The sequence below is a fragment of the Syzygium oleosum genome, unplaced genomic scaffold, assembly GCF_021117445.2.
Source record: "Syzygium oleosum isolate NSW1041296 unplaced genomic scaffold, Sole_v2.1 Sole_v2.04, whole genome shotgun sequence".
NCBI classification, from domain to species: Eukaryota; Viridiplantae; Streptophyta; class Magnoliopsida; order Myrtales; family Myrtaceae; genus Syzygium; species Syzygium oleosum.
The window spans coordinates 15252126-15324214 of NW_026607488.1; the positions used below are offsets into that span (position 1 = coordinate 15252126).

Here is a 72089-nt window from a genome sequence, read left to right on the forward strand (position 1 = left end):
ATCTCTTGTTCGTAAAATCGTGGTATTTCTCCTGTACCTCGATTAAGTTTCTAGTCTACCTACTAATAATGACTAGTGGCGACTCCAAAATCACAAACTTAGATTAAATAGGAAATTACCATCCGCTGTCACGTGAGGTATGGTCTGGGAGAGATCTTTACACAGAAATACCTCATTAGCGCGCAAATCCCGAAACCCCTAAAAAAAAAAGTGCAGCGCGACAAGCTTGTGACAAAAGGAACACCAAGGTATCTAATAAGAAGGGTACTTGTTGGGAAAGGCGTGTGATCCAATATAATGCCATTTTCTTCCTCGATCAATCCAGAGAAAAAGATTTGGCATTTTATTTGGGTTGAAGTGCAGTCCTGTGAGAGTTGCAAATTCATTGAGTGCATCAACAAGGCAAATGACTGAATCCGCATCCCCATGAGCAAAAAGAAACGGATCATCTACAAAGCATAAATGAGTGATTTTTTCCGTTTTGCAACGCTAATGATACTTGAAGGAAGAAGCGGCAACTTTCCCAATGATGATCCTGTTAAGGATTTCCATAACCAAGACAAACAAATAAGGAGAGAGTGGGTCACTTTGCCTTAGTCCATTGGTACCAACAAAGTAGCCAGCCCGTTTGCCGTTGAGGTTTATTGAAAACCTCGGTGTCACTATGCATTGAGCTATCAAATCAATCATATCCTAGGGTGTATTGATAGCTCGAAGAACACCGAGTATAACTTCCCATTTCACCATATCAAAAGCTTTCATGAGGTCACTTTTTATTGCCACCTGTTTACCTTTATTGCCCTTATGGTAGTTATGAAGGAGTTCTTGGCAAAGTCGAATATTTTCTAAGATTTGTCGTCTCGAGATGAAAGTAGTTTGATTGAGGCCAACAACTGAAGGAAGGATACAGTTGATTCTTTCTAAAAGTAGCTTCTATATGATCTTATATGAAACAATGTAGCATGAGATGGGTCTGAAATCCGTGAGGCGAGATGGATTCTGAACCTTCGGCACTAGGGATATCAAAGTAGAATTGACAGTATTTATCATTCTTCTTGAGGAGAAGAATTTCATGATAGCATCCTCTATAGCACGCCCTATAATGGGCCAGACTTTTTTGTAGAATAAATTGTTATATCTCTCTGGACCCAGAGCTTTGAAATTATTGAGGCCTTTGAGCACTCTAATGATCTCAGTGAAGTGATGAAGGCAATGACATCTTCAGGGAATAACGAGACATACCGCTCGTAAGGGACATGAATATGATAATAAGAGATAATTGCATCCCTAAGAGCTTTCCTCATTTGTTATAGTAGTTCCATTATCAAGAGAGAGCTAAATAATTCTGTTGTGAGCACTTCTACGCATCACGGAGGCAAAGAAAATCTTGTTGTTATTGTCCCCCTCCTTGAGCCATAGACTCCTAGATTTTTTGCTTCAGGAGGACCTCTTCATGTTTACTAATGGCTAGTAGTTGCTCCAATTTTGCCTTTTCTTCCTCTCAAGTGCTCATGTTATAAGGGTCCAATGCAAGAGCCCGTTGAATTCGCTATAGGTTCTCCCTGGCTTCCTTGACCTTTAGACACAAGTCACCAAATTGAGATTTATTCAGGTGATTAAGTTGTTGTTTCAATGCTTTGAGCTTCTACACCAAAATAAACATTTTAGATCTTCTAAAATCATGTTGCCAGCAAGCATGGACTATTGGCAGAAAATTGCGGCTTTTAGTCTAGAAATTGAAGAATTTAAAAGAGGCTTCCTTCTCCTAGTAATAGTGTTAAGACGCACCAAGCATGGAGAATGATCTAAAACACCAGGCATAAACAATTCTACTAAATAGTGAGAGTACCTGTTCTGCCAACTTACATTAATGAAGACCCTGTCAATCTTGCTTGCTCTAAGATCATCGTTGAACCTTTTATTTGTCCATGTGAAAAATGGGCCTGTGGAATGAGGCTCGATCAGTGCAAGTTCCTCAATTATAGTGTTCAGCTCATCCATTCCAGAAGTTCATTGGGCATTAAATCCGATCCATTCATTTGTAACTCTTGTTTCATTGAAATCACCTATTAGTAGCCAATGCACATTTCCTGTATTATCAATAGAGGATGTGGTAATGTTCTGCCATAGAGACCTCTCTTCAATTTTAGAATTGCCTCCATATAATGCAAAAAGGAGAAATGTGTCCTCTCCTGGTTTTTCAACAAGGTAGTGTATGACTTGGTCTATAGTCAAGTTAAAACTGGACAGTTTCCACAATACCAATATTCTACCCAAACTGCTGCTCTGATAGTTATGGATGCATTTCTAGCCTTAAAACCTACCGTTGATGACAAATTCTGCATTTCCCTCTTTTATTTTATGCTCATTCAAAACATGAATATGAGGATCCTGAGATAAAGCGAAATCTACAAGTTCCTTTTGTTTGGGGCAACTGTTAAGTTCTCGTATGTTCCATAAAAGGATATTCATTGGTCAGGGGGTTCTACCCCACTCCCCACATCCTCAAGTAGAGCAACGGGCCAGTTAGAAATTGCAGAATGATCACCCTCGCCCAATAACGCAAATATATTTGGAGAGAGATTCAACGAATTGGAAGTATCTCTACTTTTGTTATTGGAGCCTTTCTTATGGGCAAAAGGACACTATAAGTGCCATAAGTTGTGTACGGAGATCACTTTGGTGCCATAACTTTTTTTCGGATCACTTTGGTGCCAAGTCGAAGGAAAAACGATCACTTAAGTGTCATAAGTTTTTTTTGGATCACTTCAGTGCTAAAATTTTTGAAAAACGATCACTTAAGTGCTAAAATTTTTGAAAAACGATTATTTAAGTGCTAAAATTTTTGAAAAACGATCACTTAAGTGCCAATCTCCGGCGAGCCACGTCAACTTCAGAAATTAATAAAAAAAATGCCACGTCGGATTTCCGGCGAAAAGTTATGTACGGCACCGGATTTGGCACTTAAGTGATCGTTTTTCAAAAATTTTAGCACTTAAGTAATCATTTTTCAAAAATTTTAGCACTGAAGTGATCCAAAAAAAACTTATGGCACTAAAGTGAGCGCCGTACACAAGTTATGGCACTTGTAGTGTTCTTTTGCCATTTCTTATGACTTCCAACATGTTTGACATTTGTATAGGATAAACCTGACTGTGAAGCAGCAAGTACATGATTCTTCGGCTGATTAACCATGGAAATACCAGCATCAGTAACAGGATCAGGAACTTTCGATAGTACAGCCGAGGAATTGTCATTCGGCAGCACTTTAGTAATCGCTCCAGGCGAGATGGGAGCAATAGAAGTAGTATTTTCCGATGGTCCCACCACCAATTGGGATTTAGGAACCCATATTATCTTGTTCGGCACATTGCAATCCTTATGACCAAAGTAATTACATTTTTTGCATTTTAGCATAATCCAGCTATAATCAATAGTAATCCCAAAGGTTTCCTCATTTCCTATAGCAAGATCAAAGTTTTCCGAGAATGAGCTATCGGATTCCATGAGAATGCATACACGAGCAAATGTTAGTCGTCGTTTTTCCTCAGTAGCCGTGTCCATGTACAAAGGTCTACCAAGAAAACTGCACACATAGCTTGCATAGAATATCTCTAATGATTTTTTCTGACAAGGAAATCTTTAATCTACATACATATACTTCATCACTCCCTCTCAGCCTGGAGCATCCAGCTTGCATATGATTGGTGCAACTTTCTTCGAAAGTTTGTGATCAAGCGTCGTGTAAGCTGGGCCGTACACTAAATAAACTGGATTTGACAAGCACTAAAGCAACATATGCTTAGAAAGTTGACATCTTTCTCTTACAACCTTGATAGAATCGTGTAGAAACACAACTTGAATTGCGGCAAACTAAACTGCATCACTCCACAGTGCTCGTCTTTGGCTACTTGATGAAGGCGTGCTCGACTTTGGCGCTCACAGCTACCTGGATACTTGATGACAACACCCCACGACGCTCATCTCTGGATACTTGATGACAATGCCCCACAACGCTCATCTTTGGCTGCTCAATGAAGGTGTGCTTGACTCCGTTGCTCACAGCTACCTAGATATTTGACGGTGACTCCGCTCGTTGATTGCTCACAATTAGAAGAGAGTACCATAACGAATCACATCCATAACAGTGTTGTTGAGTGTTGACAAAATTGGGAAGTTACAGAAGATGAGACAACTAAAGACAACATAAAGGAAGAAAAGGCTAAGGTTTGATTTAATTCCTTTTCTCTTGTTGGCTCTGATGCCATGTAAATATTCTAGGATCTTCAAGAGAGAGGGAGAGAATTAGTAAAGATTACATTTTTACTCAATTGGCTTTAATTTACAAGTTATTAGAGGAGGGTATTTATACTCGAACAATATGCATAAAAGAAATTAGCTATCTTAGAGAATCACGAAATATTAAATAATATCTCTAATATCTAATAATATCTCTAACTAATATTCTCTAACAAGGAAATCTTTAATCTCCATAAATATACTTCATCAAGTTGAGAAATTAGAGAGATATGCGGAAGAAAGTAATTTCGTATATTTCGATATTTCATAATGAGATTACATCAGCCTATTTGTAGACTTTATGAAATGACTAAATAAGATAACATATCAATCAAGATATGCACAATCAAATAGAGATATTCATCACAATCTTGAATATGTCAACTTGAGTTTGAATTCTAGTGTGAACGGCTAAGACGTGGTAGATGAGGTAGCATCCGGCATTTGTTCATGGCGAAATTTCCAGATCTTACTGGTCTGAGAGCGGCAAGTCTAGTGATGGTGTGGTTTCTTGAAACGACACACGGAACGTCGAGAATCAAAGGGGAAATATGCGGCTAACTTGCAAAACAATAACTGAGCAACGTGGCTTATATGGCTAGCGTTGTAGCATCAAGCGGCCTATACGGTTAGCTTGGGAAAATAGTTACTAAGCGATGCAACCTATACGGCTGGCATCAAAAGAAAAGCCACCTTCATGAAAGGCTCGACTGGGTGATGTGCCGTTGCGGTTGGCATCGAAACATGACCATCAACTTGACTAAGCAACAAAAATGCATTGGCTATCGGACAAGATGAATAATGTTGAAATCAATGGAGGATATTAGGACTTATTGAAAAAAGAAGAAGAAGAACCTAAATTAGCTCTAGATGGGCACTTTGGTGTGCACCGGGTGAACTCAGACTTGGTGTACTTCAAGATCGACTAGCTCTGATACCAAATTGAGAAATTAGAGAGATATGTGGAAGAGAGTAATTTTGTATATTGCTATATCTCATAATGAGACTACACCAGCCTATTTATAGGCTTTATTAAATAACTAAATAAGATAACATATCAATCAAGATACGCGCAAGCAAAAAGAGATATTTGCACAATCTTGAGAGATACAAAAAACCATCAGAATTATCCTAAATATCTCTGACAAATACCATGGAACTTTCTCTTGGTAAGCACTAGGCTATATGGATTTTGGAATGGTGTCTCTTTTCATAGAGGATTTTTTGGATTTCTCTTTATTCGACTAAAAGATCAGCACTACTGCATCAAAATTGGTTAAGAGGCGGGTAATTGATGAACAATTTTTTCTCACCTCTAGTCTACCCACCTCTATTGATATAAAACGCTTCCATGTCCATTAATAATCCAAAGGTTCAATCAGTCCCTGTTGGACTAAATCTTGACATTCCTTTTGAGCAAATTATTTTTGCTCACGATTCATTCCAGAGTGGTTAGCTTTGTTGGGTTACTATCTTCATTCTTTTTTAAAGTAAAATGAATGAAGAAGTCGAAGTTCTTCCTAATGGATTGGGGCATTTCTCAAGAATTCAAAATCTGAATCAGCACAAGCACTTAAAAGAATCGGGATGGTTGGGTCAAGCTTGTCTGGCTGAATGAGATAAAATCTTCTAAAGTCAACAAATTCGTTGAACCTAATGATTGTACGGAATTCTGAGCTTCGGAAGTCTGGTTGGGAGATCCCAACCAATGTTTATATCCCTGTCGGCAGATGGTAAACCGGCGATTTTTATAGTGATCGAACGCTGAGGAAAGAATTGGATTCTGATGAGTTTACTTCTTATGCGGATGGGAAACGTCTTTCCTGGAGTTGTTGTAAAGTACTTGTGTATGGCTCCCAAAAGTTTTCTGGATGGATCTTGGGATCAAGAATTGATAGACTAGCTCTAGTATCTATGAAAGCCATGACAGAGACTGGCTTATCATATTTGAAGGGAAAAGATGTCGATGGGAACATAAGGTTCAAGAACATGTGAAAACTGGCAGATGATTTGAATTTTTGGGGTTTTTGATTCTTGAGAGAAGAAAAGATTCGATCATCAGGGGTCATCAACTAGTCAGTGTCACTGGATAGTGAAACATTTTATATTTTGAAAAGAGTTAATACAAAAAAAAATCCCAAATTGGTATATCTATGGCAAATTTACCCAAAATTAATTTTTTGACCACCAAAAACACTAAATTGGCATACATGTGATAATTTTACCATAAACTAATTTTTTTACCACAAAAAATCCAAAACTGGTACATTTGTGACAAATTTTTCCTCCGTTAAATTGGATTAATACCACGAAAAATCACAAATTGGTACACCTGTGACAAATGGAGGGTAAAATCCCAAACTGATACACTCGTCAATCATCACGTGTCATCCAACTTAGAAATTTGACGATAAAATTTAACAGAAACTAAATGATAGTAAATTATCACAAGTGTACTAGTTTAAGATTTTTTGTGTCAAAAAATGAGTTTGAGAAAAATTTGTAAGGTGTACCAGCTTAAGGTTTTTCGTTGTATTAACACTTTTGCAAATGGCCTTTGAAGAGGGCACATCTTCAAGGAAGAAGCCTTATTCGAGGTCATCTTCTTGGAGGGAGATGCTCCATTTTCCTTCTTTATAGCTTCAAGCATGTGCATGCCCCTTCTTTTAGCATGCGGGCATCTTTATGTAAAATGGCCTTTGCGATTACAAATGAAACATCTGTCTGTTTTCCATTTGCCTTTTGCGTAGGAATTTCTATTGTCCTTTTTTTTTCCGGGGTTTTTTATGCTAGAACTTCCTGAGGTGCCTTTTCTTCTTGTTGCGGCATCGCAAGAAGATTCCTTACGAGAACCATGATGCCAGGCCAGTTGTTTAGAAAACTTTCTCAAAATCCCTATTATCATGCAAGTAGTCTTTGATTGCCTTTCTACGCCTCAAACTCTTTTCTTGCTATGGAAGGATCTTTCGACTGCTGTGCCTAATTGCTTAGGAAAGGATGACAGAGAAACTAATTTGAGGATCCATTCGGGTCCTAGAGCGTAGAGCAGCTTTAATATTTCCTTGAAATGTTTACTAATAACATTTTCTTTCAAAGAACTCTCTCCTCTCAAGTTCTTTGTGGTCTTCTGGATATTTAGTAAAATATAGGTGGAGGATTTAAATGATGCGGTTGAAGTCTTGCTGGACCAAAAATGTCATTTGGTCATATTCAGGAATAGACTTCCACCAGTCTCGAAGACTTTCGGTGAATCTGAAGACAAATTCTTAAGAATATCATACTGACTTTCCACAGTTAAGGCCCTGGTGGTAAGCCAAATAAAAAATTCTTGAAGATTTGTCTGGCCATTTGTGATTTGGGAGATCATCCAATGTAAAGCTCATTTTGGCAGTAGCAGAATTATGGGATTAACTCTGATTTCCCCTGGTTCTTCTATGTTCAGAGGTAGTTGATCCCGTATCTTCTTCATCGTCTCAGTCTCCCACCAAGATGAAATTCAAGGGAAGAGATTCCTTTGGGAAATGGGGATTGTTAACTCTCGTGAGCTGTCAAAAAGGTCTTCTGATGATGGTTCAGTATTAGATTTGTGGTCAGATTCTTGATCAGCGCCGGACTCATCAGATGAAGTTGCCAAATCCAGGGTGGCAATGGTTGGCAAAGTATGGTGATGCCTATCCCTTAAAAATGACTCGATAGGGTTCAAAATTATTAATGAGGTAGGAGGTTTTGTTGGAGGATTTGGAAAGCCCAGAGCAATTTGCTTTCCTTCCTTAATTTTCTCCTTTCATTTCATTTCTCACTCTGTCTCAAAGAGTAAAGATATCCGGGCGAGTGCTAGACATAGGGTCTTCTTCTCATAGGTTTGAGAGGATAGACGATGTTTTAGGCGGGAAACTGGTTCCAGATTCTCTAAAAGGGAAAGAGTATTGATGCAAAAGGTGTAGGTGGAACAAATTTCTTTTCCTGAAGAGATTTGTTTTGCTTCTTCAACTTCTCTCACTAGATGGGTATACAGATAATGGCAAGGTGTGACTCCAACCTCTATCTCTTTGAGCCTTTTTTGCAATGTTCTCAGGAACTCTTGCATGGCTGCTGCTGCTTTGTTAACCTTCAAGTCAACATGTCAAGTCTTATCTGGACAATTGACAGTCGAGTCGAGAGGCTTGAGCAATATGTCTTGAGCAAGAGTGTTTTCAGTTTGCTAGTTCAGGACGGCTTCTGCAGTAGTTATTTTCTTTATCTTTCCTGACTCATTAATTTCAATTGGATTTGGCACTTTGGGAATATGCTTATATTTGGCGTACTCTTCTGTAGTAGGAACTTGGGTAGATTCTCCTAATGGAGGAAAATAAGATGGGTGCCAACAGGTATGTGCCTGGAAGAGTTGAAACAGGGGAGACATAGACTCAGTAGCATAAGTGGACAACACTGGAGGAAGAACTGCCGGGGCGGTGGGGATAAAGCCTAGGTTTTGCTTAACAAGGAGTGCTTATTTATCCAATTAAAACAGGGTTTATAGCACGGAAGTATTGGTTTAGGAGGAGATGGTTTAGCCTTTGGTGAAGCTTTGCTTGGGTTTGGGGGATGGAGGCGGGGAAGGTTCAGGAGGTGTATAATGTTTGAAAGTAGAGTAAGATACCAGGTACCGGTTTCATCACCAAGTGGCCTAATGGTTGGATCACCATCCTTCATCTTCTGAAGAACTCGTGTTCAGATGAGCAATTCTTCTTCTTTTTTCTGGATGGCCTATTGTCTTCCTCTTTGGGAGGAGCTCGACAACTTTTACACTGGCAGTCCGAATCACAAAGCAGTGTCCAGTATGAGAATCTTTTGAAGTAGAGAATAGAATGTCCATCTAAGTTGAGCAATGCTGTCTCTAATCGTTTTCCTCCACATCATATGCTCCAGCTGGTGTGGCAGCATCCTGAGGATAGCAGGAAAAATAGAGGGGGAGGTTTCCTATTTTTCTTTTGAAAATTCAAAACTTATTTGCATGTCGCTATCTTTTTTCTTGGGGAATTTTGATTTGGAAAACTAGGTGGAACAAACATTCTAATGGAGTTTTTCATAATTAGTTACCCATGTGATTGGGAGTAACTCAGCTAGTTGTGACTGGGAGCGTTTGTCTTGGTGCATGAACACGCATTTGTCTGGTTTTTGTCAATTGAAACTAGCAGTGTCTCTTCAGCTTCAGTCAGGATTAGGTGGATGGCATCTACAGTCTTGGTAGAGAAGCGCGACAGAAATCGCGTCAAGAGTCGAGGGAGCTTCAATAACTTGTAGCTGGACTTCTAATGCATTAGTAGTCTTGGATTTACTAAGGCCATGTTAAAGTTGGGGACGAATGTGACAAATGCAATTCCTGCATTTAGAGTGGTTTCGATTATCCCAATACATGCATACTGGTAGTCAATAAACCACGTATCAAAGGGGAGGCCATGCGAGCTGCCACTGGTAAGCCTTTTCGCCATGGAATGATAAAGCAAAACGAATAGCCCCCAAGTGGAGATGGTTGTACCCCTGCGGAATCCACTGTCATTTAAAAATACAAGAGGAATTTGGAGTCACAAATTTGTTCTTGTTGGGTTGCTGGAATGAGTTGTTGGTCAAACCGCGTAGACTCGTGGTACTCTTTAATACCTCTTTGGTGCATGGTTTATGAATTTCTTGGAGTTGATTAGGGAAAATTAAGTAGGCTTAGCAAAAATAGAATGAGGATTTAAAAGGGAGTATGGGAGATATTATCTTCATTGAGGTAAAGACCTCAAAATAACAATTAATCTTAGAGGAAGTGGATCTTCGGAAGGGAATTGGAACATCTAATGAAATAGGTTCTGCAATACTGGCTTCTTAAATTCCAGCCATAAAGTAAATGATTCCTTCATCTTACCACTAACGTATTACAAGCTCATAGCTATATAAGCTTATTCTGATATGACAAACCTAGCTCTGCCACCATGAGGGGGCAGTGGTAAAGATTAATGAAATACGAGACATATATGTTATCTCATTACGCGGTCATTCTCAGTACCTTTAAACTTTCTGATTCATGAGATCCACAATAAGATGATTCAAAAGATCCAAACCTTACAATGTCAAGCATTTGACCAAAAGGAGCCAAACTTTCTTAAAATACGAAATTCATCCTTCAGAATGAACTACTGCCTCAACTTGGGCTTCAAAATTTGTGAAGTTCTGAACACGACCATAAGTAAAATAGTGGATTTGAAAGCTTTAAACCTCACAATATTAACTATTTGGTCAAAATGGAGCCAAATTTTCTGAGATTCGGAAGTTCGTCCTTTACAAGGAAGTATGGCTGAAAGGGAAATGACGCAGATAATACCTGCTTGCTAATTTACAGTCCCGTAGCAGCTCTATATGTTCCTTGCCATCCATGAGCTAACCTGAAGAGCAAAACGTCACAATCTTACACAAGCTCAGAAGAAAAAGTAAACACAAGACTCCATGACCAATTCTAAACCAACATACCTCAGGAACGTCTACAACAGCATACTATCCTGTGAAAATAGTCACTCAGGGGAGTCGTTGGGACAGGTATCAGTTTCCCAACAATGGCGAGAGGCCAACTGATTACAAACAAGTACAAAAAAGGAGAAGCAAACAACATGTTAGCGCTAGATGGGATGACCAAAGATTACTTACTCTCTGACCTATGTTCATCAATTGAGCAAGGTTTGCTCTAAAAAACACAACACAAAAAATTAAAAGGAAAAAGAAATTCCATCATCGAGCAAATAAAATCAGTCAGGACCAGCCCTGAGGATATTGACTCAGAAAATTCACAACACTTCAAGCTTGGTACTAACCCAGCCAGGAAAAGAAAGGCAAGAGAAAAATCTGTCACTATTCAGGAATCAAACACACAGAATCAGTTCATCAAAAAGAACGACAAGAATTTTGGACAAAGGAAGAGGTACACCCAGCCATGGACAGAATAGAAAGAGGAAACCGACGATTTTTTCACCATATAAGTTGTTGAAATCTATGTCAGTTAACCTGATGAGAGCAATAATGATCGATATGAGCCACTGCTTCCAATTAAGCTTTACTGTTGAAGTAAATGTTCCAAGAAACTCCACTATAATGACCTGAAGGAATACAGAGAGAAAACTTGGATCATGGAGGATTACAGAGGAACACCAAACACACCCAATAAGAAGAAGCACGACTGACCTGAAGAACAAGTGTTAGACCCACTATTCCCATGAAGAGGTGGTTTCTGGTGATTCCTTCGAACACATTTAATTCATCTGGTTTCCGAGCATTAAATTCGTTGAAAATCTGCAGTTCAAATGATATGCCATTTGTCAGATGTTCAAGGTAAAAAATTTATCACCCTCATTTCAAGCAATGGGAGCAGATCACTAAGCCCTGTCCAACATGTTCTAAAAGAATGTTAATATGGGTCACTAGACAACCCCGTCGTAAAAACTTGAGAATGAAACAAATCATCTTGAGGAAGCAGAGATATGCATCTCCCTATTCTGAAACTCACAACACCCTAATTACAAAAGAGAACAAGGGCATCCACTGTTTCAATTTAAAATCATATGTCAGACGATCCATTTTCATGATGACGCAGTAGGGCATGCTATTTGCTATCTAGTCTCAGCACTGGGATGCACCAAATGAGACAGTAAAGAAAAGCACAATTCAGCTCTGAATAAGAGTAGCATTTTTAAGGGAAGTTTTTATAACTGTCTACACCATTCACATCTGAAAAAAAGTAAAAGACAAGTGTCAAAATGGAATAACCACTCATGCACACATTTCATCCCACCATTAAATTGACTCAAAGAATGACACTTACTTGGCAAAGGACAAATGCATTGAAGATCAAAGTATTTTTCACTTTGTTTGCATGATCATTCTTTAGATTTAGCAGGCTCCTTCCTCGAAAAGTAAGAACAAGCAGGACACAAACTTGATAAACAGCCTGAAATACAAAATTTACATTTATAACTTTTGGCAAACAATAGATGAATTCAGCACAGAGAAATAACATTGATCTTTACCTGTATCAGCAAGTTCCGCCACATAATATTGGTTATGAGAGGTTCTCTGGTCATAAAAGATACAACCAGATGCATCATACATCTTCCCATGAAATGTATAAATGGATGAGCCAAGTGCAACATTCAGAAAAGGAAAATGAAGATAGACCACCCCCCCCCCAACACACACACACACACACACAAAGCTCAACAGCTGAAATATCTGCTACCACCAATAAATCCTTACCTCCGACCAACAGGTGTCCTATCCATCAGGTGATCTGTAGGGGGCTCTGTGGCCAAAGCCAGTGCTCCAAGAGTGTCCATGATGAGATTAACCCAGAGAAGCTGCCCAAAGTGGAAGCCGGCCAAGCATAGGAGTCATACGGAGACAAATAGGTGTAGGAATTAATCAAACAATCTCTGACAGATAAGAGAGGGGGAATCAAACCTGCACTGCATTTAATGGAACATCACCGGAGGAAACAGCAGCAACGACATTTATCACAAGAGCTGCAACATTAACTGTAAGCTGGAACTGGATAAATTTCTGGATATTTGCATATACAGATCGTCCCCACCTGACAACCTGCATGGTGTACATAATAACTGAAGATTATTTCAAGAACTTCAAGCTCTTAGAACTTAAACATATAAGGAACTCCCTTTAAACTTCTTTTGCATCAACAGGGTTGTCGACAAGATATAACTCAAAATTACGAACAAGAGAAAAACTAACAGCATGATAACAACAATATCATTCTCTTCATCCTCCTTCCACCCTATAAGCCATCATATTCAACCGCATGCCCCATTTTACAGCCATGTATTAATATGCATGCTGCCAAAAAATAAGCACTCAAACAAAAAAGAAAAGCAAAAGACGCAACACATGGAAAATCATGACCAAAGAGGAGCAATCTTACATCACAGCTCATGCAGTTCAGCACATATCTAAGTCTCACACGTCATCCGATTTTTCAATTACAAGAGATTAAGAAATCTCTAAAAGATCAGTATAAGGTTGAACCTTAGTTGGTGGAAGAAGGATAACAACGTTCATCTCCGTATTTGACCAGAAATTATCTAGAAACTACTTTTCCCAATGCTGTGAGAGTAAATAAGATTGAAAATTTCCAGGAACATCACTTTCTGTCGGTGAGATACAAGATCATAAGCCAATCATGGTTGGCAAGTACTAACCTTCACAACAGAGGCAAAATCATCATCCAAGATAATGATATCAGAGCTCTCCTTAGCAACTTCCGTCCCTTGAATACCCATTGCAAGGCCAATATCTGCCTAAACACCATAAAAAGTTTACATCCCAACAACAATATCAGAGAGAAAATGTATCCAATCTATGAATATCACACCACAAACAGGAAATGTAGAATATACGTAATGTTTTAATGATAACGATACCATAAGACATCAAGATCAGAACAAGGTGAACAAACCAATTTGATAACATTTATTGCACCACAGTTACTCTTGACTGTCCACCTGTCAACTAGAGTATTTAGGAGTCCATGGATAGGTGAGCAGGGTCATGTCTTTAAATTCATCAAGGTGGCCAACAATGCAAATGTGGCTGCCAGCATAATCGTATACATGAGTAGATCCAAAACTTCCCATAAAAAAATTAAAAACGAACCTCATGTAAAGCAGGAGCATCATTTGTGCCATCTCCAGTGACGGCAACTACATGTCCTCGTTTCTTCAGAGCTTGCACAAGCAGAAGCTTGTCATTAGGCGAGGATCGTCCCATCACCTACATATGCAAAGGCATTATCAATTTCATTCTACACCAGAAGAGGGGAAAACAACGGAAAACTAATTAATCAGAACATACGGAAATCTTTTCTGCAGTTTCTTCCCTTTCAAAATCAGATAAGGCACGAAAGTCTTTTCCTTCAATGAGATTAGGCTCAGTAGCATCTGCATCAGAACCTAATATCCCACATTCCAAAGCTATTGCTTTAGCAGTTTGAAGATTGTCGCCTGTAACCATGCGTACCTATGCATCAAGAAAGAGGATACATTTTACAAAAAAGAAAAATTAGATGACCCAATTTTTCCAGCCATCTTCTAGACTTAGGAAGGATGCTTTGTGGATATAGGTGTATCTAATTTGCATAATTTCTAGCATTAAGATGAATAAGAAGTGTTTAAAAAAAAAAAAAAAAGCTTGACAGGGTAAGATGGAGCAATCCAAGGGAATAAAGAAAATTATTTTTTATGCATAGCAATACTCCACCTGTTTCCCCTAATATAGAGGACAACACAAAGTATCCACATGAGTCACATTATAAAAAAATATTTTGAGACTGCAGGATAATGCCCAAACATAGCCATGGCAATAGGCCAAGCTTGGTTTTAGGAGGATTTAGTGGGGCATTGACAATCACCTTCATGGTCTGTCACCAATGAAAATGACAAAGCAAACTGCTTTATTAGATTAGTATGAGCAACCATTACATCCCACATATCGGTCAAGCAAACCAAAATGGTCCATGTGGTCAACTTGGCAAGTCACAGTATTTGGAAATGGACACAAAATTCTTATATTAAAGAATCCAAAAGGAATATTCCGCACCTCTTATCCGTCTGACAATATAAAGACTTGGCTATCAAGGTGGAAATACCAAGATAATACATTGGAAACAAATATGAATGAGAACATTTTACACCGCAATTGGAAGGGTAGAGAGGGAGGAGGGATTTTGAAAGAAGGGGGGGGGGGGGGGGTGGTGTTGTGGGGGTGGAGATTTTCGTTTTCACAAATGCAAAGTTGCATAATCTGAGAGGAAATTCATGTGCTATAGTTATATAACAAACATATCACATTTATCCATAACACGATATCTCGGTCTTCATAGAAGTCTAGATCTAACAAAACTATGAATGTCCATCCAAGAAAAACTCAAACATGACACAAATCTAAAATTCTAAATGAGAAAAGAATGTACTTTAACACCAGCTTTTTGGCATAATCGTACAGCATTTTTTACACCAGGTCGACATGGATCCTGCAAAATGCAGTGAAAAACAAACAAAAAACAGAAGTTATCGTTCTGTTGTTGAAACTGTCAAAAAGCAGGAAAAAACTCAAATCATTTATATGCAAGACTTCTTGTCATGAGTTTGTTTTATATGAAGAATCACTAATTGAAAAATAGTAGCCTTGGGATGTTCCCCGTTTAGTATCAGTTACAATGCCAAGTCACCATCATTCATCATGAGTGCCCGTGTGAACCAGAATCTCCGCCTAATTTATGAACTGAAGCTATAAGCATCTATTTAATGATGGAATAGCGGAGTCTTTCAACAAAGGCAATCAAAGCGTGGTGAAAGTGTTACATATTGCAACACAAAATTGAATCTAAGGTGAAAGGACATACTCAAAGATGCAAGGGAAAAGTAATATGACGATGATGATGACACCGGTGACGACGACAATGATAACCACTAATTCATTGCGCACTATAATTGCTATAAATATCATTTTCCATGATATATGTTTAGATCAGAGAACATTCTCATGATCAATAACCATTAAATTTGCACGCTGTAATAGCTATCAAAATCATTTTCCATGATATTTGTCTAAAACAGAGAACAGTTTCATAAAAGCATTTCATGCAAATGTCTCAAAGAAAATATCTAAATGAAAAATTAAGGAAACTCAACTGAAGTATACATACCTTCAAGCCAACAATAGCCAGTAAAATAAGCTCATCCTCGGGCAGTGCCCACTCAGTTAATTGTTCTTCGTCAGTTGGAATGTCTTTCAAGTCATAGGTCCTATATGCAATGGCAACACAGCGTAGACTACTAGCAGCCATATCTTCAATAGCCTTCTTAAAAAGCATCACCTACAACCAGGGGTTATGATCAGGAAATGATAAATCATGTAAAGTATCAGAAAGACGACATACACTGACAATCATTAACAACATCAGTGAGAAGCACAATTAAACTTGTGCATGCAGTTAATTTAATGTAATGGTTTCCAATCAGCAGGTAGAAATTATCTAATTAAGAGTACTATCATCGTTTGGGTACGCAAAGGCACCCTACTTCTAGAAGACTTAACATACTACCATCAAAATAGTGAGGGGAAAAAGGAAAGAGAATTCATCGAAACCAGTGCAGCAACTCTCATAAACGATCATAATCATAATCAGATTCGAGCTCAATAACACTTTTAACTAGCTATAGAAATTTCAATTAGAAAATGGCATTGAAGATTCCAAAAGTGAAAATCTGAGAGAAGGAAAGTTGATGCAGCATGATTGATAGACTGTTAAAATACCTTTGGACACATTGTTAAGATAGGATTTCATAGCTAGATAGTAACTAGAGTTCTTTAGCTAGTTAATTTAAGAGTTTGGCAAGTTTCCTTTTCTTATTTTAAGTAGGATATTATATTTCCTTTTTTTTAAGGTTTCCTATTTCGATTATGCTTCTTGTCTGGAGATTTTCTAATTCAACTAGGAGTAGAACTTTTTTAGAGAGTCTATATTTAGGGTTATTCTTTTTTTTTATTGAGTTGATCAATTATTGAATTTTGCAAGTATTTACTTTGGGATTGTGCAATGCCAGTCTCTTAGGTGTGATGCTTAGGATGTGAAGCCTAGAGATTATTCTTTTAGTGGGACTCTTCGTCCTCCAGCACTTTGGTATCAGAGTGAAAGTTCCTAGACTTTCTCCCACAATGGTGACCAACATTTAGTTGAATTCCAAAGTTGGCGAGTTGACATCTGAGTTGTATGCTTGGCATAAAGATTAATGAACCGGCTGAGCAAATAAATAAGTTGTTTGCTGTCCTAGAGAAGCGGCCCATAGAAGAAGCAATTTGTAAGACCCCTCCTCAAAAGCCAAACGTGGATGCAACATGAAATCTTCAAGTGGCAGCAAAACCACCAGAATTTGAGAAGAAAGTATTAAAGCGATATGATATCACTGGAGATATTACCAAGAATATCAACATCAAATTTCCTGATGTTGACGAAAAAGTAGATCCTATGGCGTTGTCTGATTGGATAAAATCTATGGATGAGTACTTCGACTGGTATGACAGGACAGATGCTCACAAGGTCCAATTTGCAAAGATAAAGCTTTTGTTGGCTTGGCTAAAAAATGGTGGCAGGGCATTGAGGTTGATATAAGTATATTGTGGTAACCACCTATCAGCACTTGGCAATAGACGAAAGCAAAGATAAAGAGAGTTGAGCAGATGCGCAAAAGAGTCAAAATCTTTGAAGCAAAATTGTTTGCTGGTGGCTGAGTATGTGCAAAAGTTGGATGAATTCGCAACCAAGTAATTGAAGATGCAAGTCAATCAATGTCTCAATTTAAGGCTGGTCTAAGGCCTGATTTTCAACGGGGATCGCTTGGACAGCCTCTTAAAGTATGGGACATGCATTCCAAGCTGCACTTGATGTTAAGGAATACATGAATTATTCTATTCCAGAGAAGAATAAAATCTAAGTTGGGGAGCCCATCTCAAAGTCAGTTAACAGTGATTGTCAGGAGACAAAGTCAGCTTTTCCCCACTCTTTAATCCTGCTAACAGTTCCAAAATTTGCTTCTTCAAGCATCAACAGAAATTCAGCTCTCAATAATCAAAGTGGAAAGAGCAGCAAGACTTATTTCAAGTGTGGAGAATTGGGCACATGAGCTGTCAATGTCAAAGAGAAAATAATTTGCATCCTGGGAAAGTTGAAGACGAAGAAGATGAACATGAAGGCCAATGTCACGGGTCGGTTGTTTGGGATCGGACCCGTGCATCGAATTAGGCTTCCTTGGATCGTTGGCGCGCCTAAGCCAAGCCTTTTCATGAGGGATCGATCGCTCACTCGCTTACCCGGATTGTAGAGAGAGAAGGCCTAGAGAGAGAAGCTCTGGGAGAGAATGGAATTGTATTGCTACAATTGTCGGATGGATACAAATGAGTGGGAGGGCACCCCTTCTTATACTAGAGGCCCTTAGATTACAACCATTGATGCTCTTTTGATCTAGTGGAGGAGATCTCATCGCCCCATCCAACAACTAGCAGCATTTATGCCGAGAATTCTCTAGAAGTCGGTACATTTACCGTATCGCCCATCCCTAAGAGCGTTCCGGAAGCTCTAGAAAATTTGGCCCATTCTTTCTTGATCGGACACAGTCCTTGGCGCATGGAAACCTCAAAACCATGACACAAGGAAGAGGAAAACTCATTCAATTACTGTACTTATGAGGCTGAAGATTTGGAAGATCACGAAGTTGTGGATAATTCTTTCCCCTCTATTGTTCGATGTATACTTATAGCTCATAAAGTGGAGAAAGAACTTCCATCTTTCACACGTTCATTAAGTGCAGCAATCAAGCTAAAAAGTCATCGCATATGGCGGAAGTTGCAGGAATGTGGTCTCAGCCACCAGATAGAACGCCTCAAACTTCCAACTACGTCACATCCACAGTCATACAAAGTGGCTTGGATTGACAACACTACTATACCTGTGATGCAACAGTGCCTTCTTTCCTGTAAGCGTGGAGCTTATAGTGACTCTATACTTTGTGATCCTATGCAAGTTGCACATATTCTTCTTGGTCAACCTTGGCCTTATGGTCGAAACATGAATCATAGTGGAACGAAAAATACATACAGTTTCCCTTTTAGAAACAAAGTTGTCATTTTAAGACCAATGAGTTCATTTGAGGTCAACAAATACCAGGAGAAACGATTGTTCAAGCAGGCAGCTGTTGGTGAAGGTGCGTGCTGAATTCAGAAAGCTTGCTGAAAATAGAAGTGAACAGATGACTCGAAGAGATATCGGGCTTGCATGTACAGCTGCAAGCAAACTCGACATGGGGAGAGATGATGCAGCATGATTGGTAGACTGTTGAATATCTTCGGAAGTAGATCAGAGTTCATAGCTAGATAATAACTAGAGTTCTTTACTTAGTTAAATAGGAATTTGGCAAGATTCCTTTTCTTATTTTAAGAAGGATATTATATACACTATTTATAGGGGTTTCCTATTTTGATTATGTCTCTTGTTTTGAGATTCCTATTTACAAGGTTGTAAGCTTTCTTTTTATTAGAGTTGACATTGTTCTGGGATTGTGTGACCGCAATTCCTTCTCTCAGATGTGATGCTTAAGAAACCCTTAGGGTGAAGTTAAGGAAGCTTTAAATGTGATGCCTAAAGATTTATTTTTTTGTTTAAGGACTTGTCATCCTACATCAGAACTGCTCATACAGAAAATAGAGAACAGGAAAATTACAGTTAAAGAGTTATAATCTTTGTGAAATACATTGCTTGATGCATATAACCGTAAACTAATGCCATTTGCTTCTATAATATAGATAACTTGCTGAGTTAGTTTGTTTTATTATGTTCTTTCTATGTTGGAATTCTAAAATGATCCCGAGATATCTGTAAAAGAAGATTAAGGTGTGTTTCCTTAAAAGTCAGCAACTCCTCTTCTTGTGGTAGAATTATGCAATGCTAAATCAAGTCCTGAGGTTAGAGCTGAAAAATCATATGTTTAAGCATCTATGCTCTTCAAGTAGGTGTTGTAGCAACCAGCATCCCAGTAACACTGTGGTTTGGGACATTACCATATGAAGCAGAGTAGAAGAACGTCTTCCATTGAGACAGTCGCCTTTTCTTACAGTTCATCCACTCTATGGTGGATATCATGCAGACGTCAAATAGAACTAGCAGTTTAGCTAATATTGGAATCCACGCATCCTTAATCCTCTATTTATACAACGAAAATTATAATATCTGATAAGACGTTGCACAGGCATTTGTTTTACATGTCTAAGGAAATCTGTCTCTATTGATAGTGAGTAGTCTCATAGGTCTTCCAAGTACATACAATTGGATAATTTCCTAAGTTGGCCACTGTCTTTTGCTCATATCAACTTTTCTTCTATAATCATATGTACAAGCACTACAATTCTTCACATCAAACATGCTTATGTCTACCAGTACTGTACTTAGAAAATTAGGTATTTTGAATGGCTTTTATTATTAGAATCATTGTTCTATGGAAAAGTAAATGATCTCAAGTTGTCACTGTAACATGATTATGCACTAGATCTATTAATTGCTTATTTAAAAAACATCATTTCTTATTATTCCTAGGTGTAAAAGTTTTAGGATCACAAGAGAGAAGGAGAGAGAAATAAACAAGGGACTACATTTTAACTAATGGCTTACTGTAAAATCACATGAGAGCTCTATTTCTAATGCATTGAGAGACACACCAAACCCTAATAACCTTATTTAATGATAATTAACAACTAATTCCTAACATCGCTAATTACGATGCAACACTCTCGAGCAACCTGAGCACATCCAGCTTGCCACTAAAAAGACAAAAAGTGCCCAGCACAAACAACAATAATAATAGGTGCAACATTCTTCTTTTGTAGGGTTTCGCTCTTTGACAACAAATTATGTATGCAAACCTTATGTAGATCACTAGATGTGGTCAGATCATACTGGATTTAACAAAGAAAGGGTGTAAGCCGGATCTTACATGATAAACTGCATATTACCAACATTAGAACTGAATTTTAGCTAAGGGAACACCAGACGAACAAAAGCCGACACCCTATAATTTCTGATAACCCTGCTAGCATTGTGAGAACTTGATACCATGAAATCTAGCAAATAAAACGACATAGCATCGACTCTAGCAGCACAATGGTCTGTTTGACTCCCACCCTCAAGGTTGCCTAGAAAGTAGAAACTTGACGGCAACTTCACTCGTTCAATAATGCTGAAAATAGACGTGGAGTCTCAGATTGGATAAGGTCCACAGTAGCCATTGTTCAGAGCCACAAAACAAAATTGGGGGACTTTACTGAAGATCAATTCTCGTAGAGGAAACATTGCAACTTATTTTTTAGGGGATGGGGGGAATGGAGCAGGATTGCGAAGATGAAGGTTAGAGAGTAGTTAACCCTACCATCAGACAATATGCTCAGACTAGTGACTCAGAGGATAGAGAGACAAGACACCGATAGAGGAGAGGATCAATGGCAACCTCGGATAGCTCAAAGATACGATCATGACGGACATGCTCAATAATAGACAACCGCAACACAGCTCATCTGAGACTGATGGTCAGGACTGGACGAACAGTAATTGAGATTGATGAAGCAGCCAACCACGGAGAAACGCTAGACATGGCAATTATTCACAACAAAGGCGAAGGCAACAGCAGTGAACGGTGAGAGGCCAACCGAGACAGCAACAGAAAAACATTGCCAGCGAGCAGCTGACAGACATTGCAGCGAGGCAGACAAGGAGACGAACAGAAAGACAAGACCAGAGTTTGACTTGTGACGACTGTGACAGATGTCACCAGCAGAAAAAATACCAGCTACAAGATCTGATGAGATGACCCAACAACAAAAGGTCTGTGGAGACTATCAACATGAAGGTGACAAGGAATAACAATTGAACAGTGAGGACCCTACGACAAGCAAAAAGGAACTCGAGGGAGGATGTCAAGAAATTGAGAATAAAACCATGGACCAGGAAACTCGAGGCTGAAGCTATAATTATGGTACTGAACAATGATTAAAGGATGACAGAGGAGCTCATTGACAACAGGGGTTGTCCCCCCAGGCTGAACTCAACATGACTGATCACGCTCTAGCAGGACTTATGATAAAGAAACCAACAAGGATTGAAGTGGTATTGATTACTGAGAAGAGAAACTAGGGTAATTATTTCTTCCATTGTGTTTGGCTAGCAAAGGATTTAGGATCTGGTTGGAATCTTCTCACTCTTGCCTAGCTCTGATACCATGCACCTTTCTAGGAACCACAAGAGAGGAGAGAGAATACTCTAAAGAGTAAAGACTACATCTTCACTAAATGGTGGCTGAAACATTACATAAGAGCTTCTATTTATAGAGCATTCAGAGACGTCACAAAACCCTAATTGCCTTGTATAATACTAACCTAACAGCTAATTCCTAACATCACTAATTATACCTCAACACCAAGATTGGATTATTAGTAGTCAAAAGTAAGGATCCTATGCAACACACAAGTCAGCGTGTGTGTCTAGTTAAAGTATGCAAACAGGGAAACAGCAGTTATTATTCAACAAATGCTGAAAGACATCCATGGCATAAAGGCTTAATGTCACATACCTTTATTTCATCCAATGCAGCCACCTGATCATTCAAATCCATGTATCGGGTACATGAGGACAAGACTATTTCAGCAGCTCCTTTCCAGTGTACATGAACCTCCGAGTTTGTCTGTGCATACAATATATCGTAAAACCACTTAATCGTACATTAAACTGCGCAACCATGTCATGATGCAACATTCTGACTCTGCAGAAAAGTATCCTCGGAACATAACAGGAGAAAAAGGCTTAAAGCGAAATATGTAGAGAGATTGCAATCATTCTTCTAGATATAAGGCATGAGGTGGTCAAAGAGAACCCTGAGCTCTGTTAGATCTAAGCAAAGCAAAATAAGGACAAGAGAAGACAGAATTATCAACCAGAAGCATTAAACAGGACTTGTAATGATTAGAAAAGGAAAAACACCCATCTCAATGACTAGAGTGTTAACCAAAGTGAACAAAATCTTTCAGCACACACAAAATGATCAGCGACATGATTGGGAAGAGAACCTTCCACACATTGGAAGTACAAAGTCAGCTCTCATCATTGGGCAGGCGAAGTAACTTTTTTCGGAATACTCTCAACTTAATTTACATCCATTAAGCTAGCAGAATGTACAACAAGATCAGAGGGACTTCTTTGGATGTAAAACAAGATTCTGGGGCTATGGCAATAATTGTTATTGGACTTCTACTGGTGATCAATGAATGCAAAATATTCTCATCTCGACATAGTTGCTTGGGTACCTTGTTAAAATGATTCATGACAATAAATGATTCATGACAATCAAGTTCCAATTTTCAATCAATAAAATAACATTTCATTTAAATGGAAGGGAATTACTTCCCCACACAAAAATCACATACATGCAAGTGCATCCACTAACATTATAATATCAATTGCATCAACTATGAAGTTCATAGTTGAGTTGATGCAATTGATATCATAGTGCAAAAGCCAATGGTAAAATGTGGTTTTCCACCCTCTGCACTACAGACTCTGGTTTCTCTCCCTCTGAACTAACCAAAACATAGTGAAGGTAGGATATGGATGGGTTTCATCCTTTCTCTAATGCTTTCACAAGACTTTAACTCTACTTAGAACTTCCTGCATTGACCCAATAGGTCCCTGTCATCACGATGATGATGTTCAAAAATTCACTGTACAAGAACAGTGAAGAAACAAGTTATTCACAGTCATTGCTTCCTCCTTGCAAAGGCCACAAATCTGTTGACCAGAACCATCCCTCTCTTCTGCAGATTATCCAAAGTGAGGATGCTTGACCAGGAAGCCTCCTAGTCATACAAAGACATATTAGAGGCATGAGTCAAGCTATCGAGAAAAACTTGGCCTCCTCTAGTTGTCTGCCCATACTTGAATCTATTGTTTCAAATTCTAGTGGCTTACGTCGCTTTTCCAGTTCAGCTGGAGGTCACTAATACTTGACTTAAGCAGCTGTCATAGTGGGTTGTGCTACAGCCACATCATGCCAGAAGACAACAGTATTCTCTCTGAATTGAATGACTGATTCTGTTTTAAAAAGCATTAGTATTTAGTAATACCTTTCAAGCAACCTTTAACACTATTTCATGCGACTAAAGAAGCACAAGTATTATTACCTTACACATGTCAAGAAAAACAAATTAGCATGCACATCGCCATGGCAGATAAAAGATGAATCAACAGATTACCAGCTTTAATGCGACACCCCCTCGTTTCTTCTCAGAATTAAATGGAAAAACATGAATTATTGAGGACTCCATTCGGATCGCTTCAAAGTTCATCCCAAGCTACCAACAAGAAAACAATAAAAGTCAGTTTAAACATCAGAATCTAACCTACAAAAGGTTATTGAAATGAAGCTCAGGGCAGGAGGAGTTGCAGATGTAGCATATTTAAGTTGAGATCGAAAACCTTAAGTCCCCAATGGAGGATGGCCTTCTCCGTCGGTGAGCCAGAAACCTCAACATCTTCCCCACCCTACAGATGTCAGAAAACAGATGATAACCATGCCTCTAATGTCAAATACCCTGCCTCTGATACGTTAAGACTGTTAGACATACCACAGGGGTGAAAACACTGCCATTGGTATTCTGAGCAATACTTTCAGTGAGTAATGAAACAATTGTTGTGGGTAGCTGTGAACTGCTATTAGCAGAGTCCATTTTCTCCCCACCAACATAAGCTTCAACCACTGTCATCTGTCAGATAATGAAGGACCATCATCAAACAAAACCTTCTTGACAACAAATGTAGAATTTAATAAATTAGTTGAGAAAGATTAGGCTTGCTTCAAAAATCTCAATCTTGAAACCTATGAAATTTGGGAAAGGAAATGATCCAAATGCAATCAGTTATTACAAAGCGAAAGGTCGTGTCTAAATAGACTTTTACTTTTTATTGTGTGCTTAATCTAAATATTTAGACCATACCCTGACCTTTTATTAGCTAAAACACCATAAAACTTCTGCAATATACAAGCCTTGACACGTAGATTTTCACATATAATTTTTTCATAATTTTTGCAATCCAGATAATATCTTTAGTTTTGACAGGCAAGCAATAAGTCGCTTTTCTCTTTTTAAAAAGTATAAACTAACAGGCACTAAGTTTTAAGAAGTTGCACCACAAAGGGGAAAAGGAATCATTGTTTGATGCTTACCAGATAATATCTCCAATTAAAATCTTAGATTTTAACATTACAAATGAAACCAAGTGATGCAGGAGCATCGGATTCGATGGAATAATTCTCAAGCCCAACTCCGAATTCATCGATTGGCCTCGCTCATTCATTACTCATGCTAGATAAAACAAATTTCGGCCACAACGTAATTCAATGGGTCCAAGTTTGAAGATGTCGATTTACAAATTTCTTGTCTACTTTGAAACTGCTAGTTGACAAACTATTGAAGGCTGTTCTGGTTGATTTCCATGGCTGTTTGTTGATCTTCTAAGGTGGCTATTAGGCTTCCAAGGCTGGTGGATGAATTTGGATGGAGTATAATATCGGATACATGCATTTGATCTTAAATAAATGCATTTTCTCCTAGTTTTTATGAGTCTTTATTTCGATATCAGTCTTAATCATGTAAATACTCCAAGAGTCACTTCTTTCTAGGATTCCAAGAGTCGTTTTCTTTTTCTTAGCAGAATCCTTCTATGAATAGAGGTGTAATCTCATTTGCAAACAGACAAGACTTGCATTTGAATGTACACGAGATTTTCCTCAAATGAGCAAATTTCTTATTTTGGCTCTTTATCCAAATTTCTTGGGTGGTGAACCAAGAAGTCATTTATCCATGGTTCGTGGGTTTACTTTAGGCCTTGGTGGTAAACTTCTCCTATCCGAACTCTTTTATCCTTGGCTTCCTTTAGGCCTCGGTGGTGATCATTATCAAACAAAATTTCTATTATCACTCAAAACACATCCCCATCACAGATCACCAAGAATATGAACAAGAATGCACCTGGTTCAAAGTCAAGGTACCAGTCTTGTCACTACATATGGTTGTGGCCGATCCCATAGTCTCACAAGCTGAAAGTCTTCGCACCTGCAAGTTTACTACTTCTAGACCTCATTCCATTTTTGCAAATGATATTCCATAAGGCACGTTCAATTTTTCAAAAATTTGTACCAATGCCTTGTCCGCCATCATTTTCCTCATTGAGTAAGCAAGTCTGCAATGTAGGGGAAAGAATATATGAAAAATGGAGTAAAATGCACATCATGATCATCCGAATCTAATAGTTATTGCACAAGGAGATCATATAGTGCCATCACCATCACGCAAGCAAGCACAGATTGAGATCGTTAGTCAGATCCAGGCATGCATGTTTGTCAATAGGACAAGTGGACTTAGCTTAGGGATACAAATGAAGACAATTAAGGGGACGTTATTTCACTTATTCCTGAAATTAACCATAAGTATCTTTAAAAAAATCAACTCACGGTTTAGCCATCCAATGACATATTCATGTCTTCTTTCTTAATTGACAGAAATTCTCCAAAAATTTCATCCCTTTCTATGTATACATGTATAGAATTTCCATATAATTAAGAAATTACAATTAAGTCCATATCCCTACAAATATACTATAGCGTCCAAAATTAGAAAGTTCCTCATAAAAATTTACTGCACAAGTTTGTATACGGTGAATTTAAATCAAAACACAGCATTTCTATATTTAAATATGTCTATCTAACTTTGACTTCCTCACAGGTACTTTTAACAACAAATCAAGGTTATCAAAGAAGAGTAAAACTAAATTGCAAAGTTCGCACCATCTCTCTAAGCATTGTTCTTAAGGAACTAAACAGTCCTAAAGAACACTTAAAGGAATGTCATCATCAGAATTGCTATATTTTCAATTCTCTAATGAAAATTAAGCAACTCTCCGTAGTATAACTGTATCACAATCAGTTTTTAAATTCAAAAGTACGTAAGTTAAGATAAGGTTGTCAATATTGTGGATGATAGATATTAACATTATGTTAATTTGTCTTCCCAATATATCTAAAGGGTAAACTCTGATCCCTACAGTCGTGCAGAAATACATACCTATACATCAGCTTATATCATTGCGTTGCAAATTTCAAATGTAAACACACCTTGGGGTTAAAGTGAGCATGAAAATATCCAAAAAGACAAATGAGAAAATAAGGAAATATATGGAGCACCTAGAACTCACAAACGACTTCATAAAGTGTAGAGCAATAATGCGTATTCGTAAAGCCTCTCTTCCTCTTTCCAAGAATTAAAAAAAACAAAGATATGTGCCGAGTAAGCCATCAAGGGTATGTTTGGTAACGTTTTTGTTACTGGAAATAATTAATGATCAGAAATAGTTTTTTATATTTCTATTCCCCAAATGAGTTTCTGAGCAAAAGAACACGTTTGGCAACTGCACAAAATTTCTATTCCCAAAATAGAAAAAGAACATAAATCCATTTGGTACGGCCCTAAAAATTTCTACTCCAAATTTTTTAATTTAATTATAAAAATGTCAGTGGAGACTTAACAATTAATGTTTGCACAAAATTGGACTAGAAATAGAATAAGAATATATTATAATATAGAATTGGACGACCTTAATACAATCATAAGAAAAAAAGCAAATATCGAGTGGTGGTCGAGAAAATTGCAGTTTAAGGTTTAGGGTTAGGGTTTCGGGTTTCGAGGTTTGGAGTTTAGGGTTTGGGATTTATGGGATTAGGGTTTGGGGTTTGGAGTTTATGGGTTTGGGGTTTTAGTGTTTAAGGTTTGGGTATTGAGGTTTACGGTTTTGGGGTTTAGAGTTTTAGGGTTTGGGGTTTACGGTTTAGCATGAAAATAACTTTTGAAAGAAAGAGACCTGATCTTGGTTCTCTATTTTTTCTCTTTTTGTTCCCGGGAATAGAAAGAAGATTTTTTTTACTTCTTGTTTCTATTCCAAATCTATTCCCTGGCCACTTTTTCATTCCATGGAATAGAAAAATTAAAGGTCTGTTTAGTTAACATTTCTGTTCCCGAGAATAATTTTTGCAGAGAAATAGTTTTTTCCATTTCTATTCCCTGGATGAGTTTCTAAGCAGAAAAACGCGTTTGGTAACTGCACAATTTTTATTCCTGGAATAGATAAAGAACAGAAATGTGTTTGGTATGACCTTAAAAATTTCTACTCCTAATTTTTTCATTTAATTATAAAAATGTCGGTGGAGACTTAACAATTCATGTTTGAATAAAACTGGACAAAAAATAGAATTAAAATATATTATGATATAAAATTAGATGACCTTAACACAATCATAAAGAAAATTACTCCTTATAGACAAAGAAAATACCATATGGTGGTCAAGGAAATCGCAGTTTAGGGTTTAGGTGTTTAGGGTTAGGGTTTTAGGTTTGGGGTTTTGGGGTTTAGAGTTTAGGTTTTAAGGTTTAGGGTTTGAGGTTTAGGTTTTAGTGTTTGGGGTTTTAGGGTTTTGAGTTTTAGGGTTTTGATTTTTGGGTTTTAAAGTTTCCGATTTGGGGTTTAGGGTTTGGGTTTTATGGTTTTGGGTTTAAGGTTTAGGGTTTGGGGTTTATGATTTTAGTGTTTAAGTTCTAGGGTTTCAGGTTTAGAGTTTAGGATTTAGTATTTCGGGTTTTGGGTTTGGTGTTTTAGGGTTTGGGTTTGGGGGTTTTAGGGATTCGGGTTTTAGGTTTTGTAGTTTGGAGTTTAGGATTTTGGATTTTGGGTTTTGGGGTTTACGGTTTTAGTATTTCGGGTTTAGGATTTTAGTGTTTGGGTATTGGGGTTTATCTTGTTTCTCTAGTGTTTCCCTTTTGTTCCCGGCAACAGAAAAGTAGTTTTGTTTTTTACTTCTTATTTCTGCTCCCAATCTATTCCCCGCTACTTTTCTATTCCGAGAAATAGAAAAATTAACTGACCAAACGGATTTAGATTCTTTTTCTATTCCGAGAAACAAAAGACCAAAAAATCAGAGAAACAAAAAAGTTGCCCTAACTGACGTTACCAATCAAATTTCTGTTCTTTTTCTATTCCGGAGAACACAAAAACAGAAATGTTACCAAACAGACCCCAAATATGGTCTGTTATAGATCAATTCCTCATTGACCTGGCAACTGTTGTGAACAAGACATTCGAACAAAAACTAAGCAATTTTGGTCCTTCCCTTTAAGCCAGCGTGTTATATAGTTCCAGCTAAGAGAGAGTTCAGCATCTTGTTCTCTAGACTCGGAGAAAATAGCTCAAAGGGCTAAAAGGAAACCGAATGGTTGAGGAGCTCTTCTTACAAGGAATGATATGGGTCCATTTATTAGGACTTCTACCTTTTACTTCCAATTTCCCCTCGAAAACTTTGAAAACAAAAAATAAATAAAGAAGTTTCAGGAAATTATGAAAAGAAATTATATATAATTCGTATATTCTGAATGGATTTAGAGATTTCATATTAAAAGAAAGTCATACTATGAGATCACAATATGTGGAAAAGAACAAAGTTCAAAGTTCAAAGGAAAGTCAGTCCAAACAAATTGAAAATGAAAACTGAAAAAGAAAAAAAATGGAGACAAGTTTACTGCCACAACTTATTCTCTTCTTCTTTCTTCCGAAATACTTGGCCAATCCACAAGATTGCAACAATAGAAGTCAAGTCTATCACTCAAGGGGCATGGCTGACACGGCTCTATGGGGTCCGTGACAAGGAATGCAAACATGACCAACTTGGTCCTTGCGCACCAATTCCGAGTTATAATATACAAAATGAAAAGATAAATAATCTAGCAGTATAGTCCTCATTAACTATATAGAGTACAATTTTTAAGTAAATGAACCCAGAAGAAACAAGTTTGGTTGAAAGTGCTTACGTCAGTGTAACAGCTAAAGGAAGCCCTTCAGGCACTGCAACCACCACAATTGTGACCTGGCATTCCATTGTCAGTTATGACAAGGAAAAAGAAAGGAAAATTTGGTTGCACAAATGCAGAAGAAGAATGAACCTACAGCAATTGTGAAAATTTTGATGGCTCCATCTACGGCATTACTAACACTAGTTTTCCCTGCCGTAAACTGACGACTGCCATCTGAATTTTTTGTATGGCCAGTAAAGTATCTGCACATATACAGTTTGACAACCCAAATGAATTCCATCTCACTTGAGTATGCATGCTGAGAGAGAGAGAGAGAGAGAGAGAGAGACTATTTATTCTTTCAAAGAACGATCATCAACTAAATGGTACTTGCCTTGCCAAAAGTACAATCAAAACTGCTACAGCTACAGTCAGCCCAACAATCCCAATAAACGTAGCGACCCCATTTAAGCGTACCTATTCATGAATAGCCAACCTTATTCAGTGTCAAGTAAAGGACATGATTGAGCCAAAACACATATAAGCATATGCTCATAGACAAGCACAAAAATTATATCAGACCGAATATGGAACCCAGTCACAATCAATCTCCTCTTCACTCTTTGACTGGATGGATCTCACACATAAACCCTCTCCTATTACTATCTAGCCATATATTCCATATAATGCTGTGATAGAGTGCAGCTCCTAAGTTTTCCATTAATCTGTCGGACAACGCTTATATTCACCTGTTTCCCCTGCCTCCATAATATAACAGACCAATCCATGATGACAAACTAAACTCTTTCCATAAACTTCTTTCCCTAGATGATGTCCTCGTGAAGAAAGCAACCATGGTTCCAGCACTACCTCCAAAATATTTCCATACAAATTTACAGGTAATACCTTCTTCTAGGGCAATGTAAATAAGATTTCATGGTGAAGGGCTGTACCAAGTTAAATGCCCTATCAAACATTAGGTTGTCTTTTAACAAGTAAAAATAAAATCTCTGTGAGACACCAAGGGACTGTCAATCCATTTACAAGAAGAGCAAAAGCCAAAAGAGAGCCCATTGATGATAGAAAGAATCCACAGTCAATCAAAAGATCTGTCTATTGGTCATTGACACCGATAAAGTCTACTGATAAGTAGTTAGATTCGTTCCAATTACCGATAATGAGCTTCCCTTGTAAATGTAAGAGAGCAGAGTAATTTACCATTCACTCATGGCATCACAGTTTCTAAAGGAACAAAATTGGAAAAGAGTCCACCAGACCAAATATCGTGCTAAAATCTAACTCCATTGCCAAGTCCAACTTGAGAAAAGAGCCATTACAAAAATCATTCCACAGCTTTCACTTCCATTTCCAGAGCCTTATCCCATGACAATAATGAGTTTTTCAAAGTAAGCCAACCACTGTATCTACTTTCAAATAAAAGCTGCTTTTCACAAGCTTATACTTCACCAGGTAGTTACATAACAATTTGCAAAATCTCTGTTAAGACTTCTTAAATCCATCTTTCTGCACATGATCGTCGATAGCATGCCAGTTAACCAAACGAAACTTACTGATTTCACTATTATCTTCCCATAGAAGGTCTATAACTCTCCCGCTTTTGTGCAACTAAAGATGGAAAAAGAATATAAAGAGAACTAAAGGACGATTAGATGATGCACTCTCAACCCAAACTAGCATCTTAAATATCTTAGTTGATCACCTTCCATCACCAGCAAATTAGAGATAAGAATTTGAACAAGGCTGATATCACTCAGTTCAATCTTAAACCAGTCAAGTATCTCATTTCTACTGCTTTCAGATCTTATTAAGAATTTTCTCGACAATGATAAAGGAAAAGGTGAACCCCGGATATTACAAAAGATACCAGCAAGTATTCCAGAACCTGATCCTGCTACAATGTACCCAAGCACTCATAGCAAATAATCCTTTTGTAAATATGATAAGTGAATAATTCCAAGAATACTAGCCTTGATCCAGCTACACAGTACCCAAGCACTCATTATCAATGGCATCCTCAATATATCCCCCACGGATAAAGCATTTGGATAGAAAAAATAATCGTTTTTAACTTGCAAAAGGGGGAATGATCTTTGCGGTAACAGTATAGATTATGAGCCAAAACCCTAGAGATAAACAATTTATGAATCATACCAATCTTCAGCACTTGCCACATTCGGAAACAATGCAATAACAGAAGCATTCATATTTTTCTCCAAAAAGAAAAAACTTAAATTATTTGAAAATAGCTTCTCTAAGCACAGCCTAGCACACTTTCATAACTCCGATCTTCAAACGTCAAATAAGGGAGCCAATCTTAGTCTTCTTGACTGCGATCCATCATGTCAAGTTTTCACCGCCACGTCTCCAACCCAGCCTCTGCCTCATTATAGCCAATGCACTTCAATATATCCTAGAATCTCATTATTCACTAAAACAGACACCTTTCAAATTTTCAGAATATCAAAGCAATTTATTGAATCCTATCAATTTATCTTTCAAGACTTTAAATGCTTGCCAACACAAAACTTGGAGAAAAAACAGAGAAACTACTTCACCAATCGACATGTTCACATAAAGTGAACAGAATGAAAAAAAAAAAACTCAAGATAAATTAGAGAAGAACCTGCAAGGGTGTCTCTTCTCCAGTGTCTTCTGAAATACTGGCCATAAGCATCCCCCATTCAGTATTAATTCCAACGCTCGTTACCTAAAAGAAAGAAGATATTGTAGGCAATCTGAACTCTAATTAAGGGAACAACATGTGCGTGTGTCCGTGCATATGAGAAACAAAAATCACTTTCTCAAGCTCAGTAAACACTTCGCAATATGCAATTATGAGAAACATCTTCAACACTAGCATGTGCAGCTAAAGCTACATCAAAGAAATAAGCTGCCTGTGGAAAATAATGCATCTTACTTGACCAAAGCCATTGCCATGTACAATTAAATATCACCTAGGAAGCCTATGCAAGAGAATACAGCAGAAAGGACAGTCTAATACTTGACTTAGAGATTAACTAAATTTTCATATTTACTCCCACTGCGGTTGCACTTAACAAATTACCAAATTCTATTGTTTTGAACTCTTGATATCATAAGTCATAAACCTTTTAATTAACATAAGAAAGGAAATCCAGATGCAAAAATTTATGGGAATGTCCTAAAACACAATGCACAAATCGTCAGTCAATCAACAAGACTTAATTTAGGGCAAATGTATCTAGATAATTTGTAAGTTTCAACATCAAATAGAGTGGAAGGGCATGACAATATTTTTGCGGCCAACAGCACCAATTAAAATGGATGTTTGTGGTGCATCTCAAGAATTGGCAGTCAACAACGAGGGAGCATAATGGGAGACTATTACAATGACAGAGGCAAGTGAAGGGAGCAACTGGAGTTAACCCAATTCACTTTACAGAGGTGTATTGATTATGCACTTTAACAACTAACATGAGACTCCAAAGATGCCACAGAAATAATTTATTTGGACCAAGAAGAACTGAAAACAAAAGAAACTGCGAAAGTATTAATTTTACCAGCATAATACCACTACCATCAGCAACTTTGCATCCAGACATTAGAAAAGGACGCCTCGAATCTTTATGAACCTGTAAAAAGAAAAAAAACAACAAATTACTAATCAAATTGCATAATATAACACTCAGAAAACCAGCAGTAAGCCATACAATTTTGCTCTCTCCAGTCATGCTAGATTCATCGATTGCAAGAGAATGACCAGAAACCAAAACTCCATCAGCGGGTACCTAAGGATGATCAAGTGAAAATCAGGTTGAAATACATCAAACACTGAGTAGAAATCTCAAAGAAGATGAAGCAGCTTACCTGATTGCCAATATTAAGGGGTATAATGTCACCAACAACTATATCATATATTGACACCTCAACTCTTCGACCACCTCTGACAACCTACAATTATGTTCCGCCATATTGAAACCAAGAGAAAAGAAGTATATGTTCACAAACATCAAACTAAGTGTAAATAGCATACCTCCATGTGAATGTTTCTTTTTTCTTCATTTAAGTTCTGAAATTGAAGGGACTGTCTATAGTCACTTATAGCTGCAAAGTATTCACAAAGGTATTAAAGATCCTTTTAGATCAACTGCTACTTTATTTATATCATTCGGCTGCCAAATACTTTCATTAAAAACTCCAAGTGTATAGTAGAGCAGAACTTAGTCTAACCATCATTGGTTCTGTCAGAATATCTAAATATTAAACAATTCTTTCATCTAACAACTACAAAAAGCACTCGCCTAAGCGCTCAGGCGAGGTGGCAAAGCACTGGCTCAGTGGTTCGCCTTGGTCTTAGGAAAAGTGCCATTGCCTAGGAGTTGCCTAGAAGATCGTTTCAAGGTGTGGCGCTTCACTTCTGAGGCAACGCCTCCATAAAGTAGATTCCTTCCACTAAAGATTTTCAATTTTGACCTTTTCCTCCATGTTCTAATAAAAGTATAGGAAATGTGACAGCATTGTTGCAGACTTTTTGACCTCTCTCTCTCTCTCTCTCTCTCTCTCTCTCTCTCTCTCTCTCTCTCTCTCTCTCTCTCCAAAAATTCTGATAATGATAAGATATACCAGAAAAATTAAATACATAGACAAAACTCGTCACTTCAAATGTATTTAACTATCAGACATCATGTAAATCAATAGTTTCAAATGTATTTAACAATCTGACAACATATATATTTTAAGTACCAAAAGTACAAAGAAAGCCGTATTACCCAATAAACCAGCTTGTATCTTTAAAACGTCAAGCACCTAAATTAGCACGTAGCACCGCAGGCATTGCAAAGTCATAGCACTTAGAGTGCCTAGAGCTTTCAACAACATTGGTTGATAGCAATCCAACAAAACCCCACATGATATCAAAGCAAAACATCACAACTTCAAATCTTTTAGCTCCCTTATTTGCCCCCCCATTTATATATTTTCATGCGTCAATCGTAGGCCGAAGTTCCGCCCATGCATGAGAGGGAGTGTTAGAAGCCCACGCATGAGAGGGAGTGTTGGAACATTTTCAATTTTAAAGATGCCTTTATCAAATAGCTTAAACTTTTTAGAACAGTTGGCAAAGATCCCACAAAACTCTAGAAAATTGTCATAGGATTAGAGGCACATATTAAAACATGACACGAAGCTAGAGAGATTTTAAGTTTTAATAGTTGGCAATTGTCCTAGATAATTTCAAAAGTTCATGACAAGAATTAGACGCATGTTAACAAGTCCTGGACACAAAAGTAGAAAAAGGCTTTTTGACATATTAAAAACATTGGCAAATTATCACTCTAAGCATCATGTACAAGAAAGCAAGGGAAACAAGCAAATAATAAGCAATTTTCTTGCTTTTCTTTCAAATATGCATTAGTTTAATCGCAATGGAACCTCCCTGAGGCCATGTTCACTTTAGTGGCCTGTATATATGCATCTTACTTTAGCATCAAATAGCTAGGATCAAACCACATAAACTTGGAGTAGATTTGGGTTCAAACTACTAGCTAGATAAACCTGGATAGATCCGATCACAAGACCAAACACCTCAATTTCCCACATCTATCACTGCCAACCCTGGCTCAGCACCAGTCCTTTCACCAACTACAGATGTACTGTTAATCAATCTAGGCTTTTCAATCTCTGCGGAAATCCACAAGTTGTCAACCCTCCCTCCCTCCATCCCCCAATTCATCTCTTCCGGCCCAATCCAGCCACTGTTTGAAAAAGGACCAAGGATCATAGCAATCCCAAAAGCTTTAAGCTGACTTTTTTTTTTCCGTTTTTCTTTGAAGTAGTTCGTAAGATAAATTCACAAGGCTATTAGAATCACTAAGGAAAACGAACACCAAAACAATATTGGCCCTACTGATCCTAGTAACAAACCTAATGTACCATATCATATGATCATCATTCAGATGCCCATGAAAATCGAGATATCTACTTCCCAAAATGAAAGAGTATAGAGCTGTCACAAAACATTATTAACAAGTTTTAGCAAATGTGAAGATAATGGGGAAAATAGATGTATACACCAAGTACAAACACCAGAAAAATTCATACCGGTAACAATAATCACAAGGAGAACCGCAAAAGTAATGCTCGCACCGTCATACCATCCTTCTTTAATACCCTAGATAAAAATTGTAAGCACAAAACAAATAATTCAACGTCACATATAGCACATATAATTTATTAGACTTCAGGGGCTTCTCCAAACAATAGGGGAAAAGAGAGCAACAATCAAAAGCATAAACTGACAAATCACCGTGGGGCCATCAGGGGAGACTGATTACTCATCTTGCACAATGTCATTTACTTTTCAAATGATGACAAACACCAACTATATGTGACAGAAATTTTGAGATTAGAAAAATCCATGCTGACTTAGCCTCCGAGAAACGAAAAATTTCAACAAAGCTGATAGTTCCACTATTGTTAAGAACTGTCGGGCCTGGTGAAGACTTGTGGTCATGCTTGGTAAAGAATCAAAAGTCATATCACAGGACAAGGTCTTACTCTGTTAATAGCAGGCTAGCAGCACAAACTTTGAAACTACAACAAAATTTACCATCTACCTGGATTGACTTTTTCTTTTTACTATTTGCTTAATCCAAATCATGCTCACTTTGACTTTTCTTAAATATGAAACACTTGAAACCTTCACAACATACAAACATTGACACATAGATTCATATATAATAACTTGTCTTTTAGTGGGAAAGCAGATAAGTACTTTTGGATTTTTCCAAAATTTCAACAAACAAACAATCAGAAGAATTTTTTGACCAAAAAAAAAAACAATCAGAAGAGTTTGCAGTTTCAATGCACTTACTGTTCAGTATTCTTAACTAATGTCCGCTGGATATTCATTAACATGATTCTTTCATAAAATGCAAAATATGTCCTCACAACACCTAGATACACGTACTGTTTCAGTAATAACAACATCTTTTAAGCAGAAGAGGCAATTTGACATCAATTGTTTGAATTTATATGTTTTCTCCAGCTTACCTCTGTCTTTATACCCAGCACCAGAGAAGCCACTGCAGCAATGATTAATATAATCAGCGTGAGGTCTTGCCAAGCTTCCCAGAGGAACATCTGAGTAGACCCAAAATTGGGGGACAAATCAATGAAGCAAACCATTAGCACATAATTTCCATCTTCAATGAGAAGGTTCAGCAACTTCATGTGGATACATAGTACATTCAGATATCTACGTACGTATACAGAACTACTTACCCAAAAACTTCTTCCTTTTTTACGAGGATACGTGTTTGACCCAAATGCATTCCTCCGTGCATGTAAATCAGCATCATCGCCACCAATACCCTTCTCTAAGTTTGTTTTTAATAAGTTTGACAGCTCCTTAACCTGCAGCAAATGTAGAAAACATTAAGAATGATATTTAATTATTCACGAACCAAAGGAAAATGACTTTTTTAGTAAATCTACCCCCCCATATTCCTCAAATGCAGAATAATTATGATCTTTCGTCATTGAAACAAGTTGGTCTTGACTGATTCCAAAATCACCACTTGGTATTGGGGATTTTGCAGTTCCTGCCATTAGCACCCATGAGTTCAATTACAAAGCATGCAACATAAGAGCAAGAGTGAAATAAGATACTTCCAGCTGTCAAAACAAGGAAGGAAAAGTAAATTAGTTCTTATGCAACAAAAAGAAAAAGATGCGATATATCACTCAATATTACATGCTGACATCATTAAGACTCCAATTGTGGAATAATGATAAGGGAGGTAAGCAGGGTGACCAAGGATATCATTCAAAAAGAGCTGAAGAAGAAAGAAAATTACTGTAAAGATTGTCCCAGTGTAAGGTAGGAGGAAAACCAACAATGAGAAACCAACAAAATGTCTTTTATATAAATAAATAAATAAGGTAGACTAAGAAGCTGTTTAACAGAAAGAACAATAAACCAGAGTGGCTAGCAAGAGCAGGGGCGTGAGAGCAGATAGGATACCATTCAGGCATTCCCCTCTCCAATAAGTCCAATGACATTCCCACCACACAAACACAGGTTTATATCAACTTCAGGAACTAGTGGATGAGAACCTAAAAGCTCGCATCTATAACTAGCCCCAGCTCATTTTGACACCTTCTGTTTCCTAGTAGCATAAACTGAGAAAGGAAAAGCTCGACTCCAAATGCTCATAACGTGACTACTTCACCATTTCTTTTGATAGGCAAAAGTAAAACAACTATAGGGTAGCAAGGGAGTGCAAATATGGGGCTCAAGACATCAAAAAAAAAACAAGAGCTCAATTATGGGGTGACACTTAACATTTATACAGTCAAAGTAAAAGAACAAGGCAAGGAAGTCTGACTGTTAATTAAAGTAATTCATTGTAAAGCTCTAAGCTTCTTTTTCCTGACTAAACAAAACATTATAAAAGCTTCAAATTCCAGATTGGTTGAGTTACTGAGGAGCTCAAACTTCAAAGGAGGAACATAACAGGCAATTAACACCTCCCATTACTGTGCTTTGGAACACAACCAGTGAGCAGAATAATAACTATACGATACACAAACAAAGACCCACTGTTCAATGAGAATCTTATTAAGTTACTATGTGGTCGGCTGTTTACATCAACAGGCAAAAATCTACTACAGTTTGATTAATTGAGGCCTCAGATATTACACTTAAGCAATCCAAAGCTATAAATTACACACATTCAGCTAGTTAGTCAAGTTGAGAACAAAATGCCACATTGGATGAGGGATAGGACCTTGAGATACCAGGAGAGAAATGATTTCTCATAAGCAGCTTCTCAAGATCATAATGAGAACAGAGATGTTGAGGTTAATTTGCCAGAGAATCTACAGGCTAGAGGAATTGCGTCTACTGAAGAATATACACAGAGCAAACACTATCTCTCTGTTCATCCTCTAGATATGGAGTTAGCCTCTCCATTAATGTGTTATATGACCCTTTCAAGTCTCTCCTTCTGACCCCACACAAGAAGACTAAAATCTTCAGTTTATTAATTGAACAGCTAGCCTACTCAAGCTCTCCTTCATCAGAATCTGCTTTTTCACCTAGAGCCAGTATTGTATTTGACAAAGATCCATTGGAAGTCACAAAATCTAGTCGTAAACTTACTGATTAAATTGAGTGATAATTACCATAATTCCAAATATCACCTAACAAACCATGATTCACTCCCACAATGTATATACGTCTAGACGTAGACTTACTGATTAAATTGAGTGCTAATTACCATAATTCCAAATATCGCCTAACAAACCATGATTCACTACCACAATGTATATATGTCTAAATAGATTTACATGATGTACTACAACCGCAGCATAATTCAGGAGATTTTAGCACACATTAGCATATATAATGATGTTCAATCTGACAAATAACTCGGTCAAATTAAACATCAATTAGCACCATCTAACAAAGATAAAGGCAATATAACTCCACAGATTCATGTCTAAGTGATGCCCATATCCATGTGACTTCAATAAAGTAGAGAGCTTTAAAATACAAATCTTTCAAGCACATCCAACACAGGATTCTCAAGACTCACTAGGTTCATATTGATTTCTCACTAAACCAACAGGGGATCACTGCACATGGAAATAACTCTAAAACTCTCTGTACTTTCAAACTGTGCAAAATTTTGACCTAATGTTTATATCAAAATCAAACGGTAAAACAAGGATTCTTGTCCTTATTAACATAGGAGGCTTATAGACATTGTTGATCGCCCAGAAGTCTGCTATACAAACAAAAGTCCATCAGTTATACATGGAGTACCTTCTAGGATTGCTATTGCTTCTTAGAAGGATCTCAGAAGAGTCGATATTTGGCACGACGAATGAAGCATGATGAAATATAAGCAATTTTCTTCATTTAAACCGTCTTATGCATTTCCATTCTCAAGCATGCTTGGAATACCCCAAAGGCAAAGCTTAAGATCTAAAGAATTTACTCTTCACAAGTTAATCTTTGCAGCAGTTAACCTTTAAAATTCTAACAAAATTAAGACTATCCTTGACCATAGAAGATTTAAGCCATAAAAAAAATCTAATAACCAAAAAAATTTTACCATTGTTAGAACCTCATAACCATGAATCTTTCTTTTTGGCTTATATTTCAATCTACAACTCACTCTAAGAAGAAAAAAAACTCGTGTCAATAATCAAGCATGGGATAAGCACCAATATTAGCAAGATGACAAAAGTCCTAATTCTAAAGAAAACAAATGTCCCACAAAAAAAAAAAACAGAAGTGATGTGGATTATTTAAGAATTGAAGTCGATTTGCTTCATAAAAAGAAGATATCAATGAACTCCTATAAAATTGTTAACATCTATCATCAACTCCAAGCTAATTGCTATGACTCAAGCAAAAGTTAAGGAGGAAAGTACCATTAACATGTTCACCAGCAGCTTGAAAGAGATGCGCAGCCTAATTCCAAGAAAACAAACTACAAGTTATTACTTACATCGCAGAAACGGCACAAAACTATCAAAGTCATTTATGGAGAAATTTATACTCGTAGGGCTTGAACATTGGCTCTAATTTTCCTCAGCATTTGCTTTTTCTCTTCCTCCTTCTTCAAGTCCAAGGTGTATCGAAAGCGGCGAGAGGCATTCAGAACAAGTGCCGCTTGCTGCATTAGACATTCGACCAATTTGCATTTAATAATTGCTTGATGGAAAATTAGGAGTGTAGTACAAAAGAATTGCCCAAAAAAAGGCGGAACCAGAAAAAAAAAAAAATCACACGGTACGCATCAAAATATCAGCCTCAGGAATAAAAATAAGCTCGTGAAGAAGAATCAGTTAAAACAACGGATAATATCACATTCACAAATTTTAAGAAAGCCAGATAGAAATAAATGATCACATAAAAAGCAGGCGTCACATATCACATTTCATCACACGACATGACATGTGCAACATGCACGTGTGTGCTTTAACTAACACATCAATATTAAGGAAAATTACCTTTCCCAAATAAATTGATCAATCACAATCACATTCCAATGAACATAAGATAATGGGATATGCGCATATCATAGACATTTGGTTAATTAGTCAAGTCCTTTTCAAGCAAAAAGTAACATACTGATTTTCCAGCCAAAACTTTAAAAATATTATTCAGACTACAAAGCATTATGAAAAACAGAGGTGTATATCATTTGATGTGATGTGTCGATTTAGTATATTTTTCAAAGGTCACGAGTGTTCTACACTAAACAAAAATCAAAATAGTCATGAGATTTGAGAAAAAGAGAAACATTAAAACTAGAAGGCACTGCAAGCATACGCCTCAGCTGCTCAAGGTATCAATGAAGTCACTACATCGGCAGGTTAATCTTTTCCAAAAGGCCTTTGCTGTGCGACACTAGAGTCAACCCGGTTGCCACTGACTACATTTAAACCCGGTGTGGTTAACGGCAACCGCTTTCATGCTCGAAGTCGATTTTTTATGTTTTGATATCGCTTTCTTCGCGACTTAGCACCGCAGTCAGCCATGGTACTTTGCTGTGCTCCGATGTGCTAGGGGCTACAGGACGTGTCGTTCCAAGCGATTTTTAAAGGGTGCAAATTAATAGCATACAATAGTCATTCATGACACATGAGCCAATTAGCTTCTCCCAAGTTGATAACCTCCCCTGAACACATCCTAAACTTAAAATCAATAAAGCTAAAAAAAGAACGTGCAGCAGCAAAAGTTTGGAAACCCCCACTCAGGTGGTAGTTAGTTTTCTATCCGCTTCTACTTTTAAAAAATCCACCAAAAGTCTCCATAGCCGCCACCCAACATTCTTTAAATCAGGACCCACCTGCCCCCAGGCACTAACAAAGAAGTACAACAGGTTTTGCGGCAGTCAAATTACGAAGGCACAGAATGCACAGAGAGAGAGAGAGAGAGAGAGAGAGAGAGAGAGAGAGAGATACGCCGTACCCGCCAGCGCTTGAGGCGATCGACCGGAACGTTCTTCGTGCTGGTGATGTCGAACGGGTCCAGGGACGGGCCGCCGCCGCCGAAGTCGCCGGAGTCGCCGCCCCCAGCCTCCGGGTCGCGGCGCCGCCGGTAGGGGGAGCCGCCTCGGGAGCGATAGGCCATTGGAATCTGTTACGAAATCTTGTCGCAGGAGAGATGGCACCGTCAGAAGCTCGCAGCGTCGCCGAGCACACCACCATAGCAACACCACAACAAGCACCACCACCGCATATCGCAGAATCGAATCGACTCAAGAAGGAAGAAGGAAGAAGAAGAAGAAGAAGAAGTTGCGGAGTAGAGAGAGCTCACTTCGCTCGAACTCGACAGTAAGGAAAAGGTAAAAAATGGAGGAAAGGCTTCGACGCGGAGACGACGACGACCCCCACCACCACCCCCTTAGGGTTTCTTGGCAACTTCCTCAGGAAATTTAAACAAAAAAAACAAATACAGTTTTCTTTTTCTTTTTTTTTAATCGGCTATTATGCTTTTTTTCTTTTTTGGGGCAAAAATAAAAATTAACTTTATGATTTCAATTTTACCTTATTTATGTATTTCTGGATGTGCATATATAATTCCATAGAATAATTCGAGTGAATGCCGAAATGTCACGTCAATCGTGCTCCGTTTGATGAATTCGTGTGGTAAATTGCCCTGTGATTGTTTATCATTGACAGGAACTTGTCAAACGTATCATAAGTAGCGGCTAATTTTTGGCCACCTTATGAGATTCTAGAACGTTTTTATTGAAGACGTGATGACCCGGCATAATAAAATGACCCCGCGGTCTTGAATAGAACATTCCAGTAACAGGTAAAACGGGTTTCAACCGGTCCCAATCCTCTTTATTCTTAGAAAAACAACATTGAAGAGTAAAAAGTAAAAGGAAAAAAGCAAGCCGTGAAGAAGGTAAATTAAAAAATAACGGAAGAAAGAAAATGAAGGAAAAGAAAAAAAATGCATTAAGACACGGAATTTCACTTATATATTTTGTTTGGGAGCAAAGGGAGAGAGAGAGAAAATAAGCCGGGGGTCATAGAAAGCTGCTGAAAAAAAGTTGAACTCTTTCTAGGGTAAATTAATTTAAAAATCTATCAAGACAATAAAAATTAATATCTGAGAGAAATACATACCCGACATAGATTAAAGAAAAGATTCTAACCAAATCTACTGGCCCTTTTGCTTTTCTTACCTTTATATTGATTGGTTAATTTAATTCATGTAGCCGCTAAATGTCAAAAGTGCTTTACGAACTTTTTTAGAAAGCCGTGGCTTTTTTCAAGTGCCTTTAGGAGCCTCGGAAGTCAAATTGAATTATTACGAGAGGAAATTTTGCTTGAGCCCTGCCTTTTTGGAATGCGATGACGTCCTTCTTCGGTGGGAGAAGATGTATGAAAAAGTAAGCTCTTAAATACATCCACAGTGTCGTCTGAAAAATAGTGATTTTCGAAAATACCCGTCATCCTATAAGTGAAATTTCACGTAATGTGCATGGATCAAACGATTTTGCATGTATCAACAAAAATTGGGAGAGCTAAAAGTTCGAATTACGCGAGTTACACAAAAAAGGAAACCATTAAAAAATTGATGATCCGACGGATCCTGAATCCCAAATCGAAAAGGCTTTTCAGAAATTGCTTTTGTCTTTCTTTCATCATTCATTATTCATAAATCCAGCCAATATAAGCTATGTAATGCCATATGTAAATTTAACATAAAGATCATCATATTATAGCATAAATGTCAATTAAAATATCTTCTTAGTAAATGGTTCGTTTATTCACAACCTAGAGCTCCAGTGATGCTTATGATCTTAAACTTAGTAGTTTTTTTTTTTTTGGTGAGAATTAAACATAGTTTGCATTATGTATGCTATAGATTAAGCAAATCCAATGGCCACTACAACCTTAAAACTTTCAAAAAATCAATGAAAAAACTGGTAAATGGAAAGCTCGATGATCTCACACAGTTTCAGCCCTATGTATGCTTATGATTTCATTCCAACTCGAGCAACTTATTCGTTAATATGGAAAGCGCTCAGTGAAGTATGGTCTGACGTCTAATATAGTATGAGCTGGGCAGTGGTTAATGTGAGAACTGGTAAATTCTAGAATGATGACTGGGTCGATGAAGTTGGCCCCTTGGTCTATTGCATTTTGCCATTTGCTACAATTCCAAATCTCAACTGCCTTGTCCTTGATTTTGTTTGTAACAACCAATGAAGTCTCACAAGTCTAGCCAATGTCCTGCCTCAGTCAATTTTGATGCGAATTCGGTCCATGCTCCCACCTTCAGGCTATGGTGGTGATGATTTGCTGGTCTAGGGTAGCAATAAGAGCGGTTCGTTCACTATTAAACAAGTTTACGAACTGATTTCACTGAGACATCATTTGCCTACAGTTAAACTCTGGAATTCAGTGTGGAAATGGGATGGACCGCAAAGGATTATAAGCTTCTTAAGGCTGGTTTTTCACTAGCGTCTACTTACTAATTACGAAAGGTTTTAACGTGAAATCACTACGGATTCCTTTTGTGCTTCTTGTCTGCAATGCTCTGAAATAATTTTACACGTGCTTAGAGATTGTAAGTATGCAAAGGTTGTTTGGCAAAAGATTCTGCCAACAAGCTTAAGAGGCAAATTCTTTCCCCATGATCTGCACAAATGGTTGTTGGCACCTATTTGCTTCAACAACTTTGGTAAAAGAAGCTGACATGGCCACTAGTTTCTTGTGCAACTTGTTGGCATTTTTGGAATCAAAGAAACAAGAGATTATTTCAGATGAACTTTTCTCTTCCTGGGACATATGTGGGCCCTGACTTTGGGATATGTTAAGGACATCCTTTTGGCTTGTATGACTGAGAATAGATTGTCTTCTAAGAGGAAGAAGCGTGATTTGTTTGTGGATTGAACCATTCCTCCTTCTGGTTGGATCAAACTCAATATTGATAGGGCCTCTAAAGGCAACCTGAATCTAGCTTCGATAGGTGGTCTTCTTCATAATGAATGAGGCAGTTGGCTTGCTAGGCTTGTGCAAACCATGGGAGTGTGTTCTTTGCTTAAAGCAGAACTTTGAGGCCTATATTTGGGTCTCAAAATGGGTATCTCATTGGACATTCGTGAATTTATCGTGGAGGTAGACTCACAAGCGGCTATATTTCCCTTCTTCAGAAATCAACTCCCTTTCTCAATTTTGGTGACATTCTCCTTTCTCAGATTGGGAAAATGTTAGGCTACGTTTAATGGTCGGGATAAGGTTCAAGAGAGGATAAAATTTATCCTATGCTTTGTTTGCTGCCTATCTAGGACAGGATAAAGTGGGATATAAGAGAGATATAGCCTAAATATAATTATCCCATGGATAGGTGGGATAAAAGTGGATTTTAATATCCATAATATAAAAGTAATTTTTCTAGAATAACAAACTTCTTAAATTTTAAAGTTAAAATAATATTTGAATAATAATATAAAAAATTCAAAATGACAACAATTTCGTTTTTATTTATTCCTATTTTTATTTACATATTCAAATTTCTTTCTATCTCACAATATAAATTCAATAAATATATTTAGTATGTATAGTTATTACAAATTTTAGATATTTTAGGTATATTAGTATTGTTTACTATTTAATAAAATTTTATCAGAGAAAGATGGAAGTGGGAAAAAAACTAGAGAGAGAGAGAGAGAGAGAGAGAGAGAGAGAGAGAGAGAGAGAGAGAGAGAGAGAGAGAGAGAGAGAATAACAAACAAGCAAATAAAAATGAAGAACAAGAGTGTCCCGAGAGATTTTTACCATTTTCGTTTGTACAATTTTTAGATTTATTTACAATAATACGATAGGATGTGAAAATATCTTTATTATTGCGATTCACCGAACAACGTATCTGATAAAGCAAAATCCGTCGATTTATATAATATTCTATCCGGTCTTATTTTGGCTAGAAATCCAGACGACCAAACATAACTTTAGAGTATTTCCAACAGGTCAAAATCGTGCATACTTTTAGGAATGGAAACTCATACAAATTCGTTAGCAAATTGGATGGTTCAATTACCATATGTAAATGATACTCTAACATTTTTTTTTTGGTCGAAATACTCTAGCATTAAATAGCGCACCGAGAGGTTTACTTTGTTTGTTGATAGGAGATCAGACAAGATCAAGTTTTATTAGGAGAGTAATGGGATAACTTTAGGGTTTTGGCCTCATTTCTTATAAATTAAAAAAATACCCGCATGCGATCCTTGAAAAAAAGAAGAAACCATCCGTCCCATAGAATTGAAGAAACAAAAGAGATAAAAACATGTCATATAAAAGGCATATACTTAAATTTTGCAGGCAAAAACCAAGAAGATAAAAAAAAAGTAGATAAAATATTACAAGCGGACTGGATTTTGTGATCTAATTGCTCTCTCAAGCGGGGTGCCATCTCCTTTTTTTTAATTCACTTTAAGAGTCTACTTTTGTGATCTTATGTTTGCTTTCTCCATGTGAAATGGATGACATTTGGGGTAAAAGAAGATAATGAATTAATAAAAGAAGTAGGAAATGGGGAGGGGAGATGGGACAAGGATTTACGCTTCTATCAAATAATGAAGGGATGAAAGTTTACAACTCGGTGAAAATCATGTGCAAAAGACTTTATGAAGGTAAGAGAAGGGAAGATAGAGGTGAGGAGCTTTAGCAATGAGTTTCAAAGAGAGGGAGAGAGAGGATTACGAAGTGGGGACTCGAGGCGAGCAATCAAATCGATTCAATAAAACAATCTGAAAAATATATGTATAAACTTTCGTATGAAAACACATATTAGGTGTATGTGAACTAGCTTATTCTGGTTTAATGTCCATTTCTTTTATAATTTAGGACACGGTATAGAGACCCGACTACTTGAAAGTCTACGAAACACCCTGTAAGCCTCACAAATCGGCTTAATACCAGACTTTTGGTCAATGCTAGTGACCCTGATCCAGAGAAATTTGCACATAGCTGGTGATTTGAATGGATGACCTCATGCTGAAAATCTTCCAATGCCCCGGTCAATTACGCCAACCATACGAGACTAGTTTTATGTCCATTACAGATTTGAGGGCGGGAAATTTTATATTTCGACTGTTTGGAAAAGTTTTAAATAGAGCATCAGTTCTCTAACTCTTTTTAACAATCGCGTCCTCTAAATTTCTCAATTTGTTCAATCAAATCACTCTATTAACTACCACACCCCCTTGTTGATGTGGCCTAAGTATTATTCACATGTAGAATGCAGCCGAAACTTTTTCTGTAGGAAAGAGAACAAGAGAATCACTACTCAACTACTGTTAAGGATTCAACAACTTCTGTCTAGACTCTCCCTCCCTTCCTCCCCCACCCTTTCCCTATCTCTCTCTCTCTCTGCAACCACCGTTGACCGGTGGTGAACACGAGTCGCGATCGCACTCAAATCGCCCTCCCTCCTTCGGCCAACCACCACAGACAATGGGGGCGAGCCTGAGTTTTACAAGCACGCTCATTGAAATAGTTGTGGAATTTGAGCATGCTTCTCGTGTAGTTCTCTCTCCTCTCCTCCATTAACATTGGTGGAATTTTAGCTGGGAGAGGGTCGTCGGCCCTCTCAAGTACTAGGGAGGGTTGCCAATACCCTCGCAAGGATCGTTGGCCGTCACTGATGAAGCTAGGGACGGCACCACTTGTTTTGTCCTTTCCAATTTTTTTTTTTTACTTTTTTGGGTGTCGATTCACGCTCGAGTTAATATTAAGAGCCGCATAGGAAATTGGACAGTAATAAAAAAGAAACATTAATTATTTTTGTTAGCTGAATCAAACGGAGTTAACGGAAAAATTTCATTGCATCAATTTGACAAATTACAGGACTTGATTGCATAATATGAAAATTACATAACTATATTGCACTTTGGTAACGAGTTTTAGAACTTTAGTACACTTATGCCTTTGTGAAAATACAAAGGTATCCCACAAAAAAGTTCAGAGTAAGAATCACTTCGTATATTATAATCATTTAAGCGCGATTGACCCCCTGAGTCCCTAATAATGAGAGATTCTTAACTTCATGGTGTTAAAATCGATTTTCGCTTCCTAAAATCAAGCCATTTTACGATTTTAAACTTAATCACTATACAATTGGATCTCGTATTAACATCTACTGTTGGTAGAATCGTAATAAAAATCACTTGCCAAGGTCATAAAATCGGTGCAAGATCCATGGTGAAATAGTCAGAGTTTGAGTTTACCTTTTGCTTTTCAATCTAAAGGCAAAAAGAAAAAAGAAAAAAGAAAAAAAAAAGAGTAAAAGGAAGAAGATGCAAGGCGCATACACCGTCGAGAATATTTAGCATAACTCCTCATCAATCACATCCCAGTTTTAAAGCAAAAGTGACATTGAAGATGATAGAAGAGAGACAATCGATGGACATATAAAGTCTCAAAAATGTTGGAATATCACGACTTTGACTTGGACTATGGAACAATAAAATGACTGATTTCACCTTGCTGTATATCAAAGTAGGATCAATTTTTTTTGTTATATTTTATGGGTAATTTACATCTCCTCGGCATTTTCTTTTATTAATAAGATGATTTTTGGTTAAAATTTTGTCCAGAAGTTCAACTAGAACTATATTAAGAGAATTTGACGAAACATAATTGCTCCTAAAGCTATATAACTTTACGTGATTTCAAGATCCAATAACATGGATCTCGCAACAACATCACACGAAAGAATAGTTTCCACAGCCTTGCTTACCTTTTTACAGGATTGGTGCAATCGAATTCCTTCGCTGGACCAAGAACAAGCTGACCCCACTGTGTCGCAAAAGTAGAGAGAGAGAGAGAGAGAGATAGAAAAAAGGGCAGGATAATGTCTCCCAGGAGACTGTGGAGGCTTCAGGATGAGTGGGATGAAGCAGAGCGAGGTTCAAAGGCCATGTATGTTCTCCTGAAGCCAAGATGGCATTAAGACAGAGTGGAGTAGATACAAAGATGGCATTAAATACTCAGCCCCCTCCACTCATTCCTCTTTCCCTCATTTCTGGGCAATTTCCCATTTGGTCATCTTCTTTGTCCTTTTTTTTTGATTTTTTAAGATCAATTATGACCAGGAAACTTCCTGGAAAATACATCTTGACCCCACGGAACACGCTTACAAGAGACTCAGTAAAAATTCCAACTTGGAAATCAGCAAACCCTGGTCATTGTTTTTTTTTTCTTTTACACCCTTTTAGGGTTTTTGGGGTAGGCGAGTCTTCAGCGATGAACGTGGCTGGCCGGAGCATCCAAAGGGATTCACTCCTCAAAGGAGCCGGGAGACATCGAGGGAAAGTGTGCATACATATTGTTTTTCTTTGGGGTTAATGGAATCATTGGCTTTTGAAGTTTGGCTCGTTTTTCAATTTCATCTCCAAACTTTTTGCTGTTCAATTTAATTCTTGAAGTTTTTGAAATTCACTCGACGTCGGTCATCGCCACTGCCATCATTGTCAATGTAGTCTTGTTGTGCCAAGCCATCACCATTGCTAGTGTCGAGGAGCTCAGTGTCGGGTCTCTGTCTCTCTAACCGACCGATTAACAATTTAGGTGCCAATAGTGGTTGAGGTGAGTGACCTCAGATTTCTAATGCGCGTAAATTCCTGAAGGTTGATATATTAATTTTAACAAACAATATTAAGTGATCATATTGAATTACCAGTAAAAGTTTAAAAGCAGTGTCATCAACCCCTTTTCTTTGATATGACAATATTGTTTATACAAGTAATTTTAACAACAACATTGTGAATTAAACCCGTCACAAAACATAATATATATCACGACCTATACTTTCTACAGGATCTAATGTTATGTCTCACAGTTTTTTATACGTGACTAATCTAATATGATCAAATGACTTCAGAAAATAATAACTCTATTGTTTCTTGCTATCATATTCCTTCCATTGAACTCAATTCCAAAATCAAGTGAATTCATAGGGATAAATTCTGTCAAACGCCCCGATAATAATGTACTTCATGAATTCATACCCTCAAAATAACATAACAATGATAGTTTGAATTAGAATGTAAGAATGTCAGAAAATGAAGTTTGGGGACAAAAGTACAGTTTATTGCAAAGTTGGGTGAACAAAAATGAAATTAAACCCTATTCTTTACGTCGGTGGCTTGCAAATTTGGGACTAAAGTGCAATTTATGGCAAAAAGTTGAGGGAACAGTAGTGTAATGGTACCTTACATGGCATGCGAATTCCCAGGATGAACGGAGTTTTGCACTAGCGCACTGCGTAGCAAACACAACAAGATAAGGAGTCGTTTTAGGTTATATTCTAAATTAGCTTTTGACGCTTGACCGAGCGTAGCAAACTACTAAAAGGGACCTTGAATTGATATAAAGCCGAAAGAGTTCAAAGGTGAATGTCTCAGAGGAAATTGCCATTTCATTTACCGGAAAAGAGAAAGCTACCCTTTCAAAGGTTCTTTACGACATTTCATATTTGGCCTCGATTCAAAGAGAGCATTCTAAAAGCTAAACCAGCTGTTTGGATCATGTTATGTTGCTATGAATCCAACTGTGTGTGCCCTTTATAAGATGAAGGGCTGAGAGCGCTCGAAGTGCACACACGAAGCTTTTGGACTTACTTCCCACTTTTCATGCCTTCTCCTAATGTTTTGCGTCAAATGGTTTCAAAGTTGAATTATACTCTCGGCGAACTCTCAACAAGTGCACTACCTCACCAAGATACTCAGAGACATCGGAGCCAGGGGCAAGCGGTGTTGCCCGACAGCGTCCATCGAGGTGCAGCTACTTCAGGAAAGATCTAGCGGCAGCCAGATTACAGTTACCCACCAACAACAGGAGGAAGTTTTCGAGACATGTCGATAGAATGAAGCGACCTTGACGACCAAGCTTAGATTAAAACTCCCCGGTGGAAATGGGGCTGTGGGGCAGCAAGTACCGATGCCCGCCCCTAAACGTCTGGCAAGGTCCAAAATAGACCACGCGGGTCCCACATTACCTTGAAAAAACTTCAGCACCTTTGCTTCTCGAGGAAGGAACGACCAAGACTTCCACTAGCCCTTCCCTACTCCCAAGTACAGCCTCCTCAGCTTTGCACCAAAAGGATGATGCATTCGACCGATACAAGGTCGATACTGGGGCCTTGACAGTGCCCAAGGATTGATCTAGCCCGGGGCACGATCATACCTAGGCCGACCACATGCATATCATTATTCTTCAAGGATGTATTTGACGATACAAGGATTAAATGGAACAAAAGAAACCGTTTCCGAAGACAACAAATGAAAAAGACGAAGAAGCAGACTGGCGAATACAATCGAATGTATACACATCCGGGTACAATACAACCATCTGATGAGGCATTTGTAAAAAATAACCGGTACAGCAGTCAACTAAGGCCAAAAATAGAACACAACAAAATTGATTTTCCTGCAGAAGCTTGCTGTCCACAGAGAACTCCTCGGTTTGCTGATCCTCATAAATTTAATTTCATACGGTGGGATCTCAGAATCAATCGGGCCTCGATAAATTCAACCAAAGACCCTTTGTTTACTCTTCATCGGAATAATTAAACTTCACTGAGTAAGACTGCTGATCAATTTGTCCTCCTCTGTAAGTTCCACGCTTCTTCTTTGTCTTTTCATGCCGAAAATCCCTGCCACACAGAGAGAGAGGGAGAGAGAGAGAGAGTGTGTGAGACAAAGGAATTGCCAAAGTCTATAGTAAGTTGTTATAATTGTTAAGCTCACTTGATAGATATAATACAAGTACCAAGCATATGTATTCTTTCTCTCGATATGTTACAGAAGTATACCTTTGGAAAATTGTAGAAATCCAATCATACGGCTGTAACAGTTCTTACACAGTTGGTTGGACTCATCTATGATTTTACTCTAAAATGAAGAAGGACCATTCAAATTGACAAAAGAATTTATAATTACTAGATAGGAATTTCACAGCTACCACAACTCATCTCGGATTTTCATCCCAACAGGGTTGACTTGGGTGAAGCTTGACAGACAAATTGTGAAATAGGGCAGTAACCGTCATTTTTCAGCATTTTTCATTTGGAATAAATTTCATGTTCTGACCAAACGCGTTTTCTGGGGCTTTTTATATTTTGAATGAAAACTGAAATAAGATTCTGAAAATTTTCCACAAACTAAGCAGGCCCCAAGATTCAACAAGAGAAGCATAATCCAACCCGACAAAGACTAAGGACAATGCCCGGAGAGGACTTGATACCCACACATTTCCAGCGGTACTATAGGTGATAGCAATTACTCCTTGAAAATTATCTGATGCAGAATTAGTCTTTTCTATGTTGTTAGGCTGGTCATTTAATAAGTGACCTATTAAATGGATGACTGAGATTAGGAGTCATTTGTGTCTGATCAAAGGTTGAGTATTGAGATTGTGCTACGTCTTAACCTTAAGTATAGAAAGGATTAGTCATCAATCAAGTCACTTTGTCATTAATCATTCTTTATAATAAACATTACTGGTTTCTCCAAACTCTAGAATATCAAATTCCAGTTCCAGCTTCGATTCTACTCAATCTACCCCTTATTTTAGCTCTTCTTTTTACTGCTTTTTACTTCTCCAACTAAGTGGTATCACAGCAAAAAAAAAAAAATATAGTTGTTTCCAGTGAGAAGGTTGGAATAACAGATACCAGAAGTATATGAATTTTTAAAGAACATATGAAGAAAACAAATTTAGAAACATACTAAAGTAGTCGAAGTCTTCAAATCTGAGCTTCATTCATTCCTACTCGGGGTGAATTTCAGTATTTTAAGTATTCTTCATTGATTAGTCTCTTCTTACGTTATTGGTATTGACATGACGTCAGGTGAAACATATGTGACTTTTACATGAGTCAGGATGACCGAGATAAGAAGTTATTTGTGCCTAATCAAGGGTTGAGATCTTGTTACTCTATAACCCTAATATAAATAGGTCTTCTAATTCCATTTATCACCCCTTTTCTTCTTTCAATAAAGATTATTGGATTTTCTGAACTCTAGAATATAAATTTGAACCATTTTTTGGATTTTCAACTACGTCAAGTGAAGTTAAAGAAGTAAAAGATTAGCAAAAGAAAAAAAAAAGGCAAGAATTGAGAGTTAAAGCTTGAACAAAAAGTATATATTCGAGAAGTCGAAAATACCAGCACTCTTTTGTTGAGGAGAGAAACTGATGATAAAGTGACTTAAGTGACATAAGGACTTACAGGATTTCAGAAGTTGCTAGATCTCAACTTTTGATTAGACTTAACTAACTTCTAATCTCAACCCTCCAACTTCAATAAAAGTCACATGACTATCACACAAATACTAATTAATCGTCATGCCATAAGAAAGACTAATTAAAGAAAAAAAAGACTTATGATACAATAAAAATATTATGCCTGTATATCATTATCCCACTACTAGGGAAGAAATGGAAGAAGATGTATCTATCAGAAAAGAAGAAAATACAGAACAACATGGTAAATGTCGAGAAAAGCACACATCATAGGAAAGATCAATTAATTCAGGAGTTTATGAGACTATCACACAAATACTTATTGATCGTTATGCCCTAAGAAAGACCAATTAAAGAAAAAAAGACTTATGAGACTAAAAGAATATTATGCCCGTATATCATTCTCCCACTATGAGGGAAGAAATGGAACAGGATATATCTATCAGAAAAGGAAAAAATATACAGAACATGGTAAATCTCGAGAGAAGTACACATCATAGACACAATCAATTAGTTCAGGAATTTACTTCCTCATTGAAAGTATGAAACATTCATAGAGAAATAAATACCCAGAAAAGAGGGAAAAATCACATCAATTGTCAAAGACGAAACTATAACAAGAAAGCCAGGAAAACAAAAAATAAGTAGAAGCCGAAAGAAGCCCAAAAAATAAACAAATGATGCTTTGTGCACTTGGCTCCTCGTTTGTCTGGGAGAGGGAAAAAATGCATTGATTGTATCTTGGAGGATGCACCCTCCCCGGTAGGTACTAAGGACTCTATTTTGATCTTATTGAAAAAGTACAGAGTCGCTTGGAGCTGGCCAAAAAGGAGAATTTACATATAATTGAGCGATTCAATCATGTGATTGTCTCGCATGATTATAATCTCAAAAGAGCTGTGCCTAACTTTTTTTCGCTAGTCACTCTTACTTCTCCCACTAAAGCATTTAATGCTCATCTATTCAAAATTCATAGTATCATTAGGTGTTGTTATTTCTACAAATTAAATATGTAAGGGGTATAGAAAAATAAAGTACATACAAAATTTGGTAAATACATACAAAGCAAAGCAATCTTTAGCTAGGTTTCCATAATTTTAGTCTCTGCGATACAAAATTAGAAAAGCATGTGAATTTATGACAAACATTAATAGTTAATCAATCTCAATTCGAAGTATAATGAAAATGCAAAAGAAATTTGACAAAAATTGCTATATGTAAAAGTTTCCTTGGTTCAAGAAAAAGAGAAAGATTAAACATTCATTTTGACATTATTCTCATGAAGGGGAATGAAATTGCAATTTCCAACCAGTCAGGCTTCTTCAATAATCACTAAATAGACATTCTTCCAGAGATTAGTTGGGAAGGTAGCAAACTAGCATCCTTATAGTCAACTTGTGACGTACCTTCCTCTAACTTGCCCAAGAACTTCCTGTGCTTTTGCACCATAGCCAGTTTCTGCACCATTCTGGGGAAAGTATTTCATATGGTTGAGAAACCGGCACGCATTAAGAGATCGAGCTTACAAGCAGTAGAGGATATTGAAATATAATAGGTTAATAAAACAACAGAAAATCACCTTAGCCCAGTAGGAGTTGTCCTTAAGTCTATCATCAGCAATTATTACTTCATCAACTTTTATCCTTTGAAACGCCTTTGCTGTTGTAGGCTGAAAGATTAACCAATTCAACAAATTTCATTCACAGAGAAGGACTAAGGAAGTCTTTCAGTCAAGAAATTACATCTATACAAGTTCAAAATGGTGATACTCAAAAAAAAAAAAAAGAGTCTATTTAACCTCCAAAAATATCATCCTAGGAGAAAAAACAAAGCCCATATAATTGAGTTGAGAAAGCTCAATTAACAAATATATATTCAATGATATAGAGACTCACCTAGGGATTCAGTCATGTTTCCCTGGCCAAGCAAATTTTATTACCTTTGGAGAAACAAAATGTTTCTAGGACCCAAATACCTCAAAGACCTCAACAACAAGTCTTACCCACTAAGTGGGATCAGCTGTATGTATGAATCTGTCACGCTATAGTGGAAAAAAATGTTCAAGGTTTCACACTTCTATAATTGGAAAGGTAGTTTCCATATTAGTCAGCAGTAGCCCTTGGTGTTCATAATGAAATTCCATTAACTGAACTTCATTTGAGCTAGACTATTAGAGTCCGAAGGCTCCATCTTCATATGTAAGATAATTTAGTTAAACTGGACTCCACCAATGACAAAGATTCAATGTGGAAGCATTTTAGCATAAGAAAATTTAAATTATTATTAAACCATCTGCCTGCAGTGCAACCATCCCCTCAATATATGCTTGAACAGGAATCACACCATTAAGCTACATAAAACCACGTCGATGGACACATGGAGAGATCATGGATGACATGTTTTATGCCTATACATACATTTATGCATGGGTCAACACTAAAAAAAAATGCACACTAAGGGAGATCATAGGGCCACGACATTGGTTACAGCAACTCCTTAATCTATGATTGGTTAAGGTGTATACTAAAACACATCTTCAAATATACATAGACAAAAAAGGAAGAAGGGGGGCTCTATCCTGGATATACTTCCAATGAGGACAGTGATGCCACAAATATGCTTTCCAGAGGAGCAATTCTAGCATGAGTAAAGCACATGGATATCAATATGAAGTATGAAATAATTTTCATACAGAAATCAGGATGCATCTCAAATCAGACCTCTGCAGAGCCATCACGTTGCTTTTTCATGTTCTTCCTCTTAGCAGATTCTTCTCCATCATTCTCTTTGACATTGTCTGGATCATCAAAGTGCTTAATAGGAGTCTTGTCAGTAAGATTGCATCGACCATTTTGTCCATTACTTCCCGTGTCGTTAGCTCCTTTACTGATTCCTGATGCATTTGATTTTGCAAGTTGCCTGTCAACCTTGTCATCCGTAACATCACCACTCTTTCTCCGTTTAGGTTCATCAAGTGTATCCTGATCAACAGGCCTACATTCATTTTCTTCAGACTCAGGCCTTTTTCTTTTCTTGGAACCTTTTTTCGACTTGATGCCCTCATCCAAAGTCTTAGTATCATCGTCCTTAGAGGATACCCCAACAGCATTCTCTGCTTTTGTTTTAACATCATCTCGTTTGTCCTTTGCAGTGTGCTGCTCATCATTATCTGATTTATGCTTAGATTTCTCTTTCTTATTTTTAGATTTCTTCACATCTTTGGAGGAAACAATGTCATTTCCCTCAAAAGAAGCTAAATCTTGAGGAACAAGAGATTCGGAAACCATTTCTCTTTTCTTACTTCGTTTATCCTTTCCCTTCACAGTAATCTCATCTGACTGCAATCCACAAGTCACATCCGTAGGAGACTCTTCTAGCTCTTTCAAGCTCGCCGTTTTACTGTCTTTACCCGGAAAATCAGAATTCTTTTTGCCTTTCTTCTTTTCTTTGCCTTTTACATTTTCATCTACTGCACCATTTGCAGTATCAACATTGCTCTCGCCACTTCTCTTCTTCTTTTTCTTATCAAGAACTTCCGGCAAGGGACCCGAGTCTCCTTCACCAATCATGTGTGTGCCACCTGAGCATGTATATTTAACCATGTAACAACACAGCTCATAACATATAAATATCCATACAGAAGCTACTGCACAAAACACACCCTTGTGCGCATATGGGGAGAGAGAGAGAGAGAGAGAGAGAGAGAGAGAGAGAGAGAGAGAGAGAGAGAGAGAGAGAGAGAGAGAGAGAGAGAGAGAGAGAGAGAGAGATGTATTCAAGAGCCCAACTGGCACGAAATTACACAGACACCTTGTGGCTCAAAGTTAGCATACCTTTCTCTAGGCCATTCTTCGTCGCAGCATGATCACTGCACAGAACGTTGAAAAAATTAAGAATGAAAGAGAACCCTGGCACGGAATTGACAAGAACACCCCAATTTGAAGGGCAAATACAAGACATGGCATTTTTCCATATAAGATTCAAAGAGATTGAACTCCATTAGATCCGCACAAATAGGCAATAGGTGTGGAGAAGGTAAGGCTGGAACACTCCCAGGCCGACTCTTATTCTCACTATGATGTTATGAGCTCTATGACCCTATGACGAAGCAAAAGAAATTACTTATAAAGAGAGCTTTTCATAGCTTGAAGCATTCGTCTCGCATTGTCCATCACATACAGGATACAAACATATGAAATTCAGACAAGCTACAAAGCAATTTGTTGCCCAAACTTGCGACCATCAAGTAGAGGTAGGCAACTTTAACAAAGTATCAACCCAATGTTCGCACAGAAGAACTTATATCTTCTCCGAAGGGAATGCATTTAGCACATTTAAGCTGGCACAAAAACATGTGCCACCCAAATTATTTCCCAGCTAGAGAAAACTATATCTTTGACAATCATCAATGAGAACAAACTTCTGCATACAACATTAATATCATGGAATAAAAGAAGATTCCCCTACGCTGTTTTCAAGTAGTTGAGACATATTTCCTCCAAATCCAATGTCGAACCCTTAAAACTAACTTCCTGCATGAGTAAAAAAGTAAAAAGATCAGAAAGGAAAATTAGAGCACTTTATGGCCTAAAAGATCATTACCACGGCAGCAATAGACCAAGACGCAGAATCAAGAAATTTAAACCTGAAAGCAACCTTAGAGATAGCAAAGGTCATTCGACACCGGAACTATTTCTTTCTTAAATATATATTTCAATAATGTTAATTCAGAAGCATAACAAAGATCAATAATGGCAAGCATAATAAACATAGAGCGAATGAAACAGAGCAATGCACATGATGATGTGCCTTCCAGATGACTAAGGAGAGCAGAAAGCAACATTTTCATCAAGAGTTGCTTGCTTCGGAAGCTTCTGAACATTGACGACTCATAGAGAAGGAATGTACATCACTCAACAGGGCCTTCTTTGTAAAGATATGCTGAGCGTTATTGTTTCCTCTTGTGCTTTTAATGAGTCAGACATAAATTGAATTCACATCATAAACAGTCACAATTTAGAAAGTCAGTAGCTGACAAAGTCTTCAGATACTTTTGTTTCTCTAAGAGGAAATATCAAGATCCTCTTGGCAAAATTGTTATTGTTGATCCCTTCTGGGGACCAAGAGTCCGACCTTCGACACATATATCCTCTGCAGCTCAACGTTTAGCTCTCGCAGAAAGCGAATTGGAACCTTAAAATGTATAAAATCGCCAACTTGGCCTAAAGAAATAGCAACCAAACAACCTCCGATGACCACTCTTTAGAATGGATGCCATCCCATCAAAGTAGAGCTAGTGATACACAAAGTGGACACTAAAAAGATTCAAACACCGCGTCGTATTTCTTTTGTTGGTTTAAATTTATACGAGGGGAATGCCGACATTCTCTTGCTCCCACCACGATATCGATCCTATAAACTACAAAATCGAGCCTTTTTTTAACTAAATTAGTCAAAACTGGATGAATTCACACTCGTAACGCCAACCCCTCACATCCACAACCACAAAATCAATGCGCCCGCTATCAAACAACCCACCACAAGAAATGCCCAATTCACGAAACCAGCGACCGAAACAAGACTCTCACAACAGCTTGCAAGTGGCGCAGCAAATCTGAGAATTGGCGAAAGAAGCGTCCTTGCCGGAAGAGACTATCGCACGAGAAACGCGTACCTCGAGCTGGGCTTCGGAGCGGAACTTCTTGAGAGTCTTGGACAACCCATTGCTCTGCAGATACCGAGCTATGGAGAGCAGGAGGAGGGTCTTGGTCTCCATAGGGGATGCAGCCGCCGCCGCCGCCGCCGCCGTTCGCTGCGTCTCCTTCTTCGCGAGAGAAACTTGGCGAGGCGTGAGGGCGAGTAGCTTAGGGTTTATGGCGATTGAGGCGGCGGCGGCAGCGAGGGTTTTGGTCTCGGGCATGTGGTGGGAGATGACGGCATGGAGAGCTCCTGAGCCGCGGGTTTTGAATTACGAAAGCAGATTTTCAATTTCGTCCCTGCAGTTGTCCCAAACTGTAGCTGCGCGCCCGGAATTTGTCGCAAATTGCAGTCCATGGTCGCCCGTGTATCTATATAATGACACAAATGGTCCATAAATTTTGACTTTACGTACAATTTGATCCCTTAACTTTATATTTGTTTAATATGGTTCCTGAACTTTTAATATGTTCAATGCGATCCCTGGACTTTTGGTACATGTTTAATTTAGTCCCCGAACTATATGAAAATGCTTAATGTTGAACCATTACATTGAACAAATTAAAAGTTCAGAGACCATATTGCTACATTTGGCTAAATTTCAATGACCATTTGCGTCATTATCCTATGTGTGTGTCTTAATCTTCAAAAAAATCCCAAACTTTAGGTCTAATATCAAATTTGCCACGCGTCCAAAAATTGCCATTAGTTTCTTCAAAATTATTAACCATCAGTAGACTGTTGTTGTACCATACAAAGGCAAGGATGTTGGTGAAGATGCAGGTTCTAATAATAAACCTCCAACCAGCCATAATATTGATAATTTTGAAGAAACTAGTTGTGATTTTTGGACGAGTGGACAAATTTGAGACTAGAGTGGAAATTGGTGATTTTTTTTCAAGACAAAAAAGTTTGGAATAGAATTGAAATTGGATCTAAAGTTAGAAGTTATTTAGGGAATTACGCCAAAGAATATATAGAAGAGTTTCTTAATCTTTGCATCGCTGAGCAAATAATCTCATATATAGTATATACTATTGGGAAACCATTAGCCCATCACGTTATTGATAAAACAAGACAGGAACGAAGAAAAGAAAAGTCTACAACATGAATGGCAAGTTGTGCACGGTTTTCTTTAGATCGAACTCTGGTTCAACACCTTGTTCTTCCAAGGAAGACTGCTTGAAATTGCGTTTCTTGTCAAGCAACATACGAAATCATATTTACTCATGTAAGTCAACTTCGACACGATCATAACATAAAAAAATTGGCAAAAGTACACCAGAAGTACCATAACTTGTGTACGGCGATCACTTTGGTGCCATAACTTTTTTTCGGATCACTTTGGTGCCAAGTCGGAGGAAAAGAGATCACTTTAGTGCCAATTTGGCCGGAAATCCGACTTGGCATTTTTTATTAATTTTTGACACTGACGTGGCTCGCCGGAAGCTGACTCAGCGTGTACAGTCAGCATTTTTAATTTTAAATATTTTTTTCCTTTTTTTTTCTTCTTCTTTCCTTTTCCTTTTCTTTTCTTTTTTTTCTTTTCTCCCTTCGCCGGCCTGCCACCGGCGAAGCCCAGGTGAGGGCGGCCTTGCCCATGACCGGCGAGGGTGGGCCTCGCCGGCGACAGGCGAGGCCGCCCCTCGCCGGCCCAAGTGAGGCCGCCCCTCGCCGGATCTGGCGAGGGCGACCCTCGCCGGCGTTGGGCGAGGGAAGCCCTTGCACAGGGCGGGCAAGGGTCGCCCTTGCCGGATCAGCGGGCGACCCTCGCCGGCGTCGGGCTAGGGTCGCCCGGGCACGACTCCCGGGCGAGGGCGACCCTCGCCCGCCCGGCGAGGGCTTCCCTCGCCCGGCGCCGGTGAGGCTCGCCCTCGCCCGAGATCCGGCGAGGGCGACCTCGCCTGCCCAGGCGAGGGCTTCCCTCACCCGACGCCGACGAGGGTCGCCCTCGCTAGATCCGGCGAGGGACGGCCTCGCCTGGGCCGGCGAGGGCGGCCTCGCACTGTCGCCGGCGAGGCGCCCCTCGCCGGCCATGGGCAAGGCCGCCTCACCCGGCCCTTCTTCCGGGCTTCGCCGTAGGTGGCCGGCCGCGAGGGAAAAGAAAAAAAAAGAAAAGAAAAGAAAAAGGAAAGAAGAGGAAAAAAAAAGGAAAAAAATATTTAAAATTAAAAATGCTGACTGTACATGCTGGAAAAAATTATTTAAAATAAAAAATGCTGACTGTACACGCTGACTCAGCCTCCGGCGAGCCACGTCGGCGTCAAAACTTAATAAAAAATGCCACGTCGGATTTCCGACCAAATTGGCACTAAAGTGATCTCTTTTCCTTCGACTTGGCACCAAAGTGATCCGAAAAAAAGTTATGGCACCAAAGTGATCGCCGTACACAAGTTATGACACTTCTGGTGTACTTTTGCCTAAAAAAATTGAGAACCTTTAGAAAAATGCACATGTGAGTCATATTGCTGCAAATTTAATACAACAACCGAAGTCCATTGCTTTTTAGAGATTAGATATAGAAAAAAAGGAAAGAACATGGATAATATAAAAGGTTAATACCATAAAAAAACCCAAGTTGATATACTCGGATCACATTTATCCCAAATTATTTTTTGCATCATATTTACCCCAAATTAATTTTAATGTCACAAAAAATCTCAAACCGGCACACCCGTGCTAGATTTATCCCAAATTGGTACATTTATGCCACGTTGATCCCAATCTTTGAGATTTTTGTAACAAGAAAACAATTTTGGGTAAATGCGGCACAAATGCACCGGCATAAGATTTTTTGTGACACAAAAATTAGTTTAGAATAAATATGCTAAGGGTGTAACAAGTTGACGTTTTTGTGACTCAAAAATTAGTTTGGGTAAATGTTGCACTAGTGTATCATTTTGGGATTTTTTTTATGGTATTAACTCTAATATAATCGGTGGGATTCATAATATTACGCAACACTATTTCCTCAAGATCCTACTTTATTTGCACTGTCTTTCAGTTCAAAATGGCATGAGCTAGATCGATCTGTATAGTGCGTTGACACACTAATAAAAAACCCCTCGTCAAAAAAGCACATGAACATACATGTAAATGTAAAATAAGACCCAATTAAGCATTCATAGATAATGCGTGCGTGAGACAAGCGATTCCGGAAATGGGATTTGCTTGGTTAAGTGTATGGACATGTGCGTTTGAGTGATAATGGAATGATGTGTAAAGCACAAAAGATATGGGAGGTTCACCACCAAAAGCGTAAATGCACAACCCACTAGCAAAGGATAAAGAATCAAAATAATAGCAGCTCCCCACCAAGGCGTAAATGATTGCTCCACCGGTTAACGATAAAGAATTGTTTGATTTACCACCAACGACGTTAGATAAACATTGGATAATTATTCACTCACGCAATGGAATTCTCATATGTTCATCAACTCTCTTGCAATCAACATCTTCAATATGAACCTATGATTCAAAATGTAGCCGAAATCGATCTTTGCTCGTTGGAATAAGGATCAATTGACGAGTTTGAAGTTGAGCTTGATAATTGATCAATAAAGCCTAATGCTCTCGTATCAAACTCCCTAGGTTGTTGAAGATTTGTCTTTGAATCTGTCATGACTTCATCTCCAAGATTGAAAGTAATTAATTTGCCACAATTATCCTTGTTGAAGGAACTTAATTCTAAAAAAATTCTAGGACGGCCTCTCTAACAAACAAGAAAATACATTAGTTTCATACTAATAAAAATCTTCAAGGCATGCTAAAAAGCTGATGATATATCAAACATATTTTGACAATTGATGAGCACTTTGAGAGAGAATGCTTTGGGGCATATTTAATGAAAGTGGCGGGTAATATCTCCAACTGTAATAATCATCCCATCTACATCTATGACCTTAACATTTGCTTCAATCAATTTAGGGAAAACACTACCAAAAACCCCAAACTATGCCACTTGTGACAAATTTATCATAAATTTTTTTTTGTGACACGAAAAATCCTAAACTATGCCACTTGTGACACATTTACCCCACAATACATTTGTCCAAGAGCATTTTTGTCTTTCTCTTTATTCTATTTTTTTCCTTTTTTTTTCTTTATTCTCTTCCCCTCCACCGTGGCCGGCGGAGGGAAGCCGGCGAGGGCAGCCCGAGCCCGACTCAGGCGAGGGCGATCCTTGCCGGTGTTGGGCGAGGGCAGGCGAGGGCTGCCCTAGCCAGATCCGACGAGGGCGACCCTCGCTGAGGTCGAGCGAGGGTCGCCCTCGCCTGGGCGGGAGAGGGTCACCCTCACCGGCTTCTCTCCCCTGGCCATGGCGGAGGGGAAAAGAAGAAAGAAAAAAAAAAGGAAAAAAAAATATAAAAAAGAGAAAGACGAAAATGCCCTTGGACAAATGTATTATGGGGTAAATATGTCACAAGTGGCATAGTTTGAGGTTTTTCGTGTCAAAAAAAAGGTCAGGGTAAATTTGTCACAAGTGGCATAGTTTGGGGTTTTTGGTGGTGTTTTCCCATCAATTTATTTGGAGATTCATCATCCGTAATGTCACAGTTATTTGATGGCATCTAGATGATTAGTATCTCTCCTTCTTCAATTTGTTTTAAATTTGGTCTTGCTCCTCGGATTCGGATTCTATATGGAATTGATCTTGCCGTGTCACGCCCCGAACCCCGACGGGCTCGCGACACCCCTTCGACGGTCGTATTGAACGCGACGTCGCAGGACGCGTCGCCGACCCAAACGAAACATGCGAAGACAAACGCAAGCGGAAGCGGAAATTAAACATCCCAAACAATAAAAATGACAACAGGGTAGTACTTGAAGAAAATCAATAAACCCATAACATTAGCTTGAGACCATAAAATTCATACATTAAGCTTCTAGGGTTAGTATCCACCTTTGTCATAAAAAAGGAACAGGTGGCCGGGTAGACTACGGAATACACAAAAAGGGCCCTACCAAAAAGATGATTCTTCGCCCTAGCACCCAAATCCTCTTACGGTGCCCAATCCGAATCGGACCCTGAAGACTCCGACTCAGAATCGGAGTTGATCTCGATCGGTTCGTCCTCGTGCTCGGACACCATAGGCTCCTCTTCGGGCTCGGGCTCTATAGGCTCCTCCTCAGGCTCGAGCTCGGGTTCTGGTACGGCCTCGGGTTCTGGAACGGGGTTAGGTCCTGGGCCAGGGTTCTCCGGTGGATCGTCGGGATCCGTCACCTTGCCATCGGGAGTATACTTGTCCTAGGGCTTCCAGTTCACTGCATCCTCACTACCATGCTGCAGCCCCTCAAAACCACGGATTGGCCCAGTAGTCTCCAACTCGACTCGATGAGACCAAGCCAAATAGGTATGGCGCTGCAGGTTCTTTAAACCCTCATCTACCCATACCGTGGTAAGGTGCCTAATGTAAGTCTAATCCGGGCCTACCGAATACTCGGTCTCCTCATGCACAGTATGCATGGAGACCCAAAAACGCCTAGCTGGCGACATGCTCAAATACGGGGATCTGAAAAGGTTTGCACTACAACAATGAGAATAAATCTCAATAAGCAAACAATCTAAGTCTCACCTAGGCCAATGTGTACCCAGACGGGTCTAACATGCGATCTAGCAGCCAACACATTCGTATGTATGCAATCATACTTACCTCGCCTCAACATCCGTGCCAACTCTGCATATTAGATAATTCACCATAAAGCAATAATAATTCAAAAACGTAACATCACCACTTAAACGCCATAACCACGTATATTCAATCAATTCAACCACACACATTTCGCATTCATGGCCGAGCAACTATCCACGACCCGCGTCAACACGTCTCAGGTCCAATCTCACAGCCCGCGTCAACACACCTCAGGCTCAGCCCTCCAATCAATCCGGGCTCCGTCCCGTGTAACCACGCCTCAAGACATTTCTCTCGACCCGCGTAACTACGTCTCAGGTCATTTCTTGCCTTTCTAGCCACACCCGCGTAATCACGCCTCAGGTTGACAGCCCTCCGATCAATCCGGGCTTAGTCCCACGTAACCACGCCTCAGGATATTTCTCTCGTCCCGCGTAACCACGCCTCAGGTCATTTCTTGCCTTTCTAGCCACACCCGCGTAACTACGCCTTAGGTTGGCAGCCCTCCGATCAATCCGGTCTTAGTCCCGCATAACCACGCCTCAGGACATTCCTCATGCACATACATCACAACACAATTCGCTATTCTAACACGTCGTACAAATCCAATTCAAATCACAAATTCATCACACTAGCCCATCAATCCGACATTCAAGTCGGCATATTCTAACATTAATTTCACCCACAAACGCCACGACATTTCGGTCCTCGCACCCACATAATTCAGCCACCCAATTATGCCACCCAATCACCGCAATTTAATCTACCAATTAATCACATTCACATAACCATCCTATTCCAAGCTTAGCCACTAAACCAATACTAATCACACCCTAAACAAGTCTAAATAATACCCATTATACTAGGTAGGGTTTAGGAAGTCACTTACCTAAATTTGGCCTGGAAAAAATTGGCAAGGGGCCAAAATGGCTCGGGTGAACAGTAACGGGCTCGGTGCGGGCGAGGGCGTGATGGGCACATCGGCTGGCAAGGCGCTGGGCCACGGCCGGGGCGCTCGGCACGGCGCTTGGCACGGCGCTTGGCCATGGGCGAGGCACTCAGCCACGGGTGGGCAACGGCCTGGGCGGTCGGCGACGGCTGGGCGAGCTCGGCATGGGCGAGGGGCGCGGCTGGGCTGTCCGGCCATGGCACGGGCGAGCGGCTAGGCGCGGGCAACGAGCTCGGCCACGGCCGGGCAACGGCGGCCAGGCGTACTGGGTGAGTGGCCTGGCTGGCCGGCAAGCTGGCGGGGCGGCAGCGCCAGGCGGATGGCCGGCGACGGTCGGGCTCGGTGAGCGGCTGGGCTGAGGACGAGCGGTGGTCGAGCAGGAGCAGTGGTGGGGCGGAAGAGAGGAAGAAGAAGAAGAAGAAGAAGAAGAAGAAGAAGAAAAGAAAGAAAGAAAAGAAGAAAAGGAGGAGAGAGAGGGAGAGTGAACGTTGCATGGGGGGAAGAGAGAAGGGACGTGCGCAGGGGGGAGGTGACCGGGGAGAGGGAGAGAGAGAGAGAGAGAGAGAGAGAGAGAGAGAGAGAGAGAGAGAGAGGGACAAAAGTCAACGCACTCAAGTACGATCCAACGGTCCTCGTTCAAACCCTAAATCGATCCAACGGTCCACGAAAACCCTAATTAATAAATTAGGAAAAAGGCCAAAAGATAAAAACTAAAACACACTACGAGAGAGGTCTACTAGTCCAAATCCGCACCTGATCCAAATTTCATTTTTCACTTATTCCGGGCAATATTGACGCTGGCCACAATAATATCGACACCGTCCGATTAAATTCGTCACGAAACTCCCAGAAATTCGATACCAAAGTTCAAGATCTAGATAACGGCCAAATTCGATCGAGTGCAATTTTAGCGAAATCTCTAATTTAAAAAATAACCCAAGAGTGATTAGTTTCGGGCGAGATTTTATTATAAGCGTATTGACGAAATACACGTTTTATAAATCCAAAAATGGATCGAAATTCGGAATGTCACATGCCGAGTCTCTTGAAATTTGATCAATCATTTCTTTCTTTTTTTTTCTTTTGTTTTTTGAATGGAAGTAAGAGATGGGATGGGAGATGGGTAATAGAAGGAATCACTCAAAGCGAGTTTGACCTTGAACTTTGAGACCTACTTGATGTGTGCGTGGGACGAGTGATTTTGAAAGTGGGATTTGCTTGGTTAAATGTATGGACAGGTGCATTAAGTGATAATGGAATGATGTGTAAAGGATGAAGGATATGGTGGGAGGTTTGCCACCAAAAGTGTAAAGGCACAAGCCACCAGCCAAAGATAAATAATTGAAATAATGTAGCTCATCGCCAAGGTGTAATGGATTGCTCCGCCGGCCAAGCATAAAGAACTATTTAATTCACCACCAACAGCGTTGGATAAAGAATAAGATAATTATTCATTCGCATGGAGGAATTCTCATATATTTATTAACTCTCTTGTAAAATTGACATCTTCAACGGAACCCATCGAGTCAAAGTGTAGTTGACATTGATCTTTGCTTGTTCAAATACGTATCAATCGACGAGTTTGAGGTTGAGCTTGAGACAGATCAATAAAGGACGATGCTCCCACATCAATAGATAAGTGAGGAAAGACTGATGGCATGGTCATAAACGTTATGTACGGAATGCAATGGAGTCCCTTTTTTTTTTCCGATTGCGCAATCAAGTCCTAATATTTCAATTGGTTAAACTAAGTCCTAAGTTTTTATTGAAAAGGGAATTAAGTCCTAAAATATGTATTGAATGCGATCAAAGGGTGCATTGAAGGGAACTTTTTAATGGCACATATTTATTTTAGCCTTTTAGGTACTTTTCATTGAGAGAATTTGATCGCACATTTTTTTATAAAGGTTGATAACTTAGTTGAATTACTTGAAAGGTTTAAAAAAAAGATTGTTTAATTCCTTGTACAAATCTATGATTTTCGGTGCACTTTTCCCAAAGACCCATGAGGAGAAGCAATCGGCAAGAACGTGATGGTGGGGAAGTAAACCATATACAGAGTCTCATCCTCCTACAAAAAGAAAATGCTGTGAAAGTCATAGACAAATAATTTAATAGCGAGTTTAACTTTTGAACGTCCATCCAATAAAGGAGTGATTACTCTCTTAATTTCCAAGATAATATCCTATCAAAGGTCATTCAAGTGCTCAAAGTTTTGTATTAATTTTTTTTAATATTGAAACTCATGTGCTGTGACATTCACCCTTCATTGCTTAGTGAAAAATTAATAATTTCGAAAAGATTGTTTTTGGAATGTGGCCGTCTAGATCTTTTAGGAAAGCGAGTGAACCAAAAATGTCTTCAGTATCGACTAGGTATAGATTGTTGTTAATATTATAACTTTTTATTGATTCATTTTTCTAAATAAAAAGTAGATTAAAATTTTAAAAGGTTAATATCATGAAAAATCCTAAACCGGTATACTTGTGACAAATTTACAAAAAAATAATTTTTTAACCCACAAAAACCCCAAACTGGTACAACTGTGATAATTTTGCCTTCCGTTAGTTTCCGTTAAATTTTACCGTTAAATTTTACCATTAAATTTTTGAGTTAACGATAAGTGGCAGTTGACGGATGTACCAATTTGGATTTTACCTTCCGTTGTCATAGGTGCATCAGTTTATGATTTTTTGCGTCACTAAGACCCTAAAATTTATTTTCTTGTAACCAATACCCCAAACTTGTATCAATGTGATAAAAAAGTTGGGGATATTGATATTGCAGTGGGCATAATTTAAGGGCTTTGGTAAAACATTTTATTTTTGGAATATTGGTGTTATAGTAGGCATTCTTACGGACTTTTTGGTGATACAAAAAAAATATTGTATATCGATCTCACGTTGGACATTGTTTAAAGCTTTTCGTGGTATTAAAACTAATTATAATTATAAGAGCAATAATGTATCTTGGCCCTATTTGGCTCAACTTTAGGGAAATGCCATTTCTCCAAGTATCTTTGAATGAAGGGGCATTTGGTGAAAGCAATAGCGTTTGGATAACTCATTTCAGTGTATATTTTGTAAAACAACTTTGAAGTGAAAAGAAAAAAAAAAGATCCGGTCGAGTATTGGTAGAGGTAGGGACTGAGTGAGCTTTGCCGGCATTGACCATAGGCGACCGTTGGCCGAGGTCTTGTGAACCCAGACGAGGTGACCCTTTGGGGTTGCGCGACCTTGGCAAGGTAAAGAGGCTTCACCGACGATTTGCAACGTTGATTCTAGGGTTTCTGATTTGGAGATTTGCAATGTCAGAACTTCACCGGCGACCATCTTGCAAACCATCCAAGCCCTTTGACTGTCCACAACCTGTGACATTCTGAAATCCGACCCACTTGGGATTTATGAAATGAATAGTTTATGGACGTGCTTGTAGTTAGATCTCGCCCGGAATTGATTACTTCGGGAATACTAACCGTTAGGGAAAGGCTAATTAGGGATTTAAATTCGTGTGACCAAAGAACTCGATCGTGAACCGACTTTCGACCATGAAAATTGTCGAGGTGACATTTTGAGCCAATGAAGGCCGATCCAAGGATAGTTAGGGATCAGTTCACCGTTGTTATATTAGTGGTTCGCGGGTGATTCCGCTTGACCACGAAATGAATCGACGAATGGCCCCGAACCTATACCAAACGATCGTGCCCGTCGGAACTAGCGATCGATCCTTGCAATTAAGTGACAACCGAAGTCGTCCCGACCCGAGTAAACTTGTACGTGGCATGATTCGGTATCGGCCACGGGTCAAATATGCGAATTTCCCCAAAAGCCACCCGTTAGTCTGAGATACGCGCAAGTTACGTTATTTAGAACTTAGTCATTAATTAGAGACCAAGTTGGGCATTGGAAATTTAGAAAGTCACGATAGATCATTTGGACGATGTTGTCATTTGCTCGGCTAGCCTCGGATTTGCCCGAATCCTTCAGAAAAAGCGAATTTCGGCGAGAAATGGAAAATGACCATTTTACCCTGGAAGTTTGTTAAGGCCAATGTAATTAGGGAAGGGCATTTTGGTCATTTCGCCCTAGCATTAGAAATAGAAATTTTTGGACAATTTTGCCCTTGGACTTTTTGTGAAATTCCCAAATTGCCCTTGGATATTTTGGAAAAGATTCGATCCGGACCGTCGATCTCAAGATAAGATCAAATCTAGGCCATTGATTTGGATTGTGAGAGAGGGGCATGATGGTCTTTTGGCACCTTAATTATTGACTTGGATTATTTAAAGCCAAATCTCTCTCTCTCTCCTCACTCTCTCACTCTCTCTCGGCAATCCCTCTCTCTCTCCCTCCCGGCCGAGCCTCCCTCACCTCGTCGTGCCCTTGGTTGTCCGGCCTAGCCAGCTGCCGTCGCCGCCCTCCCGTTCAGCCGGAGCAGCCGCGCCGGAGCAGTCGCCGCTTGCTGTGGCCGCTCGCCACCACCACGCCCCACTATCTCTCTCCCTTGTTCTGTTCCCCCCCCCCCCCCCCCAACCGAAACACCATCACCATTATCCTGTCCTGTTCAGCCGTGGAAGACAGGCCAGCAGACCGCCGCTCGCCGTTGCCGCCGCCGAGCCGTTCACGTCGCTGCTCGCCGCCGTGAGGCCACCGGCCTGCCGCCTCATTCCACTCTAGCCGAGCTAGCCTAGAGTTCGTGTAAGTCGCTCCCTAAACCCTATTTAGGATGTCGGGTATCGATAGATGCGAGTAGGGGTTAAATCGGGTTAATTAGTGACGGTTTAGGGGTTAATTAGGGACTGTCTTGGGGTTAATTGAATGGACTGGTTTGGGGACTGATATTGGCTGAATTGAGGTTGAAATAGTGATGTTTTGGGACTGATTTGAGGTCGAGTTAAGTGTTGGACATCGTGGATTGAATTGATGAGCATTTGGCTCGGTTTAAAGGCTTATGGTGTCGGTTGACGTGTTATGAGGTGGCTGGATTTTGGCACTAATTATAACTCGAAATGAGTATGGAAATGCTGAAAATGTACTCATTATGTGGCTGTGATTGTGGGCCCGATAGTGGTCTCGTATATTCGTTGGATCGTGTTTTGGTTGATTGAAATGTGAGTCGTTATGTGCACGCTTGGGCTGAATTAAATTTGATTGTCAATTGGCCGTGTTGGGTGCTTATTAAGCTCAAGAAATGTGTATGATTTGGTGTGTGCACGGGCCAAGTGTGATTGGCTAATATATTGACATGTGGGTGTTGAGCATGTGAACGAGTGAGAAATCGCGTGTGGTGCGGTATGTGTGGTTACGGAAATCCTTGAGGCGGTATCATTATGCGGGGAATTGATCCGTCCTGAGACGGTACCATTACGTGGGACGATGCCCGGTATTACTGGAGGATGGCCAACCTGAGGCGGTATCATTACGCGGGTTGTGTCGTAGGTGGTGGGTGTTGAGCCTGAGGCGGTACCATTACGCGGGCAAGATACACGGCCTGAGGCGGTACCATTACGCGGGCCCAGAAGTGTTGTGAATATGAGTTAGTCGCAGTGAACCTTAGGCGGTACTTTTATGCGGGTCACTGGCGAGTTGAGTGGAAAATATGAGTTGGTTGCAGTGAACCTGAGGCGGTACTATTACGCGGGTCACTGGCGAGTTGAGTGGAAAATATGAGTTGGTCGCAGTGAACCTGAGGCGGTACCATTACGCGGGTCACTAGCGAGTTGGGTGAAAAGAATGTGATGAGGCAGGGACGAATGCGTGTAATGCAATTAGAACATGCATGTGATTGGAAATTGTGCTATTCTGGCTAACGTGCATGTTGCAGGCAGGAAAGGCCCAGGTAAGTATAAATTGTGGGCTTGATATGTGATGGCTGAGTGTGGTCGTGTTTGTGATTGTCTGGAGGTACGAGATAGCCTAGGTGGGGTTTAGGGTGTGTACTTATTGAGATGTGATCTCATGGTTGTTTCAACCAACAATTTTAGAACCCTAGCCTGAGCAATGAATCTCCCACCGCCACCGCCTGTGCGTTTTGGAGTACTGATGCACACCAACCATAATATTGTAGAGTATCGTATAGACGACAATATGACCTGGATCAAGCATACCTCTGTAGTCTGGGTAGATGTAGGGTTACCCCTTTGGCAGGCCCATTCCTATACCGCCTGGTACTTTCGGGACGGGTTGGATGAGTTTGGTCCCGTCCGCGGCTTTGACGTTCCGTTTGACGGAGTTGGGGATTGGGATCCGTTAGCAATACCCCTTCCTGACGGCGAGATGACTAGTTTGGACACTAGTCTCGCCCAATCCAAACACCAGTCTGCGCCTGCCGCACCTGCACCCCCCGTGGCTAAGCCGGATTCGGAGCCAGAGGAGTCATAGGCGGGGTATGACCCTATGGATGTGGATCTCCAGGTAATACCAGAGGAGGAAGAAGAAGAAGAAGACCCTGAGGACGAACCTGAAGAGGAGCCGGAAGAAGAAGAACCCGAAGAGGAGCCCGAAGAAGACCCAGAGATGGGACTAGAGGACATACCCGCGGGCGAGCTAGAGTATGAACCAGAGTACGACCCCGAGTTTGTGCCAGAGGATGAGTCTGATGAGGAGCCAGAAGAGGAGCGGTTCGAAGTTCCAGCAGAGTCGGGTGATATAAACAACCTGATTGAGATCGAGACCGAGCCGGAGTCCTCAGAGGAGCAGACAGTTCAGGGGAAT

The 72089-nt window shown here is 39.1% G+C and overlaps 2 protein-coding genes across 3 annotated transcripts; both read right to left on the minus strand.

The window, feature by feature from the left end:
* Positions 1-10303: 10303 nt before the first annotated feature.
* On the minus strand, positions 10304-48794 carry LOC115687069 (calcium-transporting ATPase 10, plasma membrane-type-like). Of its 2 annotated transcripts, XM_056310552.1 has the most exons (35): positions 48590-48794; positions 41795-41974; positions 40377-40493; positions 40249-40288; positions 37300-37406; positions 37087-37218; positions 36856-36945; positions 35905-35974; positions 33839-33909; positions 33673-33756; positions 33516-33593; positions 33366-33437; positions 32450-32533; positions 30200-30282; positions 29960-30068; positions 29824-29879; positions 26110-26152; positions 25942-26025; positions 24538-24675; positions 24389-24454; positions 24166-24264; positions 22491-22601; positions 16025-16195; positions 15290-15349; positions 14173-14337; positions 13975-14091; positions 13521-13619; positions 12769-12906; positions 12565-12665; positions 12339-12384; positions 12134-12259; positions 11497-11604; positions 11320-11411; positions 10792-10889; positions 10304-10706 (listed from the first exon to the last, which is right to left on the minus strand). In XM_056310552.1, the coding sequence occupies exons 2-34, from the start codon at positions 41954-41956 to the stop codon at positions 10793-10795; spliced, it is 3216 nt and encodes a 1071-aa protein (XP_056166527.1). In that variant the 5' UTR covers positions 41957-41974; positions 48590-48794; the 3' UTR covers positions 10304-10706; position 10792. The 2 variants fall into 2 exon arrangements, with proteins under 2 accessions (XP_056166527.1, XP_056166528.1); XM_056310553.1 differs by lacking the exons at positions 40249-40288; positions 40377-40493; positions 41795-41974; positions 48590-48794 and adding an exon at positions 39635-39659.
* A 2168-nt stretch (positions 48795-50962) lies between these two features.
* Positions 50963-59040, minus strand: LOC115687080 (lisH domain-containing protein C1711.05). The gene is made up of 7 exons (XM_030612566.2): positions 58772-59040; positions 57565-57629; positions 56931-56965; positions 55818-56677; positions 54677-54766; positions 54504-54565; positions 50963-51505 (listed from the first exon to the last, which is right to left on the minus strand). The coding sequence occupies exons 1-7, from the start codon at positions 59015-59017 to the stop codon at positions 51400-51402; spliced, it is 1464 nt and encodes a 487-aa protein (XP_030468426.1). The 5' UTR covers positions 59018-59040; the 3' UTR covers positions 50963-51399.
* Positions 59041-72089: the final 13049 nt, after the last annotated feature.

Excerpts from the sequence above, each read along its gene's own strand:
- LOC115687069 (XM_056310552.1), bottom strand. The coding sequence starts at position 41,956 with ATGGCCTATCGCTCCCGAGGCGGCTCCCCCTACCGGCGGCGCCGCGAC. Across the intron at positions 15,350-16,024 it reads TGGCTATTGTTGGCTTGAAG|GATCCATGTCGACCTGGTGT; the intron begins GTATGTATACTT and ends TGCATTTTGCAG. Across the intron at positions 12,907-13,520 it reads ATTTTGCCTCTGTTGTGAAG|GTTGTCAGGTGGGGACGATC; the intron begins GTTAGTACTTGC and ends TACACCATGCAG.
- LOC115687080 (XM_030612566.2), bottom strand. The coding sequence starts at position 59,017 with ATGCCCGAGACCAAAACCCTCGCTGCCGCCGCCGCCTCAATCGCCATA. Across the intron at positions 54,566-54,676 it reads ACAACTCCTACTGGGCTAAG|AATGGTGCAGAAACTGGCTA; the intron begins GTGATTTTCTGT and ends TACTTTCCCCAG. Across the intron at positions 51,506-54,503 it reads CTTGGGCAAGTTAGAGGAAG|GGATTTTCGGCATGAAAAGA; the intron begins GTACGTCACAAG and ends TCTGTGTGGCAG.